Below are 72,089 nucleotides of genomic sequence, written 5' to 3' on the forward strand. Positions count from 1 at the left end.
GGACTGCTGCAGAGGGACTGCTGCAGAGGGTGGAGCACCATTCTGCCTCCTTTACAACAGGAGGTATCTTCCCAGTCTTGAGTGAATCCTTTAATCTGCCAAGAACTGATAGGGCCCTGTTCCTCTTCTTCCTGGGGGAAGATTTGGCTGCAGGAGAGGTTTCACAGCAACAACTTCTTGTCTTGCAGTGGATACAGGCTTATTTAAAAGGCACAAGATTTAGGCATTTTTCTTAGGCCAGTGCTTCTGTGACTCCTGCACCCTCTATGCCTGCACTGTGCAGTGGGGCACCTCTTCCCTGGGGCTGGGCACCCTGCTGTGTGATGGACCCCTATGAGTCTTGAGGCAGTGCCTGGTCCTGCAAGGGATCTCTCTGAAATGCTGCCCAGAGCTGTTTCAGGCTTCACCTTGTGAGCAGCTTGCTCCTCTGGAGATATTGCCTTGGCTGATACTAGCATTGGAAACAGTGAAAGGCAGTGACTGAACTTTCCAATTTTCTTGTGTCCATGTGAAATATCTATGGGTGGTTGCCCCTGGCCATGCTGTGGATGAGGCTGCCTGGTGCTACAGGTGATGTGTTGAGGCAGTGCGGTGCTTACCTACTTGGCTCCAGGGCCCAGTATTCCCTGGTATGTTTGAGTGTGCTGGCAGAGTGGTAACTTCAACAACACGTCCTGAGTCACATTTTACTGCGATCATAATATTCACTCTTAAGTTTTCCTTATGATGCTTTTCTTTTCTAGGTTGCAGATGATGGCCTTTGTTTCACAAGTGAGGCACACTGAGCCAGGGCCAGGGAGAGAGAATCTTGGGTGGAGGTGGCTATGCTCTACTTCCTTCATCCAGCAGCAAAGCTGGGCAGCAAGGACCTCCTAGAACCTGGTGTGGTTTCTCTAAGGCAGACTGTGTCTCATCCCAGGACACAGCCTGTGCCTTTGCCTTGTGCACCACCATGAAAACCTAGCATGGGACTGAGGAAAAGCATCAACAAATGGGGAGGCTGAAAGCATGTCTGAGCATTGAGGATATTTAATAAACCACAATGCTGCTTTTTTCATCACATCCCTCCCCTCTTCCCCTTCTACCCCAGGAGATGCCAGATTGCAGATTATACGTTTTGGACCTAACTGAAAACAGATGCTGTGCTTCTGCAAGCCACTTCCCTATGCTGCCCATGGCAGCCCTGGAGCTGTGGGAGCTGCCAGCACTGGAGTATACTGGGAGGTCATGGTGCCCCAAGCTGCCAAGTACATCACCCTGCCCTTTACCTCTCCTCAGGGCCCCAATGCTAGGTGTTGGGTTTTTTTTTTTTTTTGTTTGGTTTATTTTTGTCCCCAAAAGGGAAGCTGAGAACAACCTCTGATTTTCTATTTTCTTTTCTTCTTCTCCCCTACTAGTGTTTGGGGAAAACAGAACTGAAACAAGCTGTAATGTTTGGGAACCAGCTAAAATTAGTATTCCTCATGAAGAGCAATGCTGTCTTCAGAGAGGATGTTAGCTTGGTTTTTGAAGTATTTTTCATTTTTTTTCCCCAAAGGACCTGCTTCTTCCTTGTGGTGTGGGGTGGTTTGCTGTGCAGATAGCAAAAAGGTGTCCAAATACCCTGCTTTAACCCGCAGCAGAGAGCTCGCTGCTGCTGCTTCATTACAGGAATTAAAAAGACAATCAGTTATATGCTAATGATGTATGATATATTCATCAAATCAGTTTGCTCCGTACTTCTCTGGACTTTTTCTGTGAACACAGCTCTGGCACAAGATCCTGGCAAGGCCATGGGAACCTGCACCGTGGTCCCTGCAGGATTTAGCTGGAGAGATATCGTGGTCCCCCTGTGGGCTTGCCAGCAACAGCTCCGCTGCGCTGCAGCGGTCGGTAGCCATGGGGACGTGGGGACAGCCCTTTCCTTAGAAGGCTAATAAAATCTCAGGCGGGGATGGCTGCATGTGACAAGCCGTGCTGTTGTTTCAAGGTTTCATGATCTTAAAGAGAAAGGGTGGTCGAGGGGAGAGAAGTGTCCTTTATGTATCTATTAAATAAATTAAGTTTGATGGAGCTCTGCTATTGTCCCCTGAAGAAAAGAGGGCTGTTAGGGAGCAAAGGAGCTGAAGTGTCTGCCAGAGTGTCTAATCGATGGAAAGTCTTTACATAAAGAAACTACGAGGCTCAACTAAGTAGGCTAGTTAAAGCCAAGTAGCCTTTTCCACTTTAAACAAAAACTAGATAAAAGCTTCTCCCCAGCACGTGGCCAGAAATAATGGTGCTGCCTTGAACCCGACCTGGGGTCCACTAATTTGTTTGCCCAACCGAAGAGGCCTTCCTGACTTTAGGGAGGCTGCAAATGTGCACATTGTGGAAAACGTAGCTCTTGCTTGCATTGCAGTAGAAAGTGCGAATTTGCTTAAAGAATACCTGGCTTTGAGTTGACAAGTTTTGGAGAGCATCAGTGCTGATCAAATCTTAATAAAAATATGGCATGGAAAAAAAAAAAGCTCTGGTGTGTTTTAAGATTCTCACTACTGTGACAGTGGAAGAAATGGTGATACGGGCTGTATTTCTACACTTTAGCATATTTTAACCACAGAAGAAGTATTTTAAGATCTGAAGTTCACTGAAGTGGGTCTGATTCCTCAGAAGTGGAGCTGGCCTGGGGTTCTGGGCGGGGTGGGGGGTGGGTGGCATTGTGGCTCTGTGAGAAGGCCTTTGGAAGCTCTTTTCCATAAAAATTGAAAAGCCTTTTGCCTTAAAATAGCCTTTTTAGTTCATAGATGAGAGCTGTGTATGGGAAGGGCTGAGCATGTAATTTCCTCCAGTCAGTTATGTGCTAGGTAAAGTCATGGTTTAGTAGTCATGAGGTCTTGGGTGACAAGTTGGACTTGATGATCTTTGAGGTCTCTTCCAACCTTATTGATTCTATGATTCTAAGATGCTTAAAATGTGCCTTCTACAGATGGTTAAAGCTTGACTGAAGCAATGGCTGGATGAAGAATGGCTCCTCTTGAGACAGCTAGTGGCTTTCAAGCTGCCCTTTGCATTTACAGCAGATAGTATCCTGGGCAGAACTATTGATGGGTTGCAAAACACATATGTGCTTCTTTCATGACTCACTTCTCAGTCACTGCTGTTAGGTTTTCTTCTTCTTTTTATTTTTTCCTCTCTCTCTCCTCCCCCCCCACCCCCCCATGTTTTCCAAACAATAACTATTGTTTCTATGGCAGGGTTTCCCCAGGATGGGACAATTTCCCAATGGCATTTGTCAAATTAATGTAGTATTACATTTAAGCATGCATTTGTTTAATACAGTTAGAGTCACATTTTAAAACATGCCTATTTTTGTTTAGGTAATTGTAGCAAACTTAGTGGTTAGGAAGCAATGCTCATTACTGCTATTATTATGGTTAGTTAAGCCAAAGCTTTTGAGCACAAGAGGGTGAAAACAGAAAAAAAAGTCAAATTCTAACTTGTCTTCATCCCAGGACAGAGATTTTGTTTTGGTTTGTTTTAAATCACACTTGGAAACTGTGCTCGTTTGTGTTTACTGCCTTTGTGTATTTTAAAAAGCTGGTGTTATTGCCTTTGTTATTGACTTTATTTTGGAAGTGAGTGCCATGAGTGTGAGAAAAATATCTGTGTGTGTGCTCTAACTACAGCTTCACAGAATCACAGATTGTTAGGTGTTGGAAGGAATGTTGAAAGATCATCAAGTCCAGCCCCCCTGCCAGAGCAGGATCACCTAGAACAGATCACACAGGAAGGCATCCAGGCAGCTTTTGAATATCTCCAGAGGGGAAGACTCCACAATCCCCCTTGGGCAGGCTGTTCATTTTTCCTCATGTTTCTATGGAACTTACTGTGCCTCAACCCATTGCCCCTTGTTCTGTCATTGGACATCACCAAGATGAGCCTGTCTTGGCACTCACCCTTTACATATTGACACATATTTGCACATACATAGAAATATCAGTGAGGTCACCCCTCAGTCTCCTCTTCTCCAAACTAAAGAGACCCAGCTCCCTCACTCTTCCCTTGTAAGGAAGAGGTTCCACTCCCTTAATCATTTTTGTGGCTTGTTGGGATGAGGTGGTTTTGCCTTCCTAGACATGTCTCCCTATTTATGACTATCAAAACCTCTCTGCCTGAGAATAGAGGACCTAGTGTGGGAACTGCAGGGGGGCAGCAGCCTGCAAACCTGCCTATCTGTCTGAGGCCTATGGGCCCTGTGGAGAACATAACACTGGGATTGAGAGACCCTTTACTTTGCTTGCCTTGTTTTCGAACTGGATGTGGAGCTTGATGCCACTCGTGTGCAGAGCTACATGCATATAAAATAAGGCAGAGGTTTCCCCTCTATGTTGGGTTCAGGAAAAGGATGAAAGCTCCTGGGTTAGGATCAGTGAGGATTTTGTACCTGTGAATGTGGTCACTGTGAATTTATCGACTGAAGCATGTTTTTGGAAAGCTTTTTATGTAGTCTGAAGCCTTTCTCCTAAGTAATTATAGGAGTTATTAAAGAAATTTTCAAGAAGTGCTTGATATAAAGGAAATCTCATACAGAGCAGGGATAAAACAGGAGAGGTGCTTTGGCAAGAGTCATTAACAAGATCAGATGGGAAGAGACTGTCAGAAAAAGGAAATTCTCTGGCTCTGCAGAATGGCAGGCAATTAATAATTACTGAAATTATCATTAGTAACAAATAGCATACATTCTGATTGTTCATCAGTGGCTTGCCAGGCTTCATTACTCACAGATTCTTCCTGGTAAAAAAACAAGCAAACACCGCCAAGTGAATCTCTTCGTGTTTTGGTGCAAGTTCAGCCGTTCAAGAAATCTAGAAGGTGATGTTTGATATCAAGCCAGAACAACTCAGTTTTCTTAATTAAGGGAAAGGAGTCCTTATGAAGACTTCAACACAGCTTTACAAGTCTGTTAGTAGGGCTGCCAAATCCAGAGCTCTTGCCTCTGAGATCACAGGCAGTACTTCAAGGCGTGAGGGAGTGCGAATTCTCCTGTGACCCACTAAGCCTGGAAAAGCTGAGTGTATTTGCTTTCCTTAAAGAAAATGTGTCTCAGTTCTTCAGAGTCAACACAACAGGATGACCTCAAAAATGGAACCTGAAAGGAAATGATTTACAGCTCCGAAGCATTAGGACAAGGAAAACTACAGTAGCTGAAGTCTACCATTGGAGAAAAGTCCTGTCTTGCAGCAAAAATTTAGATGTCTTGTATGCCTTATGGAGCAATGAAATGTGGTGTTGGTACTGCTGTTAAAAATGTTTAACCTTTCGGGAACATTTACATTATGTGCAGGTTGCATAAGTGGTTCTTGTGAAAACTGTCTTAAGGAAGCAAATAACTCTATGGAGAAATTATTTACATTGCAGAATCAAATCTGTTCAAAGGGAATATCATAAAGTGGTGTAGGTTTCTGAACTCAAAGAAACACAAGAGCAGGAGAGCAACTCTGCAACAAGAATCATAGAATCAACAAGGTTGGAGAAGACCTCAAAGATCATCAAGTCCGACCTGTCACCCTAGCCTACTAGACCATGGTACCAAGTGCCACATCCAATCCCCTCTTGAACACCTTCAGGGATGGCAACTCTACCATCTCCCTGGGCAGCCCATTCCAATGGCTAACAACTCTCTCAGTGAAGAACTTCTCCTCACCTTGAGGAGACTGGCAAGCTGAAGTTGTTGTGGTCAAAAGAAATGGTATCTTAGAGGTGTGATCTCTGATATCCTTAAAACTGTATAAGGAGAGTGACTGATTTATTTACATTAGTGAAAAACAGAAAAACAGCTTTTGCATGTAGTGATCTGATGGTATGGCTGAGAACTGATCAATCAGTTGGGTTTTCTGGGAATCCAATGAAAAGTGCCTGATATCTTCCTAGGTAGGGTGGGAGATGTCTCAAAGAAATTAAGAGGTTTCTTGAGGGAAAGGTCAGCTATGTTACTGTGGCTTGGAGGCGGCTATTGGGATAGTATTTACTGATAAGGAGGAATGTGCAGCTATAGCAAACTAGCTGTCTTGGGCAGGTGCCCTTGAATAATTTATTTGCCTGTGAATATTCACAGTGCTCTCAATAATGAGCCTTTTATTCTGATGTGTTTAATTACTAGAGCACTGAAAAAAAGATGCCATTTTCAGTGACAGTCCTGTTTGAGCCAAGACTGTGTAAGAGTGTGAGTGTTGTCATGATATGTGCAGTTTTCAGGTAACTGAGAACCTGTGACCTGGGGTAGAAATGATTTCCTTGACTGTTTGTGAATGGATGTTGATTCTCTTTGTAAAATAATTTGATAACAAAGGCTGTGTTCTCCATACATGAAGAAATGTATCATGTCTAGTGAGCACTTAAGGCTGAGAAAGTGCATTAGACTATGAGACCAGCATAGCATAGTTTAGTTTAAAGCACACATAACAGTGATGCAAATATTATTCACTAATATGAGTTGGAAAGGAAGAAGAGGAATTCACAGGTGAGGGGGGTGAAATACATAGAAAGATGCAAGGCTTTAAGCAGACCTTGTGTTGTTCAGCCCTGGCTCAGAGGTTTGCAGACCTGAGGAGGGCCAGCAGTACTCCAGGCTCTTAGGCTGGAGTTTCAAGAGTGATGCCACTTTGTAAATGACTATACAGCTGTTGATAAACCCAAAACCTTTGGATGTGTAGGATGCCATTCCTGTGAGCTTAGCTGTGTAAAAGGGGTGGACAGTCCCACTGAAAAGTATTTGGTATTGCTGTTACCAGATATTTTTCAGGAAAGGGAACTCTGTAATGAGACCAATGTGGGATCATAACTACAGCAAAGCAGATGAATATCCCCATACTGCCATCAAAATAGAGCTGACTTAGAGAGCTAGCTTGTGACAAACATATCTCATGACCACATTTATAAACACTGCAGAAGATCTTGAAAACCCTGGTTTTAAAGTGGACTGGCTCTCCAAAGGTTTTGATTGTTCTCACAGGATTAGGCGTCATAGGAGAAGGGTCTGTTGATGACACATGAGCTAGATGGTGTTATATTTTGTACCTAATGAAGCAGGATGCCTCTTCTCTGTCTCCTCTCTTGAATATTGTCAGATTTCTCCACACATTTTTGACAGTGCTGAAAATAAAGCTCTTGGAAAACATACTGCCATGCTTGGGTTCCTGGTCCTAACCAGTGACCTGATGGTTGCAGAATTCATTGTCAGGAGCTACTGAAATGATACCAAGCTCCAAGGACTGTTTGTAAAAACTGCAATAACCCACTTACCAGCTGCTCAGAGCCAATGATTAAAGCTGAAAGCATTGCTAAAAACATTGCTTGTGAAGACACTGAGCAAATATTCCCCCACGTAATTTTTGGATATTTTTCTTTGGTGGCTGCCATGTGTCCAATACAGGTTTGTTCCTCATGCCCATCTTTCTAAACAGGCATTTGTGTGGGAAACTGCTGTTTGCATATGTCTTCTTCCAAATACAGACTTCCAAATACTTCTCACAAAATTAGTGCTCATGAATGGCCATCAAATCTCCTGCAGTCCTTCTCTCTGATCAGTCATGTAGCAGCTTGTGACAAGCCTGTGACCTGTGAGATGGCAACCTCCAGGAAAGAGAAGTGGCAGAGGGCTGGGAAGGTGGGATGCAGTGGGCAGTCATGTCTTGCTGCTGTCTAGCTGCTGATTCCTAGAAGGAGATATTTCACAAGGTCATCCTCCAGTCAGCACAGGCCCTGTGAGCCGGGAGTTGAGATACTCCAGATCCATCTCCTTCCATCCTCAGTAGGAGCTTTATCAGCACTGCAAATGTTTATCCCATTTGCCATTACCTTTTTCAACATTAAGTTAGAGTTCTTCCCTTCCCTTCCCTTCCCTTCCCTTCCCTTCCCTTCCCTTCCCTTCCCTTCCCTTCCCTTCCCTTCCCTTCCCTTCCCTTCCCTTCCCTTCCCTTCCCTTCCCTTCCCTTCCCTTCCCTTCCCTTCCCTTCCCTTCCCTTCCCTTCCCTTCCCTTCCCTTCCCTTCCCTTCCCTTCCCTTCCCTTCCCTTCCCTTCCCTTCCCTTCCCTTCCCTTCCCTTCCCTTCCCTTCCCTTCCCTTCCCTTCCCTTCCCTTCCCTTCCCTTCCCTTCCCTTCCCTTCCCTTCCCTTCCCTTCCCTTCCCTTCCCTTCCCTTCCCTTCCCTTCCCTTCCCTTCCCTTCCCTTCCCTTCCCTTCCCTTCCCTTCCCTTCCCTTCCCTTCCCTTCCCTATTTTCTTATTTTACTTTATTTTATTTTATTATTTATTTATTTATTTATTATTTCTTTCACAGTCATTCCCTATGCCATCACCTTTTAAAGTTGCTCACAGGCTCTGCATCTTCATGATTGTTACATGCAGAAGGTTTATACTGTTTAAATAAATAGTTTAAAAGTCTGCTTAAAATTATTTCCTCTGTTTAATCTGTAATTTTTCAAAATAGTTTAAGAGGCCTTAGGGATTTCTCTGCCCATTTTGTCTATTTAGGCTTCAATCCCAGGCAGTTTTTGATAGACTGCCTGTCTCACTGGAGATGTACTTTGAACCACAGTTTTATTTGGAAAGGTGATGCATGCCTTAACCCTGGAACCTCCCAATGTGCATCTGCAGCTGACCCTTTCCACTGCGTCTTATAAACCTTAGTTTTGCTGATTTAGGGAAAATATAAACAGCACAGAGTTAGAAACCCACTTTTTTACCTGCCTCTGAATTATGATTTCTGGCTGCTGCAGAGGGTTTAAGCCCTCTCAAGCCCAAAATCTCATTAGGGCTGCAATAAATCTCGAAGAGATCCTTCAGTGCAGACATGTCTGTTAGCTGCTCTGTTGTCTGCTAATGTTAGGATGGCAAACTTGCTTACACCACAAACATTGACCTCAAGATACAGCACAGTTTTACTGAGCATTTGGTGAAAGATGTTTCACAGCAATCAGAGAGCTGGAGACGCACGTGCTGTTACAAAGTTAAAGGTAGTCACTTAAAGCTGCGCTTACTTAACATGCCTTTAAACAGCCGTGCCTCAGATGGAGATAAAAATAGCTGCTAAACAAGAAAATGTATGTCTGGATTTGAAACACCTCTAATCCAGTTCCCCATTCAATGCGAGGTGATTTCAAAAAAATTGAGGCTGGTGAGCCACACTGTTGGGTTTAGAGGTAGCCAGGCTATTTTTTCTTCCATCCTCACCTGCTTTCTGCCTTTCATTCACATGGCACACGGGCTGCCAGCCTGTCCTCTGTGCTCATTTGTTGTTAGCTCCTTAGCTAATGAGTCACTGCTCCCTCTTTTGCCTTCAGTCAGACCCAGCTCCATTTGGTCTAGGCTCTCTCTGCACAGCTGCTACCAGTCTCAAAGTTCAGTGCTGGAGGGTGGGCTTGTGTCCTGCTGTAGATGATCTGCAGAAAATCAGCACCAGGAGGCCCTGCTCTCTGCAGCCACCCCTGAACTTACTTCCCAAAGTAAAAAAACCTGTGGCAGAGACCACAAAAGCAGGATTTTGAATGTACATGGCCTGTACCATATTACTAGTGCACACTGGTCAGCATAAGGTTAGGAGAGGTAGAATCTGCTCAGTTCTTTATACATACCAGATCACACATACTCTGCTATTCTGTAGTAACTTAGGCTTCAGTCTTGTACTCTCAAAGCTACACTGAGCTGGTACAAACCTGTGGACACTCTTAATAGATACTGCTAGGAAGGAATCTGTCTCCAGGTAAATGAGGCTACTCTGGGTATCAGAAGGGCTGTAACCATGGAGTTATTTATCCTTGTCAGAAAAAAAAAAGGCACAATGGTTTGAGAAAGCAGAAGGAAAGCATGGCTGGTGACTGAGTTCATGGTGCAGCCAATAGCACAATGGCAGTCATAGACAGATTTTATTGGGGCCATGAGGATGATCAGAGGGCTGGAGCATCTCTCCTATGACAACAGATTGAGAGATTTGGGGCTGTTCAGTCTGGAGAAGGGAAGGCTCCAAGGAGACTTTATTGTGGCCTTCCAGTATCTGAAGGGAGCCTACAAGAAAGCTGGGGAGGGACTTTTTAGGGTGTCAGGGAATGACAGGACTAGGGGGAATGGAAAAAAAGTAGAAATGGGTAGATACAGATTGGATGTTAGGAAGAAGTTCTTCCACATGAGGGTAGTCAGACACTGGAAGAGGTTGCCCAGGGAGGTGGTGGAAGCCCCTTCTCTGGAGGTTTTTAAGGCCAGGCTGGATGTGGCTCTGAGTAACCTGCTCTAGTGTGAGGTGTCCCTGCCCGTAGCAGGGGGGTGGATACAGGATGATCTTTGAGGTCCTTTCCATCCCTGACAATTCTATGATTATATTCCTACATGCAAGTTTCCCTTGCAATAAAAGAAAAAAGCTATGCTTATTTAAATCTTTTGGCATGTTTGAGAAGGTATTAAACACTGAATGCTAAGCTCTTCCAGGTTTTCCCTGGTTCTTTGCTTTTGGAGCTATGACAAGCAGCATCAGCTTGTTATGTTCCAGCCTACTGATATTTCTAAATGGTGCAGTCTAGTTAGAAAGCTAGCCCACTGCAAAGAGCTCATACCTAAAAAATTGGATTACTTACTTGTAACCAGAACTACTGTTCATAGCTGTTCTCTTCAACAAAAAGTAATGATAGTAATAAAACATTATTTGAGACTTTTATACTACCTGAAAACTTGACTATAAATCAGCTAGGACAGGGACCTGCACACCATCAACATGAATTCTGGGACAAGCAGTGAACAAATACTCTTCATAACTTCATGCTGGTGTTTTTTATTACAAAAGCTCATTCCATAACTGTGTACTTCTGAGTATGTCTTAAAATCTTGTTGCTTCTGAATATGCATGTAACTGAGATTGTAATTGTGCTGTAGTGTTGTTCAATTTGGGAGGCTTTGAAGTCTTGTACATCTCCATCTTCTGCAACAAAAAAAATGAAATCAGAACATACAATTAATTTTTTTTCCCCATCAAAATAGCCTATTCCAGAGAGCAGATTTTTAAACAAGAGCAGGAACAGGATAGCAAATGCTAGTGCTATTTGAAACTGCCTGTGTTTGCTTTTCTGTTATGCACTTTCAATAACCGAAATCAGTACAGGATGAATACCAGCAGGTGTCCTAATTTCTTTTCTTTTCTTTTCTTTTTCTTTTCTTTTTTCTTTTTAAAATAATCCATAAATCACAGAATCACAGAATGTTAGAGGTTGGAAGGGACCTCCAGAGATCATCAAGCCCCCTGCCCAAAGCAGGGTCACCGAGGGTAGGCCACACAGGAATGTATCCAGGTGGGTTTGGAAAGTCTCCAGAGAAGGAGAATCCACAGCCTCTCTGGGCAGCCTGTTCCAGTGCTCCATCATCCTCACTGTAAATAAGTTTCTCCTCATGTTGAGGTAAAACTCTATGTTCAAGTTTGTATCCATTGTTCCTTGTCTTATTACTGTGCACCAGCAAAAAGAGCTTGGCCCTCTCCACTAGACACCTACACCTCAGATATTTATAGACATTGATCAGACCCCCTTTCAGTCATCTCAAAACTAAACAGCGCCAGGGCTCTCAGTCTTTCTTCATGGGGGAGATGCTCAAGTGCCCTGAATGAATAATTACCACTCCCCCTCGTGTATACAGATGTGCTTCTAGGAAGATATCTAATAAATTTGATGCAACTATTACCTTCCAGAAACTGTGAAACTTACTTTTAGCTGCCTGTTATCCCTGTTTCAGGTACGTGTATAACAGCAGCAAATTAAGTGAAGTGTTTTGATAGAGCAGAATGTCCTTTATATGTTAATGCAACTTCCAGAATGTTTGTGCAGTTTGAGTGCAATGCTTACTGGGCAACTGCTGTTACTGAAATGGGCTGCAATAACAAGAGCTTAATAGTTAGCTTTGGTACAAGGAGACTTGCAGGAGCCAGGAACTTCCTGAGAGCACAAGTCAAAGGGGCAACATTTTAGATTTTTCTCCTAAATATAGCTCTTTTGAGCAATCCTAGAAGTTAAAAAAGCATTAGATGTTGTCATTACAGTTGCTGGAGTGAGACTTGAGGTATGTGAGAGGCTCCACCTTGAGCTTCCCTGAATGCTGGGGCCAGAGAGCAGAGGTAAGGAGTGGGTGAGGCAGGGGATACACCCACACAGAGTTAAGCAATGCAGAGTTTGGATAACCTAGCTAAAGTCTATCTTGATATGATCCTGAGGGATGGGGTTGGAGAGGTGAAAGAAAGTATGAGTTACATCAATATGGGATTTATCTAGACTCATTCCAGGCTCTTGATTTTGGCTGTGCATGTCAAGGACATGCAGCCCCTCTGGTCTCATGCTGTGATTTAGAGCTGTGATGTTGGTGGGCTGTCAGGATTTTCATGTGGGCAAGTTTTCCAGAAACTTATTTGCAAAAGTTTCCCTCTTTGTCTGCATTTGAAATAATAAATCAGTGCTGCTTCTAAAACAGGATTTTTGTTGTTGTTGTTGTTGTTCTTTTTTGGTCTCATCAAAGAGTTTGTGCTCTGCAAATGCAGTTCTGGGTTAACAGTGGGTGCCTATGAACCGGGGACAAGCTTGCTAAAAGAATGGATGCACAGAAGAGGGAAGAATGTCTCAGAATTGTCTGAGTGTTTCAGAAATAACTCAAATCTGCTACATTGAAAGATTTGAAAAAGAAGCAAAGGGCTTAGAAGCAAAGGGCTTAGCAGTTAACTTATGGAGTAAAACTTTTTTTGTCCCTCTTCCATCAAATATCCTATAGTATCCTGGATGGGATGCTTCCTGAGATGGTGGTTTGCAGCCTTCCTCTGAACTGGACCTCTTCTCCCTCCCTGAGCTTGTCCTACCTGCCAGGAAATATGGAATTGAGATGAAGGTTTCCTTCAGCTTCTGCAGTGACAGTGTGTTGCCTAGTGATATGGAAAACACAGGAACTGTGTAAAAGTTAATATTTGTGATAATTTAGAAAACCCACCCAAACATATTTTTAATTAATTTGTTCTTACATAGTTATGCTCTCACTGTACCTCAACTCCTGCCCATCATGAGAGAGGCTGGGGCTAACTGCTTGGAAGAACAGTCCTGCTCCTGTGCTCTGATTGCCCTTCTCTTCCCTGCTGCAGGTTTTATTGGCTATTGATATTTACTTCTAGCAATATCTGGGGCAAAGATTGCTGTACTATGCTTAATGGTGGAGAACAGGAAAGAAAAAGCACAGGAGTGTCATAAAAGACCTTCTATTTCCAAAATCAGCTCTGAAGCACTCTGTGACCACCACAGTGCTATAAATCCTCCAACCAGCTCAGCATGGGTTTCCTCATGCTGGGGCATGTAAGATGCCTAGGGGACAATTCTCCCTCCCATTGGTTACACTGCCAGCATAGCTGCACCATGGTGCAGTGGTTGTCCTGTCCTACAGGCACACATATTTGTTGCTCTCCACTGGCACAGGGCCTGTTGTCATGCTCTTGATGACAAATCTTTTTATTCTCCTCTCCCAGAGGTGGTAGTTGAGCCTTGGTGTCACTCCTATGGTGATGGGTCTTGGCAGGTTCCTCCTCAGGTACCTTGCTAAGGCTTTCATTCTTCAGGCCTTCCTTGAGGGCACACATTGCTTGCAGACCAGAGATAGGTTGTGTCTGGATTTGGAAATGAGGGCTATTCGAAGGGTGCAGAACTGTGGCAGCTTCATGAGGAAGATCTTGGAAAGTCCTTCCTTGCAAGGGGATCTGTGAGAATTGAAGTGAGGGAAAGCAGGGTCTTTTCTGCAGGAGAGTCATGGCTCGCTTCACTTAGCCATCTTGAGAGAGGCCAAGTAACAAGGAAGCCCTGTTCATTTTGCCTTCCTAAGGTATTCTGCTACCTGTTCTGCTTATACCAGGAACCAGCCCTACTTCTGATACACCCTAGTGCTGGTGCTGGCATTTGGTGTAGCCTCTTTCATGTAGCTACCCCCAAGAATTTCCCTGGATTCAGCTCCTCATTCATGAAGGGTGTCACAGCCCATCAGTTGTGGTGAGGTCACTCGTATCTCCTGAGAGCATGAGTGGACAGTTATGAGTTGCTGCCCACTATTAAAGAGCTTTTTCATATTGAAGAGTGACTTGTGTGTCCAAAGTATTTGGAATTTTGAGACATTGATATAAATAGTAGAAATACATGTACATGCCACCATCCTGTTCTCAGCACTCCCTTCATACCCGTGGGTAGATGAGACTTTGTACTAGTCGATAAGGCTTTGTTCCTTTTAAGACTAAGTCACAGCTTGTCTAGGGCAGACTTCATGCCTTTCTCAGCCTCCTGAGCTTACAAGAACTTCTGCAGCCCTTTCTCTCCTGCTCCTTCTGTAGGCTTGATCTTTACCCTTTGATCTCCGGATCTACAGCCTTAGAAAAACAACAGTTTCGCTGGGGTTGGGGCAGAGCCATCACATCTTCCAGGCTGTAAATCTAACCATTGTGTTTGAGCATTGCCTGTGATGCTTCTTATCGAGATCATTGTTCCACCCTTTCCTGTTTGGTTTCTTTCACAATTCCTTTTCAATGGGCTCCCTAGTAAAGAGCTCATCATAAACAAATACACAGAACTTTGCACAATGCGAAATAACATTGATTTCCCATTTTTCCTCCCCACAGCATAAAAAATGTACCCCATATATAAAATGAAAGAATCCCAAAGGGACAGGAAAACATCTAAGAGTCATAGACTCAAGTGGCAAACCACTAGCGGTGCAGCTGAGAACCCCCGTCTAGTTTCTAGCTTTCCCAGGGTTTTCATAAGTGGGAGTGGGCAGACCCCCCCTCAGCAGCCCCTCCGGTCCAACCCTCCAGCAAGGTCTCACGTTGATTCAGTGTCCTCTAGTGGCAAACCCATGGCACAGGCTCAGTAACAGCTGGAAAAGCAGACCCCTTTCTGCCTGGCATCAGGATAATCAGAGGAATGTGGCCTTGGAGTAAGTAACTTGGGGGAAAGAGGACTAAGTGTCATCCAAGTAATTGGTGTAATGTGTAACACCTATACGTGTTAGCCAAGTTGTAATGTCATTGCCATCTGCTTTGGCTTTTGGTGTTAGACAAATCAAAGGGGCTTCTGGAGGGTGCTGCCATTGCAATACTTCAAGATATTCTTACAAGTGACCAAACAGTCCAGAATTTTTCAGAGTTGCTCACTGTGAATGACAGATCATTTCCTAAGAGTAAAATCTGCAGCTTCATTTAGGTGAAAGTTAAAAAAGCTAAGATGTAGTAGTGAGGTGAAGTTCTCTCCATCCCTGCAGCTGGCTGGGAGCCAGGTGCATTGCGCAGCAGCAACAGCAGCAGTGCTCAGGAGGACTAATGGGCTGGCCCTAAAAATCTCTCTCCCATCAGCACTGGGAGTAGCCCACTCATTTTTGATGTTTTCAGCATATTGGCACAACTTCTTGTCATATCCCATAGACTTGCATTACTTCAAGTATTGAAACCAGACTGCATTTAAAGTGTTTTAATTGATCTCCTTTTCTAAACCCTGTTGCATTTTCTTGCTCCTCCCCCTACTTCTATCCTCATCCTTCCAAATTCTTCTGAACTCTGCTCTTGGATGCTGTTTCCTGACCTATGATTTAGTGATTTCAAATCCCTTCAGCTTCACTGTTTTCTGTCTGGAGATGAACTCTGGCTAAGCTCATTTCTAGCGGTGACACGAAGGCATGACTTGTTATTTTGGCATGCAGCACAAAGTCGATAGAGAGATCAGAAGATCAAATGGATCTCTGCATTAGGCTGGCTTCCTGGAAAAGATGATGCACTTTTAGTCTTGTTATCAACACGAGCTCCCAATTAAAAATATGCTATAACAGGATCATTGAGGAATAATGATTCAGCTTCTCAAATAATGGAATGTTTATCCACACAAGAACACATTGTTTTTGTGGCTGAAACACCCCACAGAATCTTTTTGAGTTGCAAAACCATACTTAAAATCTTTGGCTGTAATAATTTTCCCACAAATGGAAATCAAGTACTTTCCTAAAACAGATGTATTTTTAAAATTATTTTACTTTTTTGACACCCCCCCCCCCCCCCCCCCCCCCCCTTTTTCTGTCCCTGAAGGAGGCAAAGAAATCTCTTCAAAATGTCTGAGGTTTTTCAGATGACAGTGGTCTGTTGGCTTTATTCACTGCACTGGGACTGCAAGATTATTTCATCTTCTGGTTGCTCAACATTTTGCATCTCTTTTTGCTTATCTCCAACAAATTTTCTCGCCAATCTACACTATTTGCATAAAATGCACAGCTGGTACTTGAGGTCATATAGAAGTCCAGACCTTCTCCCTACCTTGCTTTGTGTTCAGAAGTTACAAAGTTTGTGAGGACCTTCTCCTGCTGTGGTCTCGGTGGAGTTTCCTTGGGAAGCAGAACCACTTCAGGAAACAGGCTTAAAGAGTTAAAGGATGCTCTCAAGATACAACTAGAATGGAAGCAGCAGCTGTTGTCTTCTGGGAGAAACCCAGGCGTAGCTCTACATGCAGGTGAGGCTGGCACCGGCTGAGGGTGGCATATCCCTGGGATGGTAAAATACCTCTGTTCTTACCACTTGCTTGGATCAAGGCACAGCCCTGGAAAGCCAGGTTTGCTGCTTTCTGCCACCTAGGGATGCATTTGAGTGGATGCTGAACTCATAATGGCATTGCCAGTGGAGCAATTACCCCATCACTGCCTTGTCAGTGGGCTGTAGAAGCAGACAACCTGGCTCTTCTGCCCCATTTAATCCCTTCCTCTTCCTCTCATGGCAGGAACAGCTACTTCCTAACCTCTCAAATGCAGTGTGCCAAAACCCAGCTTTGCCCTTGTGACTAAAAGCATGGAGCTGATTCAGATGGCATGCACTGCATTACTCATGCTCAAGGAATGGATGGTAACGGCAGGACTCACACTGGCAGAAGGCAGTGAGGTTGGTTTAGGGCTTAGTGGGGGTTTTATCTGACTGGAAATAGTTTGTCTCAGATGTTCTTAGTTCCTGCTGGACCTGAAAAGCCCAGAAAAGTTGGTAGCAGATGCCTCAGAGCTAACTGAGCTGTGTCTGCAGAAATAATGTTCCTTGTAGCTTTTGGTAGCTTCCCCCCTCCTCTCCCCACCTCCTTAAAACTCTCTATAGCACTCTGCCCTTTCCCCTAACTGCTGGTTGGGCAAGAGGCAAGACATTTTTTGTCTCTCTGAAGATATGGCCAGATGGCCAAACAGGCCAGTGGAAGAAGGTTCAGTCTGCATCCTTTCCACTGGCAAAGGCCATGATTTGGATCTCTTCTGATCTTTATGCAACTCCTAGAAACATTAATTTTTTGAGTTTGTCAGACTGCACCAAAACTGGCCAAAAATTGGTCCAGAAAACAGTAGGGTGTGCTGACAGAAAGAGAGACAAAGAAAATATGCATAATCTTCATTTCCATGGGAACCCAAGCTAACATGAAAATCCTTATCCTATCAGTCCACTCTCAGCAGTGAGAATATATAAAGATAATATGATTTGTGGAACTGCAGGCCGTGACTTTCTGAAGGTCCTTATGCCCTCATGCTTCTCCATCATCTGCTGCTTGTTACCATCCCATCTGACCCTTACCCCATGCCAGCAAAGCTGTCCTCATGGTCTCACAGGGGACCAAGCCTGCAGAGGAGTAGTTCTTTGGCCAGATTACTGTGTGTACTGCAGGATAGGTGGAAACTCAAGAGAGATGTGAAGAAACATGCAATGTGACTGTGAGTGTCTAGATTTTATTTTATATGCCCAAATTCTTTTGTTGTTGCACCAAATCACATTGAAATTAGACAAAATCTGCTGAGAAACTGTCCAGTGGATCCTGTATGAGAAATTCAGAGAATTATAAAATGGTTTGGGTTAGAAGGGACCTTGAAGATCATCTCCAACTCCCCATCTATAGTCACGGACACCTTCTGCTAGACCAGGTTGCTCCAAACCCCATCCAACCTGGCCTTGAACACTTTCTAGGAGGGGGCATCTACAGCTTTTCTGGGCAACATATTCCAGTGTCTCACCATACTCACAGTGAAGAATTTATTTCTAATAACTAATCTAAAACTACCCTCTTAAAGTTTAAAACCATTACCCCTTGTTCTAGGGGTATATAGTCAATTCTCACTGACTTGATGCACCCTTACATGAACAGTAGTGATGGACCATGGTTTTCATTTGACATGATCTTTTACTTCAGGCTATCCAAAAAGTTTATGTTTATGCTCTACATAGTTATGTAAGACAACTTAAGTAATACTCTCTTGTCTTATCCTCTCAATCACCTCTTTTATTTTCTGTAATGTAGAGGAGATGGACAACAATTTGATACACTACTGTGGTGTAGTGATGGTGGTGTAGTGATAATGCATTCCTATCCATAGGAGTTTTGGCAAAAGACTCCACAATTAGCTGTGCAGTAAGTATGTGGATAAAAGTCAAGCCTGATTATGTAACTGATTAAGGAAACAGGAGCTGACTTGATTACACATGGATGTGTCTTGACTGATGTTCTAAAATATATGTGTTCTCCTTATGATGGTGGAGAAAAGAGTGAAGAAAATGAGACAAATCTTGCAGAGAATTGTTTATCAGACTGAGTGGCTCACTAGTCAGAGGGACCAAACTGAGCCACCCAATACAATGATACAACAGCATATTAAATACTGTATATGCATGTGGGAAGAGTAATTTGAGTTGGAAATTACTTGTAGTCACTCAGGAAATCAGATGTCATTGTGGATAGATCAGTGAAAACATCTGGTACGGCAGATCAAAGGCAAATGCTATTTTGGTTTGAAGTAGAGTGCTATTGAAAGTAATATGATAACACAGTGTTTCAATTGATGAGCTTTGGTAGGTTGCAATCAGTTTCAAATGCAGAAGTACAGCTAATGAAGCAGAGTGGAAAGGACTAGAGGTGGTGATGTTGAAGAGAGAGGTGGACGCTGGGGCTGTGGCATGGATGGGCTCTCCTCCTGATACTGATACTGAATAGAGGACACAGTCTCAAGCTGCACTAGGGAAAGTTTAGGCTCAAGGTGAGGAGAAAGTTCTTCATTGAGAGAGTTGTTAGCCATTGCAATGGGCTGCCCAGGGAGGTGGTAGAGTCACTATCCCTGGAGGTGTTCAAGAGGGGATTGGACGTGGCACTTGGTGCCATGGTTTAGTCATGAGGTCTGTGGTGACAGGTTGGACTTGATGATCTTTGAGGTCTCTTCCAACCTTGGTGATTCTGTGATTCTGTGATACTGCTGTTTAATTGTGGGACACTTCTATCAAGACACCTTTTACATATCTGCATAAAGATGGAATTGGAATTGTTTAATTATGGCAGTGGTAGATACTCCAGCACTAGAAATTTTTACCTCTGCCTGTGTTGCTAGTTCATCCACACTTAGAAGGTTGGATCACCCAGATTTAAGTCCCCAAGCTGAAAATCTTTTGATCATGTCTGACAACTTTTCCTTGCGCTAGAATGAAACACATTCTGTCTGCCAAAGCAACACCTGATTTGTTTTTTCCTTTGACCAGTCTGTAAAGGAGAAGAAGAGACTGAAATATTCATTATTTTGTGTGCTTTTCCAGACTTGTGGTTCTGACACAATTTTACCCATGACAGGCTCAGACCATGGTCTAGAACAGCAAATATTTTTGTCAATTAATTGCCTTAACAGAGACTGATGAACTTTATCATGAGGATATGAACTTTATCATGAGGTAGTGGAGGAATGCAAGGCCTAAGTAATCTAAGAGGGATGGGGATAACTGTGGAGAGCAGGAGAATTCCAAATTAAACCAGCTGAGGAAATGCCATTATTAATCTTTATCTGATTGATTTAATGACAAGTAAAATATTCTATGTCTAGTGTGGCAAAATCCAACACAGAATTACCAATAAGGTGCAAGTGTTTATGCAGTAGCAAAGCAAAACCAGGAATCTGGGGGTTATAATGGAACACAAACTAAATAGCTGTCAGTTCTATGCAGAGACAGAGTAAGAAGCATGGTAAAGCATTGCCCTTCCCCTCTGCAAGCTGTAAACTAACTTGAGCATTGAGACTGACTGCTTACCTATTCTCCCATTCTGTGGTCTTTCTGCCATTTTAAAGCTCACATGTGATTCTGGAGCATATGTGCAGGATCTGGAACAGAAAATGCAGACAAATTAGAAGGAAACCAGAGATAGGCAAAAGAATGTTTAGAAAACAGACCCTATGAAAAAGGCTGGGGAGAATGCATGATTCTTTGGGCTGAATTGTTCTGTTTAAGACAGCTGAAAGAGGAAAAAAAGTAAAACAGAGGGTGAGCATTTTGATGAGTAATGTTGAATATTTAGCTTAGGTAGCACATGCCCCAGAATTTCTTGTTACAAAACCTGCTTCATGCTTGATGTCATGGGGATGTCTAAGTCATGTGTTTCAGAAGGGCCTACCATAGAATCTGTGAGGGAGGACAGCTCTGCTGCTGTTGATGACGTGACCATTGTACTTCCTTCCAGAGAACTGCCCTGAGGTTCTAAGTGGGGTTGTGGGACATTGGACAGGGCAAGGCAGGTCCTGTGGTCTCTGGCAGCATGTGGCATCTAGTGTCCAGGACAAGGAGATAAAGGTGGATTTCATAGTGTTGTGGCATATTGCTGCATCAATAGGAATAGCAATAGCAGTAAATAGCAATAGCTCTTTAGCAAGGGGCTCCACCCAACAAAGTCAATGTCAAAAGAGACTTGGCAAAGAGAGACTAATCTATGTGGGATTCTCTTCAAAGATTCTTCTTAGGCTTCTTTGTGCAGTGAGGTTGAATAATTCACAAGGACATGTAAAATCCGAAGGGGTTATCTTGGCAATCACATGCTGCTTGAGGACTGTTTAGCTTGCTCTGGAGTGGCAAACCTTTCATGGGATCCAGGAAACAGGGAAAATGGGTGGCACTAAAGGGCAATGGCTCTTAAAATGCTCAGTTGGTGATTTCATGGATATTATGAGCATAACACATGTTGTTTGCTTGATTTTTGTTTTCTTCAACTCAAACCAATCTTATTGTTTGTGCATATCTGCAACATCCCTTTCTTACAGCAAATTCATTCACTGCAGTTATCCAGAGGCAGAACTACAAAATTAAGCCATCTAGGATTAGTCTTTCCATGACTATTCCATGTTACCCTGCATCATCTATAGGGCTGAATCTGGGCACCCCTTACACGTACTGCTAACTAATCCCCAGGAGCTGCAGCCTCTCCTTGAAGTCCTGGCACCCTACATCCTTTATTTTAAGCAAACCAGGAAAAGGATGATTTTAGCAGCTCAAGGCTGCTGTAAACCACTGCTCTTTCAACCACAAAGAATAAACCCAAGTTGTATAGCCAAATAAAAATGCAGTGGGTGACAGTGCAAGCTCAGATGGCTGTTGCCAAGATGCAGCACAACTGCAGGATATAGCAGAGGCAATAGGAGTCATGGGGCAGCATGAACATGCTTCCCTTCAGGTCTCTGCCAGGTGTTTGTGGTCAGACAGGCCAAGTGGCCAAGCAAAGTACACTCCATGACTTTATTACTTCAGACTGTGCCTTCTGTGGGGTCAAACATGGCCAATCCAGACAGGTTAGTCATAGACAGTACTGTGGAGAGGATGCACAACTTCTTTCCAATTACACTGGAGATATATAAGTCCAAGCATCTAGGGAACATGACTGAACAAGATCAGAATGGGGGCAAGAGTAACCAAATGAAGATAAAAGAAAAAAAAAAGCCACATGTGTTGCAATGGTTGAATGTACAAATTTATTCCATATATTACACCCTCAGTAAAGCCAGTGTGACCTCACCTGGAGTACTGTGTACAGGACTGGAGCCCTCAGTATAGGAAGGACATGGACCTAATGGAATGGGTCCAGAGGGGGGCCACAAAAGTGATCAGGGGTTTGGAGCACCTCTGCTAAGAGGACAGGCTGAGGGAGCTGGGCTTGCTCAAGCTGGAGAAGAGGAGGCTCTGGGGAGACATAATAGCAGTCTTCCAGTACCTGAAGGGGGCCTACAAGAAGGATGGAGAGAGACTGCGGTGACAAGATGAGGGCAATGACTTCAAACTAGAGAAGAGCAGATTCAGATTGGATGTTAGGAGCAGGTTCTTTACTATGAGGGTGGGGGAACACTGGAACAGGTAGCCCGGGGAGGTGGTTGGGGCTCCATCCCTGGAGATATTAGAAGTGAGGTTTGACAGGGCTCTGGGCAGCCTGATCTAGTTAAGGATGCCCCTGCTGACTGCAGAGGGGTTGGACTAGATGACCTTGGGAGGTCCCTTCCAGCCCAGACCATTCTATGATTCTATGAGACCAATGCCACAGATACACTGGGCTGTTCAGCTTCTTAACAGCAGTTGCTGGTGCACTCAAGAGTATCTCATGAAGCTGGTTGAGATTTCCCCCAGTTCTGCAAATGCCTGTTTAGATATACAGAGTGACAGACTGCAGTGTTTAGTTCTGAAGAATCAGATGTGAAAGACTGTAGAGAATGAGGCTTTCACTTAGTTTTCTCAAATTTGGCTCAAATTTCAGAATGAAAGGTATTGAGCAAGCAGTGACAACTCTACCTATAAGGCCATCCCTCACCTGGAAATCTCCTTTGTTGCTGCAGTTTCCTAGCTAAAGAACCAAAGAATCACCTTTCAAAGGATCACCTTTTTGCTGGGTGAAATGATTTTGGGCTTAGGGCTACAGTCTGAACCTGAGCCTTTGGCTGTAGATAAAATCATCAGGGTGGTACTTAGCTGAGGGGAGGTCAAGCTAGCTGGAGCCTTTTAGCACAGCAGCAGTACAAATGTTAATAATAAATCAGTGAATGGCTGAGAGATTTGCCCTAAAAGGAAATCTTTCCAACTATGTGGTTTCTTGGAGGTTGGTGTGCCGTTTTTCTACCAAAAAAAAAGAGGCCCTCTTTCAATGCTTCCTGCAAGATGCCTGAGGTCCCAATGCTCTGAATAATTAAGAACACAAAATCCTTTCCTACGATGTGGTTTATGCCTTGTGATCTGCTGTAATCTCATCATTTCTGGTTCTGACTTTAAGTGGCCAGATTTTGAATCCTGTATGAGGTTGAGTAAGTAGTTACTCATACATGCAACCTGTTTTCATTGAATGAGGCTAGCTGAGCATGACGGCTTAGCTGCTGGCGTAAAGAGCTCACGACCTGCCTGAAGTGACGACACGGTCATTTTTAGCAACAGTACATTTCCCTTCCTTTTCAGACTTCAGGCAAGTATGTTCCTGGACACAGGAAAGAAACACAGTATCCTAGATCCCTTGTACAACAGAGGAACTGACTAACTCGACAAGAAGGTGGGAAACTGTCCTCAACTGAGCCTATCAAACCCATGAATCAGGTTGTCTTATTACATTTTTTTTCCTTTTTTTTTCCTTTTCTTTTTGTTTCAGCCAGCTTGTGAACCTGGTGATTCAAGTGATTAGGAGGTGGGGAAGGGCAGTCTGACCTCTTTTAGCCCCCAAGGGATGCCGCAGGAATTCTTCCAAAGCAGCAGGTGTTAATTCCAGGGCCCTGGCAAAGTGTGAGCCCTGGATTAGATTCGCTGGCCTTGGCAACTACTACTGAATAGGTAAAAGCTTTCCTTCAGTTATAACTGGATGCATACTAAAGGCAGTCTCAGGATCTGATCATGAGGATCTTACCTATAATTCTTTTTGGGTTCAGTTGAAAAATATGCTTTGTGGCTGTTTTCCTGCCTGTAGTTTGTTGTGTAGTTCTGTGTCTCGGTCCAGAAATGGTAATGTTTACTAGTGGCTGAAATACTTCACCTGTTACCTCATCAGATAAAGAAGTGTTAGATAACAATACTTCATCAGTTGAAGAGCAGTTAAGGACATTTTGGGTTTCTTATGAAGATATATTTGTTGATGCTAAGCCTTTGGATCAGACTTCATTTTGTGGGCCTGGTTATGAATGATCAGAAGGTATGGAAAGTAATGTCATTATTGTGCAGAATCCCATGAGGGACTGGGAGAAAACCTGACAAATACAAAACTGGGAATCTGAGAATGAGCTGGCATAAACTTCCCATATTATCAGATTTCCCTGTGTCCTCCACAACCAGTAGAAATCTATCTATAGAAATGCTTATGGACAGCTGCCAGTAGATGATGCCTGGAAATCAGGAATGGGACAGCTGGTGCTTAGCCTTGCTTTACATGATACTGATTTATAAAAAAAGCTGGAAAACTCAGAGCTCCCATGACTCCAGTGGGAATCACCCTTTCCAGCCGTGTGGAACAACCTTCTCAACAAGATCTATAAGCCACAAGTGAATTTTTCCATGTCCCCTGGAGCTTTCCCCTGGCTAGCCATTGATTCATACCCCCAGTGGGAGTTTCAAAGATGTTCATTAGCGGTAGCTGATTTTTTGTTCCCAAACTTTCCTCTGAGTCCTGGAATAAGCCATGTGATTGCAGCTTGAGAAAAATCTACCCAATAACCATGCAGTAGGTGCAGAAAATTACATGTACAGTGAAATGTTAAAAATCTCAGCATATAGTCTGAGTGGCATTAGGGTTTTCAGAGGTCCATTGGTGATTAAAATAATAAACCGGGCCCACTATGTAAAACTTGGAGGAAAAAGGAGCTCCCCAATGCTTTAATCCAGGGCTAGGAACTAAACAAACAAAAAATTCTAACTCCCCTTTTTCCTCTTCATCTCCTGCTGCTATGCTTTCCCAATCTAGCAAAAGTAGCTCAGGAAAACTGAACACTTCACATTAATTTCCAGAATTCCTGGATCTTCCAGTAGAGGGAAGTATTGTTTCATTTCCTTTGGCTTTAAAATGTTTGGCCAGTCAAATGATGCACAACCACAAAGAGATGATCAATATCATACAAACAAGAAGATGGAAAGGGTCTCTTAGACCTTAGCCCTGCAGGTACATGTATGCCACACTCTCTTGCAGGAGCAGATACTCAAAATAAGCGAACACATGAAAGCTTCAGGGTCAGGCCCTACATAATTCAATATGCGTGTGAAGGACGAAGAAACTGTACCAAACAAAGGTTCTACAATGGAAGCTCAAAGTGTAAACTGAAGCTTTATTTGTGCTATTGTAAGAGATTTCCTGTATAACAGTCTATAGCCTAAGCTTTTGCTTGTTTCTTTATTGCTGTTATACCCTGCCATTTTTCTGTTATCCAAGGGAAAGTGGGTCTGGAAGTCCTGAGTAATATGGGTACCATGGCTTCCTAAGGTGGGTTCACATAAAGCCAGCTTGAATTTCTGCATCATGCTGTCAGGTGCACACTTTGGGGGAGGGCTTCCCTGCACATGTGCTGTTGTGTGGGTGCTAGAATCCAGCTCAGGTGTGATCAGAGACATTGGTCCTGAGCTTCTGGAGCAGGGAGCAGGAGGGAGGTGGGTAAGGAGTTAGAGAGCCAGCTCAGGTTTATCATCTCCTAGTGCTGTGCTTTGGGGCTGCATATGTGCTGATTCCAGCTGGCTCAGCAGGAGCAGAGCTGTTCCTGACCTGAAAGAACCTGATTTGGGTAACTTAGACATACTAAAAATATTAAGGTCAGAGTATAGACAGTTCACACGTGTGTTGGTACGTTTTCCCCCTATGGCAATTAACTCTCCTGCAGATCAAGGTGGACAGGGACAGTTTGGAGAGCATGGGCTGGAGGCAGAATGGACACAGACATCTCATTTGGGTCTGGAAGCAAATTTGTGCAAGTGGAAACAAGCTATAAGGTACTGTTCAGCAGATTTTCTGTGCCAATGCAGCCATTGCTGTGCTGAGATCAGTAAAGCCAGCTCTGGTGTTTCTGTACTGGAATGTGTTACCTGCAGAGAAGGTAATCTGCTGACTGGGAATGGAGAGCAGACTGAAAGGGTAGCGCTGGTAAGGGTAAGCCTCATTGCAGTGACACTCTGCTCCATAGCATGACCACACCTTTCACGGCTTTGCCTTTCAGGCGCTGGTATTGGTGTGAACTCCAGCAGCACAAGTTCCAGGTGCCCAGGGTAAGTATGCAGGGAATGAACTGCTCAGGGGTCTTTTCTTCTGCTGCCCCATCTTCATGGCTGTTGGTATGTCCTTCAAACTTACTCTAGGACACAGCTTATGGAAGTTCTCAGTGGTGTCTGAGTGAATCTTCTCTCCTGTGGGACAAATGAGGTGATCCTGTTTTGGTTTTGAATTATTTCTAGCGGTATTATGGTTATTGTGATGAGCTTAGCTTCAGTTCCTTTATCAATTCAGTGCTGTTTGCAACATTTTTTGTTTCCCCAGACAATTCATTGCTGCCATTTTCCCAGAGAAGGCAAAGGCAGGATCTCAGTGCACTTGAAACATAATTGTTTCATGCTCTGTAATCTTTCTTTGCCACTCATGGCAGTAGTAATAAAAATTATAATGATAGAAGTGTTGAAATTATGAACCACCAGCACTATGAACCATGGGGTTTTTTTCTACATCTAAATCCCACATAAAGTGTGTTGGGTTTTTTGTTTGTTTTCTTTAAAACAGTCAAACAAAAGATGTCTTCTCCTCATAGAGTCAAGAAAGACACATTTGTTCCATCTCAGTTCAGGAATTATTCTGATGCAGCAGCTCATGACATCTTCCTCAACGGGTTGGACAGACAGCACCCACTGCTCTCTGCAAGGTCCTATAGAGGAGCAGTGGCCTCTGTATGACCTGTCATCTATCAGGCTCTTATGCAATCAGTTTGAAGGTGATGCTTTAAGCAACAGGCCTGGGTATGGCAGAAATTATTCCTCAGCTCGTTTGTGGTAGTTGTTACACTCACAGGCATGAGCAATCAGGAAAGAGCAATGTAGTTACAACAGATAGATTATATCAGAGAAGAGCTTATCAGCTGAATTGTTTTGGTATCGACTTTACTCATAACCTGAAAGTTAAAAGGGATCAAGCATTGGCCTTCAGTGACCCTGCGTGTGATGATGGACAGGCATGTGTTCACTGGAGAAAGGACTTCAGTGCTTAAAATATCACTTGCTCTCTGCGATGTTACTGCCCTTTGTTGGAACTTTAGTCCCCACAGCAGAGACCCTGTGAGCACTTGCTCAGAGCACAGTCATCCTGCTGGGTTCAAGCCACTCCCGTGAGCTCTGGGAGGTATGTCTGGGCAGTGCTGGGTGAAATGCCAGGGTGGGTGCTCCTGACAGCCAGCAAGCAGCTGTATCTGCTGTGGCTAGACTCACTTCTTTTGTGGAAAGATGTAATGTCTGACTGCTAGCAGTTTATATTGTTTTGCTAATGCTAAAAACTTTTGCCAGATACATATGGCTGGATGCTTTCTCCAGGCATAAGTACCAGTGAGACTGTCCACAGGCATTGGCTGGGGCAATTTCTGTCTGTTTCTGATTCTTATGTCTAAAGGCTGTTGCTGAGGCTAACAGTTCACATGGAGACATGGTGTGAACATTGCCAATGAGGAAAGAGTATTTAATACACAAAAAACCCCAACCCAACCAACCAACCAACCAACCAAACCACACAAAACTCAAACCAAACAAAACCCAACAACAACAAAAAACCAAAAGCACAAAACCCAACCCAAACCAAAAAACCCCACAACCAAAAGAAACCAAACCAAACAAAAAAACCCTGATCAGTGTCTAATAAACAAAGACGTCTTGCCTTGTGTAAACAATACACTGTCCACATGACTACAACTTTTCTCCAACCCTGTGACGTCTACCATCTGTAGCTTTGTCCAACCATGTTTTAAATAGCTACCCACACAGGCCAATTGTCTTAAAAAATGACTGTGTTCCAGGGTAAGGCTCATCAGTGTGATGAGAGGCACTGAAAACGAAAATGGGAAATGCAATTCCTTATATTGCATAAATCCCAGGACTGGATGCATGAGCTTTCTGCTGTCAGGTTATGCCCCTGCCTTCCTTCTGCCTAATCTCTGGTAAGGGTATAACTATGGACAGTTATAACAAACAGTAGCTGCCAAACACTTTCTGAAGACTGATCAAAATTTCAGTGACAGCTACTAGTACTGCTTCTAGTACTACTACTCAGCTTTCAAAGGATGCATAATATTATCAGTAGAAACATTTAACATTCAACTCAGTTCTCTGTGTGCAGAGATTTAAACTCAGAAGTTAGCAGTGCTGCACATTTTGTTCAGTATGTCAGGTGTTTGACACATTGTATTTCGTGTCCCTGATCTCAATGAATATGGGAGACAAAGACACACCAGAAAAAAAGGCCAGAGGATTATGCTGTAACTGATTTTATACAGGGGTGACAATGTGATGGAATAAAGCAGATGCTTTGAATTAGTGCTTGCATGACTTTTTTTCAATTAAAAGATACTATATGGGTATGGGGAATCTTCAAAACAGTAGAAGGGAAACTATTTCAGGAACATATTTAATATGTTCCTTCTTGTGATCTGGTTGCCACTGTAGGTGCATGTAGATTTTTTTGACTTGCTTTTACTGGAATAACTTCCTGCCAGTCCATTCTAGATATATGGCAAGTCAGCCTCAGCAGAGATGATCTAACTCACCAGGGAAAGCAGTTAACTCCACATTTACTGATTTCTGTGCATTGTCACAGAAGACCTGGGCTGTTATGAACATGTTCATTATTTAGTTAGCTCTGGGTGGGTTTAGTCAGATGTTGGGTTTCTGACAAACTATTTCCCATTACTTGTCTCAGCCCCAAGTGACCAGTAATTTGCACAGTAGATGGTGTATTGGCTGTCTCCATCTCATGGGATTGTGCCTGCTCTCTCATTGGAGAGCTAAAACTTTTCATGAAGGCTTGAATGAGTCCCTTGGGGATTGGATGTTAGTGAAAAAATATATTAGTGTGAGTGTTGCTATAGCAGTGTGTGTTTTTGCATTAGCCATCACAGATTGTATGTCTTCCCAAAGGGGCAGCAATCGTTCTGGTGAATTCATTTGCACATTGGTGCTCTCTGGGTCATCTCAAGTACTGTGTGCAGCTCTGGACCCCTCACTTCAAGAAAGAGATTGAGGTCCAGAGGAGAGCGACGAGACTGGTGATGGGACTGGAGGGAAAGTCTGATGAGGAGAGGCTGAGGGAGCTAGGGGTGTTTAGCCCAGGGGAGACTCAGTGGGGACCTTATCACACTCTACAAATACCTGAAGGGAAGTTGTAGTAAGGTGTGGGTCAGGCTCTTTTCCCAGGCAACTTGTGATAAGGTGAGAAGGCATGGCCTGAAGCTGTGCCAGGGGAGGTTTAGGTTGGATGTTAGGAAGCACTTCCTCATGGAAAGGGTAAGTAGACACTGGACTGGACTGCCCAGGGAGGTGGTGAAGTTGCTGTCCCTGGAGGTGTTTAAGGCAAGACTGGATATGGCACTTAGTGACAAGGTCTAGCCAATGTGGTGGTGTTAGGTCATATGCTGGACTTGATGATCTCAGAGGTCTATTCCAGCCTCAATAATTCTGTGATTCTGCAATCTCCTTGCAGGAGAACTGCCACGAGTGAAATACTTTTTTCTTCAGGAATGAGGAGTGCACAGCAGATGGTGAAGAAAAAAAATTAGTATTTTTGTAGTCCCTCACCTTCTGTGCTCCATCTGAAAGAAAGATTTTAATATCGCCCATATAAAGTGAGGGTCAGGTGGAATACACTGTCATTTCTGTTCACCACTGTCAAAATGGCTGTATACCAATGTGAATGTACTGGTGAATTTAACAGAGTAAATAGAAAAGTTTTTATTTTCTCATTATTCCTTAAGGGGATAGACATAACCTGTAATTTTAAAACCCTTGGTGATTTTAACAATAGATTCTACAATGTAATATTTAGATAGCTGTAGTAACTAGCATAGACCTCCAATGGGAACACTAGCAATTATAAAAAGGTACAGACAGACACAATATAAGAATCAAAGAAGATGATGGTGTAATTTCTAGTGCTCAGATGAAATCTCAGAACATGGATACTGGGAACACAGCCACCACAGGTTATCTTCACATGTGCAGAATGCTGTATTGCAGAGGGTAAAAGTGCCTGTCTTCTCTCTCCTCCTCAGTTACTCAGTAATAGTGTTTAAAAAGTCTGAAGTTCTCTTTGTTTCACTGTTCTTTGCTGGTTTTCAGGAAAACTATTTTTATCTTTCTTGAGGGGAATCAAGACTACAACAAGCAATTTCTGTTTGGAGGTGCCAGAGAAAACTGTTCCAGGGAGCTGCCACTGAGGCTGGGACATTTGGCATAGCCTTCAGGCTCTGGCTGGGTGGGCTTGGGCATTTGAGATGACCTGCTACTGGTTTCAAATTCTTGCTCATGCAAGCATATATTGTGTCCAATAGGACAAAAGAGTTGCCTGCCTTACTGGCTGCTGGTTAAATAAGAGAAAATACTGTGTCTGGCTCCATGGTGCCAGAAAGCAATGCTCAGCATACCCTGCAGATTCCCTTCTCCTGATATTCACATTTTATTGCCAGTACCCATACACTGTTAATTTTAATCACTCGTTACGGGGCATACGGTTAAGGGAAAAACTGAAAGTGAAACTGAAGAAAATCTCCTTTGGCATGGAAACAATCTAATTTGACTGTGGAAGACTTTCATTCTTCTTCTTTCTTCTTCTTTCTTCTTTCTTCTTCTTTCTTCTTTCTTCTTTCTTCTTTCTTCTTTCTTCTTTCTTCTTTCTTCTTTCTTCTTTCTTCTTTCTTCTTTCTTCTTTCTTCTTTCTTCTTTCTTCTTCTTTCTTCTTTCTTCTTCCTTCTTCTTTCTTCTTTCTTCTTTCTTCTTCTTTCTTCTTCTTATTTTCTTGTTCTAGCAGTTTACTGTTTTGTGTTTACCATGATAACCAATCAAAATATTCTATCAGGCTTTACTAAGCGTTGTGATTTCTTTTTCTCATTCACACATGCACACAATTGTGAGGTCTTTCTCTGTTTTGGTACTGAGCTTGAAAGATGCTGGCTAATGACTTTTGCACTTAGTTGACTCCAGTGTTTCAGAACTTCACCTCTACTAAGTAACTGTGCCCTTATGGTAGCTGTTGTGCTTCAAAGGTGTTGGAGTACATAATGAACTGGTATTAATGGCATGTTCCCAGCTTCTGAGGTGAAGAATGAGATCCCTTTGCTGTTGGGAAGTTTGGGGGGGAGGGAAGTTTAGGGGAAGTTTAGGCTTGAGGTGAGGAGAAAGTTCTTCACAGAAAGAGTTGTTGGACATTGGAATGTCCTGCCCAGGGAGGTGGTGAAATCACCATCCTTGGAGGTGTTCAAGAAGGGACTGGACATGGCACTTGAAACCACGGCTTAGTTATTCATGAGGTGTTGGGTGACAGGTTGGACTTGACAATCTCTGAGGTCTTTTCCAACCTTATTGATTCTATAATTCTATGATTCTGTGGTGGCAGTGTCTATGGGAAAGAAACAGGTCAGGTCCCATTCAGAGGATGCTGGTGAAACCCCCCCCCCTTTTTTTTTTTTTTTTAAATCAGAAATATTGAGTTTGTCTTTATCTTTCTTTTGTACATAAAGCCATGTAAAATATTCCCATTTATCCAAAATGTCTATTCATAGCTCTAGTAGTGTGTATGAGTGCATATAATAAAATGAGTTATCTCTGACTGGGTTGTCTGACACTCCACCATGAATGCTGTTAGAAAGAATGCAAATGTTTCACATACTACTATGAAATCTTGGGCACTGGAGATAATTTTAGGGAAACTTACCTTATGACTAATCTTGTCTTTGATTTCCCAACAACTTCTAGGAACTTAGTTGCTTTGATTACCTACCGTTGCTTTAGCAGCCTTATGGGTGAGGTTAGTAACAGTATTCAGTGTCTTGCAGGCTCTTAATGAGCAACATAATGAACCACATTCCCTTCAACAACCTAGGGTTTGACATAAGATTTCCTGGAGAAAATAATAGGGAGCACAATTCTCTATTGGGCCTGCATCTGCCCAGTTACTCACAGGTGTAAAAGCAGGGAGTAATTCAAATTCTTGAGGCTGGATTAAAACAATGTCCGAATGGCATTTTGCAGGAGGTTTGTAAAACAAATTGTAGAGTTCAAAAACATTATTAAGAGCAAAGGGGTATATTAAAACAGCCCAGACTCCATAAGAAAATTTATATCAGTTCACAGATTCACAGGTTGGATCGAGCTGGAAGGGACCCTCAAAGGTCATCTTGTCCAACTGCCTGCAGTGGTCTGGGATACTTCCAACTAGATCAGGCTGCCCAGGGCCAAGTTGAGTCTGATCTTGAATGTCTCCAGTGACATGTCTGCAGGTTCAAGATATACATAACATATCACTTTGTAGCTGAAGGAAGGAAACAGGTGCTCCTGACCCCTGCAATAGGGCTCTGAGGATGTAAGTAGGGCACCTATTTCTGTCCACTAGTGATATATTAGGCTGAAGTGCCTCTGAACGGTGAGGTAGGGTTGTTGCAAGCCAAGGGGAAACCAGCAAGTGATCTGTAGGAAATGGTAAATAAGGTGGCCTATGTGAAAAGGTGTCTGCCTCAGCAGCTGTTTCTTCCTGAGGAAGTTCAGAAACTTTTTTATCTAAGCCCTCTAAGTTTGCTCAGGATAGACCAAGTTATAGAAGTGCCAATCTTCTTGTGAGCACATGTATTAACTCATGCACATGAAGTTGTTTGTTGTGGTAGTTTGATCATGGCAGACTGAAGACTGAGTCAATTGCTTGAGCTGCTTGTGCTAAAGCTAAGCCTAGGCAGCCAAGCAAGAAAGGGTGGGAAGGGTTGGATGTTCTGTGGTGTAAAAGACAAAAGTTTCACCTTGGTCACAGAGGGAAAAGGAGGCTGATGTTGAGCCATCACTTCCTGCCATCAACCAGCTTCCCCCTGAGAAGAGGTATGGACCCTCCTTTAGGGAATAAACAGCCAGGCAATAATTTAGACAGTCTTTTACTGAAGACAGGGTAACTTTCCCAAGCCTTAAGATAAATATGCCAGGAAAGGCACACATTGCGTGTAGGATGGAGGAATGCTGTGATGACTTTCCATTTGAGCTTGTGGAACCTGAAACATCCACTTCAATGTGTCCTGGAGAGCCAGCATCCTTTTATGTTTAGTTTTGCTTCTGCTGGGTGTTGAACAACTTCTATTTCATTGTTAGTAACAGAACAAGGTCTCAATTTCATTTTATGTAGCAAAATTAGGACAGCATATGATTTCCAAAGCTATTTATCATTATACAATGCATTGGGTATAGAACTTGTCTCACCAGCTGGGCAGGGGGATTTAGGCTCCACATGACATAACCTCATTCAGTGTTACACTTTGTTGATGAAGGCAGAAGCTCTGCAGCACTGCAAATGCCCCCCAGCACCTCAGCATCCAGAGTGTACTGAAATATGAACAGTGTCTCCTGCATGGCTGGAAACAGCAACACTTTGCAGCATTTAGTGGTTGTGATACCAGTTAGCTTCCCCCCACCCCAAACTTTACTAAATATCTGAAATGAGCAGCTGGAGCCAATGTTGTCTTCAAACACTAACCTAAGACTGTTATCTAACCCAGATGTGGAATATGAGGTTACCTGATATCCCTTCTAGCTTGGTATCTCACATGCTCTATGAAAAGAGTCTTTAACACCTGAGTTCAGCACAAGCTTGTTTGCAGTAAGAAATGATTTAATTCACTAAAAACATTTGCAAGGTTTTTTTTTGCTTTGGTTTTGTTTGGTTTTAGTTTGTTTCTTTGTTTTCAGGATGCTACTGGGCAGTACAGTACAGTACTGACAGTTGTCACTGCAGCACTGAAGCCAAATTCCATCAGAGGAAACTCTGCAACCTAGAGCTCACCCTGGACCCTAAGACAAAGCACCTTGGCTGCCTGGGCTGGGTGTTAGTGGCTGGACATACAGTAGGTTGCCAGGGGAGTTGGAGGCCAGGAGCTGTAACCTCTGGAAACAGGCAGTTTAATGGAAAAGCAGGCAGGTTTCCACTTGGGTCTGCCAGAATTTTGTTGCAATACCACACTTTCAGTAAAATTTCTATTGAATTTTAATCCAAATGAATGGAAATTTTCCACCTATGACACCAAATAGACCTCTTAGTGAGTAATTGCTGACTAGCTCTGATTACTGTTATGTCAGCCATTGAGATCTAGCCAAGCATGTAAGGGTTTACTGAAAATTAACACCAGAGCCAGCTGGTTTGTGGCTTATCTAGTTCTTTTGCCCTTCTCTCAGATAGATGTTGTTTAACATCATCTTTGATTATTTATGGACTAGAAAGGACTTTGCCCTCTCTGAGTGTCCCTTATTTTACCTCTTCCCAAATCCAGAGCTGAAATATTTATGCATTACTCCTGATTTTTTTTCCCCCTATATCACTTCTGGTATTCCTGTCATGTCCATTTAATGACAGACTCTATGAATGCTAAAATTTCTAATACATTTTCATTGCATTCTTTTTTGTCCTTGACATATCATTTCCTTTCTTTAGCTCCTCGCATTCACTTGGCATAATTTTAACAGTTTAATTAAAAACAAACTCTATGCAAAGGAGATTTATATCTCAAGAGCCATCAAGATGGAGCTAAGGAGATGCTACAAGGAATTAAGGGTACCTAATCACCAGGGAAAGAGAAAGCCAGGGTCGATGTTTGTGTCACAGGTGTAGAACAAGCATCTGAGTCTGCAGTGCCTCCCTCATTAGTGGGTAGGTTGCAAATGCTGGCTGGGTCTGGGAGCATGGCTCTCACATGAGCTCATCGGTGCTGGAGCGGCACACAGCCTAGTATATTTTGGGCTATGATTATACACCAGACAAATATGTAACAGCAGGAAAACCTACAGCTGCAATGATAGTAAGTATTTATACAGAGCAGTACCATCTGGTGCATGCTCCTAAGAGTGACTATACTTAGCTGCTATACTGTGTATCCCAGCTAATCCCATGCTCCATAGAATGAGGCATTCAGTATCGCACAGATAACTCTGCTTTTAATGCCAGCCAGTCTCTAGCCAGTGATGTCTGCACAGTTCCATGATTAGATACTAAACAGAGCATGCAAAAGGATTGTTATATGAAGGGGCTGCCATCTTGCTTATCTGCAGATGTAGGGATACACAAATCACTCCCTTAAAACAGAAGGGAGTTTTAGTGGCTCTTGTGTTGAGGCTAGCTGTTTGACTCTGCTTGCTTTTCAAACAAATTCCTTCACCTGCCAGCCTAAGAATCAAAAAAGGCTTCCAGTCTTTGAAAAAAACTTATTTATTGTACATCCATGGATGGTTTTGTAATAAAAATCCTGAGAAGGCCTAGGGTCAACATTACAAAACAAACAAGAAACTCCAACATTTACCATTCTCAAGCAGTGCTAGCATGCAATCCTGCCCTTACAGCTGCATGCTGTTGTGGCCAACATATTTTAACTTGAAAAATTAATATTTTATAGACTCTCTACCTCCATTTTGCACACCAACAGTTTTGTGCCATGGAAAAGCACTGAGTTATGTCATGAATTTCTAAGTCTCTGCATGCAGCTGCAGTCACTGTATGTCCTTTTGCTCTGAAGCAAGGATGCAGTTAAAGGTCATTTCTTGCATCCATATAACTGTTAATAGTGGTAGCAGGAAGAGAGGTGTGTGAGTGTCTTACTACTAGTCCATGTCAAAGGTCTCTCCATCAATAATGCAGCATTATTTGTATTGTCTGCTTTAAATAGGGCAAAAAATTATAGGTGCTTTTTTTCCTCAGAAATTGCAAAGCCGTACTTCATATTCACGAGGAAGCATGCTCCAGTATATTAAGGATACCGTACTCAAGTGATCATAGAAAATAGCTCACAAAGGCATCAGCTGGCATGGAATACATATTTGCTATGCTTTTCTGGTTAACCTGTAAGTATACACACAGTTATATACACACAGAGTTTTGTGCAAAGCTGTGGAGTGAGCAGAGACTACTTTTGTGTGCTTTATGGCTTTCTGAGTTCACAGGTGCGTACAACAGATTTATAAGTTGGAAAATGAACACTCCAATCACATGAGCCTGGATTTGTATGTGTTAAAACCAGCAGTTGCACCTTCCCACTCATTCCCTCTGCTGTGGAGTTAACGTGACTTCTCAGACTGTTTTTCCCTGGTGTGTACAGAGACCATCTGTAGTAGGCGCTCCACAGCACAGCTGAAGTCACAGTCTGGAGGATACTAAGTGTTAATTAAGCATCCATGTAACACAGAACATCCCCACACCCCCTTTTTAATTTTTTTCCTTTTTTTTTTTTTTTTTTAATCTTTTTTTGTTTTATTTCCCCTTCTTGCACAGCTGCATAGCATGAGACATTTGAGATTGTCAGTCATGTCACAGAATCACAGAATGACAAAGGTTGGAAGAGACCTCAAAGATCATCAAGTCCAACCTGTCACCACAGACCTCATGACTAAGCCATGGCACCAAGTGCCACGTCCAATCCCCTCTTGAACACCTTCAGGGATGGTGACTCCACCACCTCCCTGGCCAGCCCATTCCACTGGCTGATGACTCTCTCAGTGAAGAACTTTCTCCTCACCTCGAGCCTAAACTTCCCCTGGTGCAGCTTGAGACTGTCATCTCCTTCTAATACCTTAATTCCATATGCTGCTGAATGCTAGCATATGCATAAACAAGCTAAGGTACATCAACTGATCAAGCCACCCTGTCCTAGTTTTGAGCCACAAGCTGCCCAGTGCCAAAGGACAAAAAAGATGTTTTACCCCTTCCCAAGGAGCAAAATAAAAATGTTCCACAGTGGATTGGAAGTTTAAATGGAAATTCTATTTATAAATATATACAAAAGGTATCCAGGTGAAAGGAAAACATTAATGAATTAGGCTCAGTTCTTCACCTGGGCCTATCAGGCCAAAACCTTCCAGAGCCTTCCAAAAACCTCCACCCCACTCAGCCTCAGCAGGCTCAAGAGCAGCCAAACTGCCTCCTGCCCCCCACTAGACCCAGGCCTACCACAGGCTTCAACAGGCTCAGTGGCATAGATGGAAATTCACTGCCAGCCAAGACCAGGAGAAAGCTTCTCCTCCACAAACCACAAGATAATAGCACGCACATCCTGAGACAGAGAGGAGAGAGAATTTGCTGCACCTTCCCTTAAATAGAGAAATAAAGGAAAATGGAATAGAATAACAAATTACAATATCCTGGGATGAACTACCCGTGCCCCTGGGACTCTGTAGCCCTCTGGAGGACGTTTCTTTCTGGTTATACCAACTAACTCTTGATTTCCCTTAACCTACAACACACCCAAATTTGTGGTGCACAGTGGTAACACAGAACTTTGAGGCCGATATTAAAAGATCTCAAGAAGAAAACATCTTGCAATTTATTGTAACATAAGTAGTAAACATCTGAGTGTGTATTTTTACACAGGTAAGAGTTAGGGCTTGCTGCAGGTCTCTTTCAAACACTGCTGAACCTTATATAAACCCACAAATTCAGTATTATTTTTTTTTTCTTTAAAACAGTTTTAACTGTGAGGCTATGAAAACAGAGTGACACATAAAAAAATTTCAAACAAATTATTTCCCTCAGGGTAACATTTTCATAACTAGAGGAAAACAACAAAAAAAAATTATGTACATAAATATATATATATATATTTATATATAGCAAATTACAGTTTCCTGCACTGAACCTTTATCAAATACACAAGTATTGAAAAATACTGGGTAGGGTGCTTTTGCCACACCTTGTGGTCTCCTCAGATTCGAACAAGCATGGAAGACAAGTTTCTACGGAGGACACAACTTGTTCAGTGATGCAAGCTCACACAAGGATTAAAAAAAGAAATGCAACAACAACAAACCCACAGCAGAAATGCCTGGCATTTCCAGCACAGGCATTTTTAACAACAAACCACAGATCCTCAACTTTTCCTCAAGCACAAGCCCCAGCACAGTGTCTGTGCCAGAAAGATTTATTCTACGCAACAGCCATCACCTGCCAGGGGCGATGAATCTGGGCAACGAATGTGATGCTCATCTTTGTCCACTGGCTTGTCAAAGCCATCATTTTTCTGATAGACAAGCTGGTAGGGATAAGTCAGGTTTTTTTCAGATCCCCATAGAAACTGTGCCCTTTCTCTTGAAGCTTGGCAGCCAATCCCATGAGCTACAGACAGAAAACAAGGCAATAGATGGTTTTCTGGCCATGAGCTTCCCAAGGCTCTAAGAACTGTGGTTACTAGCATGATGGGACAGGTTGAAAAGGGTGAGACCACGATATTTTTGAGGACTATGTACACAGTTATTTTGGTTTTGAAAATAGTAAGCATCCATACCACACATTTCATTTCACCTGGCACAAAATATTAAGCTCAGGTTCCTAATGCATAAATAATGATGTAGACTCCAATGACCTTACCAGACACTGTCTTCCAAATATTGCAGTTAATAGCTAGGAATAAGAGTCCCATTTTGGTGTCCTTCTGAGCCCACAATACAATCATTTATGGTATAAAAAAACCACTTGGTTGTCTCTGCACGTTAGTGATGTCTGGAACTTGGGGAAGTGTAAATCCAGTCCATTACAATAAGAGTCATACTCACAATCATGAAGATTATGCCAACTATGAGAAAAACTAGAGCCTGAAATTGGAAAATAAAGTTTTGTTAATAAAGCAAGTGACTGAGCAGACTGTAGTTCAGAGGATGTCCTGTTGCATCCACATTTATGCAACACCCAGGGCATGAGTTTGGGTAATTCCCTGTGACTGAAGCCCAACTAATGTCATACAGGGCTATGTGAAATACGTGAATCAAAGTTAGCCCAAGAAACCCAGGCTTTACAAGACTAGTTCTGGGAAAAAAAACCCCAACAAACCAAAACCCACAACATAAAAAAAAGACCACACTTTTAAAACTACAAACTATAAACAAATGAACATTACAGGGGAACAGTTTTTCTTTAAAAACTGACCAATTTCCAATGAATCATCATTGTCTCTGAATCAAGAAAAGCTTCAGAGTTAATCCTTGAAATCCTTATTAGACAAGCAGGTAAGCCCATCTCTCTTTTCTGAAGGCTTTTCTGTATACATTCAAGTGATTGAGATGCTTATAGTACTCTTCACTTTAGCAGGGCTTTAGTTTTATCATAATCGGCCCACACGCTTAACAATATTGTGCTTTGCAACACAAAGATGAATGCTGCATGTGATCTCAGTGCAGGGTGTGAAATTCTAGACGTGCTAAACACAGCAACGTGAAGAACTAACAAAGAGACATCCAAAAATATTCACTGTGTCTCTAATAGCAGCTCCAAAAGTCATCATCAGAAATAATTCTATGATAACAACCTTTCTTTTTCACACTTGGCAGCATGATTTTTATGAACGTGTGTATAGAGAGATATCTATGTACAGCTGCTTCATCTGTTTACATCATGTGCCTGCAGATGCATTTTATCAGTGACTCTTCTGATTGAATTTTCAAAGGACATCTCCTGGGCAATATTGTTAAATGTGCAGATAGCTATTGATGTCCAGGATGAAAGGTGAAAATGTGGCAGTCCAACATAACATATAAACGCATGCTGTGTGTAAATGATAGACCTTCAGATATGTGTCCTGTAGGTGTATGGAACTATCTCAGTGAGCAGTTCTCTATTACTTAATTATTTCTGCAGTACAACTTCCTTCTTAACCTTGACCTCAGATCTTTCTGTTAATCTGCAGATGGCCTCCTAGCATGAACCAGCAGCTCCTTATGTACTGTTTTGGTATTATTTATGCAAATGCAGGCATTAACTAGAGCTTAGATTGGATTAATTAAAAACCTTTTCCTAGTGACTTAACCTAGACTATGCTGTGTATCAGTAGGGCACTAAAGGTTTTGGCTTGTGAAGCCTGGCTTTTCATGCTACGGTGACTCACACTGCTGGACCTGTATTTTGAGTGAGAAACTACCATTTGTGAGCACCTGCTGGATGTTGCAAGTCAAAGGTCTGAGTATTTGTGACCTGTGGAATGCACCCACCCACCCTTCCTTTTGCAGTTGCTGCCAGTTCCCTTACCCCAATCTTCTGGGGAGACTTCATGGGCTCCTTCTCAACAAGCCTCAGGTAGAAGGCAGCAGGGAGGATGAAAATCAGCATTGTAGCAGAAGAGGCACCTGTAATGGAAAGAAGAGTTGAGTGCTGTGCTTGGACATGTAAGCAATGTGGTCCACCTGCAAAAGACAGCATGTGGGGAGGTAGTTGCTCTTTCAAGCCTAGCTGTACAAAGAGCTCTGTCTGTAGACAGCATTTGTGAAGAGAGGTAGGTGTCCAAACAGGCACTTATGCCCAAAGAGACATTTCTTACCAAGAGGACTTGTTCTTACTGGTATAGCTGCCTGTGATATGGATATCTGCATGTGAGCTGGTGAAGCAAGGACAAACAGGTGCTCCCAGGAAGTTATGATCCTGGAAAGCAGGTATTGAAAAGAGGCATAATCTGTGCCCTCTGTGCCCTGGAAGTGCCTACTGCTCTCCTCTCTGTGTTGTGACCCAGGTGTGAAAAGCAGGGAAGAGCAAACCAGCTGCCTGTGTTGAGTACAAAATATGAAAAAGGCAGAAAGCCCATACAAGTGTCTTTCTCAAGGGCATCTGCATCCCTGAATACTCAGCAGCTCAGAGCATGGTCAGAGACCAAAACTAACCAAAAGAAAGGCAGAAAGAGAGAGAGCTGTGAATATGAAGTGTGTCACTTTCCTCCTTTTTCTAACATTGCTGTTTGGAAGTTAATACATTGGGTGCAGGTTATAGATGCCCTTACCATTTTTTCTATTGTGATTGTTTGATTTCTTGTGCTTCATGCAAATTTGCAAAGAAATTGGGTAACACTGAGCTGTGACTGTCAGCTGTTTTTTGGAATTTCCCCCCTTCATTTTATTTGGTGTTTATATTATTCTGCAGCAAGACTCAAACTGAGACAGTCATTCACTCCATGAATGTAAATACGTTGTGGAAAGGATTAAGAGAGTAAGCAAAAAAGTATTTATGAAGCCTACCAATGAATCCAAAGATGTCTTTAATAGTTGGGACAAAAATTACAAGGAGGTTGTTAAAAGCAAGAATTACTGCTGCAATCAGGAAATGTCTTATCCAGCTGAATGGCCTTTTGGGAAACAGCAATGCGCTGATAGATGACCGGATCTGTAAGAGAAAAACCAGCAGGGAAAGCAAAACAGTAATTAATTTATCTGTGCTTTTCACTTTTAAAAAATGATCTGTGGTAGTTACTTTTGCTGTGGGAAATTCTGGCTGCAGAAATCTGTTTGCAGTCTTCCACTCCCTTAATGTTAATCTCGCTCTGATGTAGGTTCCTTGAGAACTAGGTTCACATTTTAATGCAGAAACTCAAATATTTGCCATGTGAAAGAGAGTAGGGTGTGAAATCAGGGACATAAAATCTCTTCAACTGAGATGCTAATACCAGCAAAAAAACCCCATCCCCAAAGAAGCCCCCACAATGAACACTAATCAGCAGGCCAAAAATGCATGGGTGAAATATGAGTTACTGTATTCCTGAACCTGATCCCTCTGAAAATCCCACAGGAGTACTGTCATTTATTTTTATGAAAGAAAGAGCATACTTCTGTTTTATTTTCATTAAATATGTACATATACATATCTCTGTCTCTCAAAATAAGAGCACATTTTTTTCAGTGCCACTTGGAAATGATAAACCTAAAAGCTATTTGCAGAGGATCCTTTTTCCCCCTGTGCTTTCTCACACAACACAGAGGCAGGTTTTTTTGTATTTTCATCAGCAAAGATGGCAAGTAGGAAAAAGGTTAAGAGCAAATCCCTTTAGTGGCTGGAGATAGTGTTTCTCTGAAGTACCAGGATTAACTTAAAAGACTTGAAATGTGGAAGCTGAACAAAAATATTTGTACACTGAAAGAAGCTCAGAACTCATTTCTGTTTGGTTGTTTTCAACAAACAGAGAACTGCTTCCTGATGAGCTTGGCAATTCAATAAATGTATGGGGTTCTGGCAGACTTGGAGCCCATCATTTGAAGACACAGCATGAATTTTGCACTTTGTGCTTTTCAGAGGGAGGCAGACTGCAAAAATTTCATTCCGCCCCTGAACTGGTGTAAACAAATTTTATTCCACCAAAGAACTGCTGCCTGCATTCCTGCTCACTTATTGTCAGCATCTTGCGTATAGTTTCTCCTGTGATATGGTCCTTAAAATGAAGCTGTCTAACTGAGGTTTTACAGTGACTAATGGTACATAGCAGTGCAATAGTTTATTTATTTTTTTCCCCCCCAAGAATAAACTCTGACTATGATAAAGTGCAAATATGGCAGTTGATAAAAAAAAAGTAGTTGATACAACTATACTGCTTATTTGGAGTAATTAAATCTGCTGAGCTGCCTGTCCTGATATGCCAGCTTTGTTTGATATGATGGTTTACAAGCAAATGATTATTTTCTTGTCAGTTCTTTTAATAGGTCAGTTATTGATGTGGTGTGTATCTGCTTAGCCATTACACATTATTCAGGTATAAAAATGCTTATACAGAAAGCTAAATGCCTGGTTATGGAGAGATGAGGTCAGAAAGGCCAAGGAATGGCTAGAGGTCTGGCAAGAGATTCAAAGAATAACAAAAAGGGCTTCTACAGGTGTATCAATCAGCAGAGAAAGTGAAGTTATGATCCTCACCCTCTGAGGAGTGAGAATGGAGAGCTGGTGTCAACAGATGAGGACATGGCTGAGGTGCTCAATAACTTTTTTGCCTCAGTCTTCACTGGCAATCTTGCTCCATCCCCATCCCGAGTTGAAGGACCACTACATGTGGACCAATGGGATAAAACCCCTCCCACTGTAATGGAAGATCAAATTCAGGAACCTGAATATACATAAATTTATGAGACCTGATGTTCTGAAGGAATCCCGGAGTTCTGCAGGAATTAGCTGATGTTGATGGAAAGCCACTCTCCATAAAGACCCTGGCGACTGGAAGAAGGGAAACATTGTGCCCGAAGGGTAAAAAAGGGGACTCTAGAAATTAGCAACCTGTCAGCCTCACCTCTATGCCTTGGAAGATCAGGGAACAGATAACCACGAAGCTGGAGCACCTCTCCTACTAAGACAGGCTGAAAGAAATGGGGCTGTTCAGCCTGGAGAAGAGAAGAATCCTGGGAGACCTTATAGCTACATTTCAGTATATGAAAGGAACCTAGAGGAAGGCTGGGGAGGGACTGTTTAGAAGGGCTTGCAGTGATAGGACAAGGGGCAACGGTTTTAAACTGGAACAGGGTAGATTTAGGTTGGACATAGGAAGAAGTTCTTTACAATGTGAATGGTAAAGTACTGGAACAGGTTGCCCAGGGATATGATTGAGGCCCTGTCCCTGGTGACATTCAAGATCAAACTTGATGTGGCTCTGGGCAGCCTGATCTAGTTGGAGGTGTCCCTGATCTCTTCAAGGGGGACAAGATGACCTTTGAGGGTCCCTTCCAACTTGATGAAACCTGTGAATCTGTGAAAATGCTCCACCTAGCTTTTACAATGCCCTTGTTTTGTTTTCCCATGAAGACCAATCAGTTACTTAAGTCCAATTGAAGCATATAGTCACTGGTTTAAACATTCAAGGCAAAGCACTGGAATGCTCTAAGGTAGATGAATGGATCACTCTGAGTGCTTTACACCAGGTCTTTTTTTTTTGTTTTGGTAGACAACCTGGAGCGGTTATCACTGCTCTTAGGTATTTGTCAGCAAGCCTGGAAACAGTACCTACATAGAGCTCATGTTTGCATCCAGGACAACAGAGCAGCAGGATGCCAGGGTCAGTAGTCTTATCAGATGGGAGCGTTACACTGTGACATGGATTCCTGGGAGCCTGCCAGCAGCATGATGCTGGGCTTATACATGCCATACCAATGGCACACCACCTTCCAAAGCTTAATGACCAGACTCAACTGTTTTCTCCCTTGCTGAATAATTCAGGGAAGGCATAAGGGACAGTCCTGTTCATTCAGAAGCCTGGAGATCTGCTTTTCAAGTGGGGATTGATCCTCAAGGAGGGTCAGTACCTCTGCAAAATGGTTTGTTCAGCTGTTCCTTTCTGTCCCTGGATAGTGCAATTTTTCCTGTGAACAGTACCAAGAAGTTCCGAACTTTGCTCAGACATTTGACTATGTGTCTGAGTCTTAATTGCCTGTGTTTTCTGGCACTTGGCTTCCTCCCCTGTCCATAGGCTCTAGCATGCAAGATGTGCACAGGGTCTCTGCCCCTCTTCTTTGGCTGTCAGGTCTGGCAGTCTTGCACAGCACGTGGACTGAGCTGCACATGCCTGGAGTTTGGATGCTACAGTAGGTGGCTATGTCTGTATTAGGGAATCTCATAAGTGGTTTCAGTATATCCCTAAGTCTTTGGTACTTACATTGCCACTCTGATAAATATAGCACAGGGAAAGCCAGAGGGAGACAGAACAGTTGTTCCTGCTTTATTTCTGATTTATATATAAAAACTGATTTATTTCAGTCTTTCAGATTGCAAATCTAGCTACCTAAGCTTCTTGCTCTGGTCAAACTGCATATAAGAAAACAGACTCCCACAAATAAAAACTGAGCCTTATTTGTCTTCAGTTAAAGTCTGTGCTGAGTACTTATTGTCAGTGTGCATGGGCAAGCCCCAGTTTCAGCTTTGGCAGCTGTGTTACTTACAGGAAAAAGGACGAGGGGCACAGTCAGGGTTACAGCCACCAGCACTGCCAGGCGAACTGACAGCAAGAGGCTGTCAAAAGTGTAAACTCTGGTGTATGTGTGAAGTAGCTCATCTTCAACTTCTCCTATGAAAAGGGAGCAGAAAGAAGTTAAATCACTTAAACAACATCTGCACCTGCAGAAAGGTCTTTATACTGCAGCCAGATAAGATCAACTTCGGCCCAGCTGCTGTCATCAGATACATGCTATGGGTTAGGCACGAAAGAGGAATTTTCCTAACATGACCAGTACAAGCCCACTGTTCAGGGATGATGAGAGTAATGCAGGTCTGAGGTGATGCTTTGTATTCCTGTATCTCTAAAAAATAGGAAACAACTCACTGAACTGGGAATAGCTCTCTTTGACCTCTGCCCAGACATCCCAGCTCTTGCCTCAGTGATAGAGAGCAGATTGTGCTGTGTCATTTACTTCCCTGCAGTAATGGGGAATCTAATGAGGTAAAAAGAGGTGCTGTTTGCATAAAATGGTGTGCTAATACAGGGGCTACTCTGTTTACCTACTGTTAGTTTAGCTCATCCATATTTTTTTTTACACTAGAATGATTTGCACCTGTTTTTCAGCATAGATGAAGCTGAATAAATGGCTTCAGATCTAGGGTGGGTAGAACGTAGCAATGTCGTGTAAAACAGTTGAGCAGTAGAATATTTTTAGTGTGGTCACTCTTGGCCTTTGCCAAGAGCCAAGTTGACAGCAGCTTGTTCTCTGAGTTTACAAAATCAAGAGATGCACAACTAGTCCCCCTGGTAGGTGTCTCTGAGTATCCCATGAGTGAAGAACCTATGGCCTGACAGCTGCATAGATTTTATTGCTTAATCAGGAGGTTACACACTGTGTGTTATGTTTGAATAATGCTTACACATGGATTAAGGCATACAGAAAATACATGAACACTTGAGTCTCTGTGTGATAGAAGCATCTTATCTGCTTTAAAATGGGAGGGAAAATTCTGTGGAGAGTGGGGATTTGACCTACCATAGAAGGTGAGGTATCCAAAGAGGGCAGCCAGAAGATACATGATAAGCATTCCAGTGATGGAGATGTTCGAGACATTCTGCATCCGCTTTCGAGAGCGACTGAAGGAGGAGAGAAAGAGAGTAACAGAATAGCAGTGTTGTTATTACAAAGCCTCTATTTGTACAAGAAGTACTCTGACAAGTCATAGCTCTGCTGACACTAGCTAGTAAGCTCACAGAAAGTAGACTGGGTTTAGGGAGCTCTCAAAGTGTTGCAGCTCTGTGCAGACTTGCAAAACAGTGTTGCAACTCCATTTCTAGTGCACACTTAGTGGCAACACATAAATGTGCTATATTATTTTGGATATAATTATGCACATACTATTCATCTTGACTGGTATGTCTTAAATTAAAAAAATGGAGTATCTAAAATTGCAGGGCTGGTAATAGTAGTAAGCATGAGCTTTCAGTAAGCTCTGTATGAACACACCCTCATATCTACATAGGGCTGTTCTGCAGTTAAAGAAACTCCTGCAGGTCAAACTGGGAGGCTTTTTGGTCTTCCCCCCCAAAAAAAAGTAGTTTAGTTAAAGATCTGGTGTAAGAAATATTCAGCTTATAGAACCTGGAACCATGTTCCCAAGTCAGTTAAGACTGTTTATTTCCTCTGAGGTTAAACCTGCTTTAATAGGAGGTAATGGGTCTTAGCCTATTTGAGTTTTGCACATGGCCTCCTGTAATGTAATTCTTGCTGCTGAACAAATGTATTTTCTTAGCCCTTCCCAACAGTCAGCTCTGTGCTGATTTAACCAACTGTAGTTAATTTTTGGTATTTGATAAGGAAAACAAGGCTGGGTGAAGGTCTATGTAAGACACCCAAACTAATTGCATCCTAAGAAACCTTAAAAGTAAGCAGCATCTGACCTAGACACGGAACTCATTATTTTGAGAAACCAGAATTATCTGTTCCAGTGCAACCAAGTTCCCCAGCATATTTCACACCATTCAAAGGACTGTCCAGATTCCTTCTTTCCTAAGTAAACATTGGTCATTGTGGCTGTCTGAACAGTGGTTCCCTGTCATCAATATCTGACTATTAGGTCACAGCAAAGCCAGTATTTTATTACTATGAAAAGCAATAGTTCATTAGCAGGTGGGTGTCTACACACCTGCAACAGATGCAGAACATGTAGAAAGTGATCTCTAGCTATGGTTAACTGCAAGTATGGGACAAAATTCAAGAACCTTACTCTTTCAGTTCACTGTATATTGGTAGCACCTCAGGGTGGCATACGAATGCAAATGCCAGGATGGGTATTGCATAGGCAGTCTGTAAAATAAAGCTCCCATTAGTAAGAATGGTCACTGCTGTATCTCTGACTTTTGGCAGTTTAGCTGTGGTACAGATGGCTAAAAATAAGTTCTACGGAATTTCCCTTACCCGTGAGTTGAACACAAAATATTTTGGCTGACACAGGTCACTACTGTCGCTGTGCGCTTCATATTCCACACCACTCTGGGGGGAGGTATCTTTTGGCTCCTCAAGTCCTGGCAAGTGCCCAGCTGTGTTGTCCATCATGAAATTCACACCAGAACTGAGAGACTCATTTGGTAGCATGATAAGATGCATTGGCACTGTGCTGTTGGTGGAGGTCCAGTTTTCAATCCCGTGGTTCACCATGGGAAGAGGACAGGGTATTTGGGATTTCTTGAAGATTACCTACAAAAGAGTAGACACTGTCATCAGAAGAGTACAATCATAGAGGATTGCACTTAGATCCAGGGCGTGCCCACATAAGTATAAGCAGCCACACAGAAGAGAGACAGGAAAGAAGGGGATCAAGAAACCCAGTACTAGCACTTCTGTTTCTCTTGCAAGAATTTGTTGTTACTCTGTCTATGCTGTTGTCCTTCTTTAGTTTTTATTCTCAAATGTTGCTTTTTAGGCTGATTCTTTTTACTGTGGCTTCATTCATCAATAAGCTTGTTGATCTGATTCACTTGCTATTCTAATATCCCTATTGAATTATCATGTTAAGAAATGAAAGTGTTGCACAGTTTACAGTAGGCTCTCTGTTTGCTTAGAGGCAATACCCAGGCAGTCACCTACCGCACTGACGAAGAAAACCATACAGGTCAGCGAAAACCCACTTGTATAACCAAGATAACCTGTGTGGCAAGAAAAAAACCCAAACAACAGTTCAGCTGTATATAAATTCACAATCCTAAACAAAAAAAAAGACACTATATTAAGTGGGGCATAAAGCTTACCCAAGGTCTTTAAAAGGGAGAGAGGAAGAATAATCCCAACTGTTACGAGTATGATGAGGTAGTTCCCATTTAGGTACCACTCTCTAAAGGGGAAGAATAAACCTTCACAATCACTAGAATTAACAACAAATAAAAAAATTCATCTGAGGTTTGGGCTGGGCAAAGATACCTACCCAGAAGTCTCCTCAAGTTTCATAAATGCTCTGATCACTTCAGGTAGTTCATACTTAATAATAAAGAGGTAGCTTGACATTGCTGAAAAAAAACCCCAACCAAACATTGTCAGAGAGAATTCCAACAAAAATAGTCTGTTTAAAAAACCCTAAAAACCTGCACCAAGCACCCCATCCAGTCTCTTCCTAAACACCTCCAGTGATGGTGACTCCACCACCTCCCTGGGCAGAGCATTCCAATGGCCAATCACTCTTTCTATGAAGAACTTCCTAACATCCAGTCTGAACCTTCCCTGGCACAGCTTGAGACTGTATCCTCTTGTTCTGGTGCTGGTTGCCTGGGAGAAGAGACCAGCCACCGCCTGTCTACAACCTCCCTTCAGGTAGTTGTAGACAGCAAGAAGGTCTCCTCTGAGCCTCCTCTTCTCCAGGTGAAGCAACCCCAGCTCCCTCAGCCTCTCCTCATAGGGCTTGTGCTCCAAACCCTCCCCAGCTTTGTTGCCCTTCCCTGGACACGTTCCAGCAAGTCAACATCTTTCCCAAACTGAGGGGCTCAGAACTGGACACAGTACTCAAATCACTGTTCAGATCAAATTTATACTCTTAACTTTCCTGTTTGCTTTTCTGTTGTAGATGAGGTTTGTGGGTTTTTTTGTTCCCCCCCCCGCCCCAGTGGACCATGTTTATCCAGATTCTGCAATGACTTTAGTTGTCAGTGCCTCTACGTCTCCTCATCTACGTTTCTCCTCCTATTCACAGCTCCTTTTTTCTTCCAGTTCTCTACTCCATTTATATATATATATATATATATATATAAATATATATATATAAATATATATAACTTAGTTATACTGTGATACTTAGTTATACTGTGATATAACCCCATCTATCTGTCAAGATTCCTGATGGAAGGGTAGACTCCTATACATCTCATTTAAATGTACTGCCAGAGGGCATGATTTTACATTGGCCACAAAGAAGTCTTTAGAGACATATGGATCAGTCTAGACAAGAGAACTAGAGGAACAGAGGAACAGCTTCTCCTCTTCAAAAGGGGAGCGTGCTTACTTTCTGAGATCATCCACAATTGATATCCAGGCTTGAGGGAGGGAGAGAAAGGAATAGGATCTTTTATGAACAAAATCAAAAAGTCTCTTTCAGTGGAGAAATGCCTGGGAAGCAAAGCTGCTCTAAAGGAAAAGCAATGATTTCCCGATGGAGAGTTGCAAAACGTGCCAAGTTCCAAGAGAGAGGTCACCAAAAAAATAATCTACATACATTTAATTGATGAAGTATATTTCAACTACCTCTCCTTATGAAATCTGGAAAAAATTACCAACTCCTTTGAGTTTTCAGATATGGTGTTCTCCAGTCTCCTCAAAAGCTTTCCCAGGGCAGTAAAAGGAAATAAGGTTTGTGGCATGAATGCACCATTCTGCCACTACTACTCACATTGGTAAGTAGTCACCTGATCTGAGAGAATGGAGGTTGTTTCATAGACATTTCACAGCAATGTCAGTCTCATACACCTCAGCATTTTAGAGAGATTGTAACCCAACTTTCATTTCAAGGATAGAGTTTGGCTGGAAAATGAACTACTGAAGAATCTTTCTTTTATGGAGAACTCGGAATCATGTGTTGTTCCTTCTAAGTGAGAGTAATGTTTTCTAAACTGAAACAGATGTTTCAGTCTTCAGTGAAGAGAACTGGTCAGCTCCTTGAGGACAGTCAGCCAAGACATTTTAGCCATCATTGAAGGCTCTTCACTGGTCATGGAGAGATCCCAACCAACTAGCTTTCACCAGCCACTGAAGTGCCAGATAGCTCCTGTCCTTCCTTATTGCAATAGAGTGCATACTGTACCTGGCTGATCCGTTTTAGCCTGACAGAAGAAAGAATGCACTTGTGCTTTGTAGAAAGGCATTGAAATTAGAAAACCTTTGTTGCTCACCTCCAATGTTCTGCATTGTAACTGAAATGAAAACACCACACTTCCCAGGCCAGCCAAATGCCTTTTCTCCCAGTTTTTCATATATTAGTGATCCTGAAACAAATACAACCAAACCAAACCAGAAATATTGGCACACTTGAGCTGCATTCCAAGGTAAAATTCATGCATGCATTAGGGACTCTAAGTTAATCACAGCCTGGTCATCATACCTCCTTCTTTTGCTGTCTTCAGTAAGAGGTGAACAGAGTAGAGTGACAGTATTGCTACGCTGAGCAGCAAAATCCTGCAAGGCAAAGCAGAAATAAGAATCCCAAGCAGGACATCAGAGACACTCAGTTGATTTGAATGTGCGCTTGCTCATTCTCATGAAGTTCAAGGTGTGAACAGTTTTCAGCAAGTTTGTGCTTTGGACTCCCAGTGCTAAACACAGAGATAAGTGTCAGCTCTAGCTTACATGTGAGTGCAGTTGCACTTACACAATCCAAAAGCCCCTCGAGTCCAGGTAAATGCCAATTCTGTGTAATTCCACAAGGATAGACTCTTATATCTTCATAAGACTGGACTAAATTAAAGAGATTTCTCTGTGTGTCAGGTCTTTGGCCTCTTATGGCCTCACTGATCCCTCATTCAAATCTCTCTCCTTACCCAGAGCTGTTAACTGCTCCCTCCCACCCCACCTCCAAACCATGACTGTGACGGTTCCTGGTTAATCACTACTTTTCATTTCTGCCTTGCCATCATGGGGTGCTTGGTGCCATGGGTTAGTTGTTTAGGTGATGTTGGATTGGTTGATGGGTTGGACGCGATGATCTTGAAGGTCTCTTCCAACCTGGTTTATTCTATGTATTCTATGTATTCTATGTATCATGAAGTTTTGGAGTTTAGGTTGAGATGACTGCTTTGCAAAGCACATTAGAAATCTTGCATAATGCTAAAGCACCCCATGACACTGGAAAATCTGCTCTTGGAGCACTTGCAGCATACTCTTCTAGCTTAATCTGCTTGAGGGTACTGGTGCCTGAATTAATCAGTTCCTTCCACACATTTGCATCCTATGTGATTTCAACTATCTGCCTCTTGTGAACTGCTGGTGAAAAATGTAGCGTTGTGTGATGTTTTCAGGGCGCAACACCATGGGCAGCATATCTTATTACCGTAACCATCTTGGCATCAACCTGAACAAGTGCTGGTGCAGAAGGGGATGTAATGATAACATGAGAGAGTTGCAAATCCAGATTTGCCTTACTTCGTGGAAGTGTAGAAGGTTGTTCCCACCCCTTCCACTCCACTGGACATGCAGTTTGGTTTAGATACAGGATGCACTGACAGCCAAGTTCAAAAATGAGTTACAGTCTGAGAGGAGACACCAGCCCTGGGGCCAGATGGTGGCTACCAAACCATCACAATTTTCTGTGAAGTTTCTTTCTCTAAGAGAGACAGACAGTGCTACAGGCTTTGTGAGATCAAGATCATCTCTCATGCTGTGAGCTCATGCAATATGGTAAGGGGGAATCATATCTGAGGTCTCAATATATCCTGCCAAGATTGTCATCCTTCTTGATCAGGGCCACCTGTGCAGATGACATTCAGACAATATCCCTATGTCCTGACACATGAGTTGTGGTAAACTGAAACTATCCTGGTTGCGCATTCATGCCAGGCAGCAGAACTGATGTTTCAGTGCATGCTCCATGCCATTGCAAACCTCCCCTTTGGGAGAGGATGATGTAATGGGAACTTCTGTAGAGCTTCTCAGTTTTAAGAGCCCTCCTTTTGCCTTCAACTTTTAGACCACTTTCCAGTGTGAAGACACTTGAGGAACATGAGATCAGTAAATTAGAAAAACGTAGACAATGCTGCCAGCATAATTTAATTAGAATTAGTGTCCAGTAATTTCCATTTAGTAGATAGGATTTTTCTGTCCCACTAAAACTGAAGTCATGACCTATGTAAACAGAGGAACCTCCAGCAAGTGGATGCATTCCTTCCTCTACCCGAAGGGAGAATGTTGTCATGCAGAAAGTATGGAAACAGGATGCATAACAAAGCAAGCTATAGGTGGAGAGATCCTTTGTTTCTGCTTTTTAAGAATCCATAGTGTTGCTTTATCATTAGTCCTTCCTTTAGCATTGCCAAAAGAGCTAATATCATTAGAATCACATCAGATTTTGTTTAGCCACCTGTGAATCTATAGAGCCTTAAAAATAAAGATATGACAAAGGCTATTTTTCCCCTCTAGTGAGGTTTGATGTAACATAGTTTTATTTCCAATGATAACTTATGGCCATACTACTTAGTATAAGTGATCAGAGACAGCTGGAAGAAAAAATATTCTAGATTTTTCTGACTCTAATGCAGTCAATTTTAGAACTGCCTTCCATTTTTGTATCAGCAAAACCTATATCTAAACCTTTTGAGTGCAGGAGCTGGGAAACACTTATCCAGGACATCTTTTGCATCTACAATTAATTTTCAGCTAAAAATTCTCCTGGCTTAACAAGCAGTGTTTCCTAGCAACTGGAGGCTACATATAGCATGTAAAATGTTGTTACTGTCATACTTACACAATCTCCAAAAGAAAGAAGTTGTATAAAGATAGCCATGCAACCTGATTTAAAGGCTTCTTTGATTTCAGTACTAAAAATCAATGCCCTGTTATCATACAGTCCTGTCATACCTTATTCCAGCATCAATGGGGATTAAAATTAAGGCTTCTGTTAAAATTAAACCCAGTTACTACAACAAGAAAACCAACTGATTTTTTATATATATATATATATGGTACAGTTTGTCTCATTTTACAGGATTAGCCATAGATTAAAAACCTTCTCATGGCTACCTGTTACTGTCTATCAAACCACTTTGTATAGATACTGTATGTCAGCCACATACCATAGTTGTTGTCTGTGCACATAGAGTACAAATAGACTTGAGGGAGTAACATGAAGTCTGAATAAATTTGTGAGTTGTTTTGCATGCAAAGCATGCTGCTGTTTCAGACATTATTTCCACATAGTGATTAGGTAGTTGGGATGATGTAAATATATGCTTTATGGGTGATTGACTTCCCTTGTTGAATTCCCATACTGAACCAGCAAGAATGCTGGTGTTATTTTAGGACTGCTATACTGTTCTTCCCCTCTGAGTTTGACTGCACACTATCAACTCAGTTTTGTTCCTGATACAAAACAGGACTCTAAATAAATAAATAAATAAATAAATGGATTTGTCAGCAGTGGATGGCTCCTTCCAGTGCAGCTAAAATGTTTTCATTACAGATTACCTTACAAAACTTTTAAGCTAATAAAACATGCTTAATGTACCTCTCTAACCACAAAAAACTTTAGCTCCTGCTCATTGCTTTTATTTTATTTCCTGTCTTTCCTATGTACTTACACAAAAAGGATAATTCCTGTGTTGGCCATTGCATAGGAGAGCCCTAAGATGCCGCTGCCCATAATGGCATTGCTGAGGTTGAAAGAGGACATTCCAAAGGAAGCTCTGCCCCGGTGCTGTTGGGAGCAAGAACAGAAAATGCTAATTGATTTGCATTTCATTGAGCAAAACTGACTATCCTCATCACCAGTTTTCTCTGTGTTGGTCTTTTGATACTTAGAGGTAGAATTTTGTCCAGGTTGCTGAGTCCACAGGCTCCTGCCATCATAAGAAGTGTCTTTTACCCTCAAAGGCAACTGTGCCGGTAGATGTTTGCCACTTCCCACTCTCCCCATGTCTCAGTAGGGAGGAGGACTACATTCCCAACAGGTGACTGAGGTGATGTGGAGACAACTGACTACGTCAGCAGCCTCTACAGAAATATGTGTTGTTATCTAATACATTCCCAGATTATTAATCCCCCCCCCCCCCTTAAATGATTTTTGTTCTAATTCAGATGACTTTTTTTTCCCCCACTTATGTTTTTGTAAAAATATTCAGGTCAATAAGATTTACTTTGTAATTACCTTTAAAAATGAATACAACTTACATATTCTTCCTTATATTCTTCCAATTTCTTTTTACCCAGATAACCATTTGTAAGGAACTTCTGACTTTCTGCATCATCATTATCAAATGGACTGAACACAGGGAAAAAAAGAAAAAAAGGTAAGGTTTATGACACACATTATGCTCAAGTAGTGCCTTTTGTCATTAATGAAATCTTTCCTGTGATATTGTAATGAATATTTAAAAACCCTTCCAAAACTCCCCCTCTTTTCTCCTGTAAGATTCTCATGTCCAATGGCATGTCCAATAGATCTTTGCTTTGCTTTGGAATTTAGTTTTAAACCCAGTAAACTTCAAATTCTATCTGATTGCAGATGTTGGAAAGTAACAATTCCTTCCTGCTGGCAATGTGCTAAAGCTGAGCATGTACCTGATGATGCCTGAGGAACAAAGAGCCTATTGGAGACATGTGCAGCGGGGTTTGGCAAGTTGCAATCTGGAGGCTTATGGATAGTTTTGAGATATCTTTCTCAGGCCACTTTCTCAGGGGTGCACCAGGTGCAGGTGCTATTGTGGGTACTGCTTGAGGGGGGGCTGTCCCTGTGGGAGCACTGAGCTGCTGCCCTCCATGCCTTACCCTGAAAACCATTCCTTCTCTCAGCATACTCAGTTTGCACCTGAGAGTGCATTAATTCACATGTCCTAGCTGACTGGAGTGGCTGGAAGTTGCCACATTGGGGGTTAGGAGCCTGCAGAGGCAAGGGAGGACTGAGGCTGCCCCTGCTGTGTTGGGTACACCATCCTCCAGGACAAAGGGCAAGGAATGTCAGAGGTGTGGGAAACCACTAGCTCAACAATCACACTAAATACTTAGGAAGTGTTTTTAACCCCAGATGCTGTTACTAAAGGTTGCTTTCCGATTACTGCTTCCTAGCCTTAACAGAAGAGCCTTCCCATTTAGATGCTTACCTCCTCATTGCAGCCTTTTCTGAATCGACCATCTCTGTGTAGTTGTCTTCAAAGCTTTCTCCACTGTTGCTCTGCTCATCAAGTTCGATGTTGACTTTTTGCAGCTCCATGCGATCCATTAGAGTGGTCATCGCTTTCCAACACACACACACACTAGCTCCTTCAGGGTAAACAGCACCGTGCTGTCTGCTTGCTAGTCCTCTCTACCATGTGGGGACTGCCAGAACACTCTGTTCTGCAAACAAAACACAGAAGAACTCATTAGAGTTTTCCTCAAATTAGACAAACCAGTGTGAATCATTTGGTTTGTGTTTGTTCTTTGTAATAGCATTAAGAGGAGAAACCGTTGTAGACCAGGAACGTTCTGGTCAGTCATAATGTCCATTTATGTGCCAGAACTTGGTACTTTGTCTCCCTTGAAATGGTAGGGTGCAGGGCTCAATGGATGAACAGTGGATATGCAGCACCTAGTAAAATTATAAAGTCAACAGAAAATAATCTCTTGAACTGTTGCTTTTGAATTTCTAGGCAACGGTGATGCAGAAGTGTTCACCGTTGGAAATTAAAGGAGTGTTATTGGTGTTTTCCTACTACTGCTTCAAGACGTACATACTCAAGGGAAATGCTCAGTGCCTTAAATCACTTGTTGTGAGATTAATGTTGTCACAGGTTTAAACGTTTTGAAACTTTGCCCCTTTCACTGGGATCTGACAGAGGTGTGCATCTCTGGTCACTTCTTTGATAATTAGGAGATACAATTCTGATACAGCAGTTTCTGGTTCTCAGTATGTCTGTCTGTAATTCTTACTTGTCCCATGACTAGAAGGTCTGTCTCACACAAGGTGAGATAGAAGACTGAATAGAAGACTGACTATCTCTACCCTTGTCAGAAAAATTTCTGCCTTTAAAGAATCATATGAATAAATGCTCCACTTTGTTTCTATATGGACAAAAGGAAGCTGTACAAGATGAAGTTACAAAGTGGGCTTCACCTCTGGGATTTCAGAGTTTCATGTTACAGTCTCATTTGCAGATACACATTTAGATTAATTTGTTCATTGCCAGATTCAAGGGGAAAACACTACAGGAACCATTGCAGTTGTACAATACTTTTCCCTTCCCAAAGGTACTCCTTGACGCATTTTATATTTCTATTTCACAGCTGAGGAGACCAAAGAGCACACTGGTGAAAGGAGCAGGCACAGACCAGAGAACACACTGCTGGCACACCTGGGCACAGCTGCAGGCTCCTGGCACCCTACCTGCTATCTTGCAATCTCTGACCCACTGCATTTTTCGTAACTATCACATGCTAAGTGCAATCCAGCACCACATAATGACAATATCAGAAAACACTGCAAGAAATAATTTGTGTGTCTGTCTCTTTGTAACACTAAACCTGCAATTATTTTATAGCCTTTTTTTGCTAGTTTTGCATTTACAGGTCCTTGCTTGATGACCAGACCTTCACCATTCTCTGCTACTGATCACATGGTGTTCTCAAGAACATCTACAAATGCATTTGTAGTGGCAAAATGTTAGAGTGCTTGGGCTTTAAGTGTAAATGTAAACTTTAAATACCAATTCTGGAGGCTAAAACTGACCTCAGGCCAGAAATTAAAGCCAAATTCCTTGCTTCTTACTAAGAACATTCTGCTAGACCAGACAGCTGAAAAGGAAAACAGTATCACTGTGCATTAGGAGATTTCCTACCAGAGAGAGTGGCTGTGTTTACTCCTTTCTTCTGTGTATGAGAGGGTGAGTGACTTGGGCATCAGGGAAAAGCTGCCAGCACTATCTGGCTGGGGGTTTCTGGAATAACTCCAGGAGAAAAAATAATAACAACCCTCAAATGGAGCCTTCCCAATTGTGGTTTAATTCACAGAAATGTCTTGAAATGGAGACACTGCCCTGTCTGGTAAACAAAGTCCTTCCTATTCCTGATGCTAATTTTAATGAGTGGTGTAAAAAGCAGACAAATCTGACTTTGCTTTGCCCTGTTCTAGCAAAGAGTAAAATCTCCCCTGTGAGAACTGCCTAATGTGTGTTGGAAAAGTATCTTTTCAAGAAGTGGCAATCCAAAAATAAACAGAGCCTCAAAGATCTGGGAAACAGAAGAAAACTAAGCAGAAAAATTGCCAGGACTTAAGTTACAGAGAGATTCGACTGAGGAGGAAATTCTGTGCAGCATGGCAAACAGAGTTTCAAAAAAGGAGCAAAAAAACCTGACTGGAAATCCCTTACAGCAAATATAATTTTCCTTTCAAACCCTTATACAAGTCATGTAGTGAAGGTGCAAAGAGTCAGGTGACAAAATGAAATCTGTTGAGAATCAGGTTTCTTGCAGTTGTCACTCTTTTGATAAACCTCAAGGGGTCTGTAACCATGACCTGAAAGCCACTGGCATAAATTTGAGCTGAGTGAGAACTACAAAACAGGCTTGATACTAGATTTGAATCCTGAACATCCTAATAACTGTAGTTACAACCAATGGTGCCTTTAAATGTGAGCAGAAGTTGGGAGAGCTGTTCCTTAGTTGGTAGAAATCCATATCTTCATGTTCCTAATGCTGCAAGGACGGAAGGGTTTGGCAGGACACCAAGGTATCAGTAGTGCATACTCCCCATGAGGAATATAGAAGGGGTAGAGCTGCCACCCCTGATGCCTCTCAGTTCACTGCTCAACCTGCAAAATGTTATTTAGAAACACAGGGATGCAGTAGCTGGGGATGCCAAGCTGCCTTTATTTAAAATAAAATGTTGGCTACAACTACACACTGTACCATGCCCAAGCTCACTGCCAGCACTGGTAGATGGGTGCTTGGTTGCACTCCTGCAAGGGTTTGTGCTGACTGACCTTCTGCTTCTGGGTAATGACCAGGCAGAAAGGAGGTGATGGCATGATGGGTCACAGCCACCAAAGTCAGGCAGGACTGGGTCCTGCTAGAAGCTTAGCACATGATATTGGAGAAGAAATCCCAAAGTTAATCTGCATTATCTTCCCTGAGATTTAATGCTTTCTGTATCATAGAATCATTGGATTGTTAGGGCTGGAAGGGACCCCAAGGATCATCTAGTTCCAGCCCTCTTTCCATGGGCAGGGACACCTCACACTAGATCAGGTTGCTCAGAGCCGCATCCAGCCTGGCCATAGAAACCTCCGGGGATGGGGCTTCTACCACCTCCCTGGGCAACTTGTTCCAGTGTCTCATGACACTCATGGTGAAGGAATTCTTCCTAACATCCAATCTGAATCTACCCATTTCTATTTTTGTTCCATTCCCCCCAGTCCTATCACTACCTGACACTCTAAGAGTCCCTCATCTGCTTTCTTGTCAGATACTGGAAGGCCACAATTAGGTCTCCTCAGAGCCTTCTCTTCTCCTGGCTGAAGAGCCCCTACTCCCTCAGTCTGTCCACATAGGAGAGGTGCTCCAGCTCGCTAATCATCCTTGTGGCCCTTCTCTGGACACGTTCCAGCACATCCAGATCCTTCCTGTAATAGGGGCTCCACAACTGGACACAGTACTCTAGGTGGGGTCTCACCAGAGCAGAGTAGAGGGGGATCAGAATTTGATGCCTAAGCCCTATTTTAGGCATCCAAATCAATCATGACTTCCTTTCACTACAGAGGAAATGTGTATGTTTGGAAATAACCAAAACCCTCTACACTTCTTTTCCCTTCCCTTTAGTTAAAATCAGAGTATTTTCCACTTATGTTTGCATATAAGAAAAATCTCTTAGCTCTACAACTTGACTTCAGTGTAATGGTAGTTTTGCTTTCTTGTGGCATTTTACTGAACAGAAGAGGTATTTCTGAAATTATGGCATTGAAATGTAAACACTTGGTGCAAAAAAGATTCACCAATAATTAGTGGGAAGTTATTTAGCCCTATAAAACTATTTTGATCTTCAAGTGCTCCTCTGCATAATTTAACAGTTTTCAGCAATGATTCAGGAAATTACAAAATTTTTGGCATCTGATTTCACAATGTTATTGATTTCTGTCCAGTGCAGTTAGGACACTGAAAGAATGGACACCCATTGGGCAAACAATGCCAGGTCACAGCTATGACTAACATTTTAATAGATTTTACAGTATCAAGATTTCTCAGCTCTGCCATGGCACCTCTAACAGACTTTGCCAGATTTCTCATATTCACAACAATGCCTTTGTAAGACTAGTATCTGTGCAACTATTTCAATATGAAATAAGTGTTGTCACTGTGAAATAAACACTTAACATGCCAAGCCTGCGATCACAAATTCAGTTATTTAAAGACATATCAGCCAAGTAAATCAAGAGCTTTGAAAAAAAATTCTCAGAAGTTAGTCAAGGCTTGCAAAGGAAAGCAAACATTCATTTCTTAAGTGTCTGGTCAATTTTAAACACCTTTTGCTGCTTCTCTGGTTTGCTAGGTTTTGATTTGCTCTAGAAAAAAAAAAACTAACACAAAAGAAGAGAAAAAAGAAAGAAGAAAGAAGAAAGAAAGAAGAAAAAAGAAAGGAAAGAAAAGAAAGAAGAAAGAAAGAAGAAAAAAGAAAGGAAAGAAAAGAAAGAAAAAAGAAAGAAGAAAAAAGAAAGGAAAGAAAAGAAAGAAGAAAGAAAGAAGAAAAAAGAAAGGAAAGAAAAGAAAGAAGAAAGAAAGAAGAAAAAAAGAAAGAAAAGAAAGAAAAAAAGAAGAAAAAAGAAAGGAAAGAAAAGAAAGAAGAAAGAAAGAAGAAAAAAGAAAGGAAAGAAAAGAAAGAAAAAAGAAAGACAAAAGAAAGGAAAGAAAAGAAAGAAAAAGAAAGAAAAAAGACAGAAAAAGAAGAAAGAAAACTGAAGGAAAAAAGAAAGACAGAAAAAAAGACAGAAAATAGAAAGTCAGAAGAAAGAAAGAAGAAAGAAGGAAAAAAAAAAAGAAAAGGCTGAATTTAATTCCTCAAGTAAGACCAAAGACATTTGACAACACACTGGCATACCATGTCAGTAAATCTTAAGGAACCAGTTCTTCACACTGCACTTATATTTACAGTTAAATTAGATTTCTAATTCTCAGTTTTAGACACATGGCCAACGTCTAAAGTACACTGATCAAACCTTGTGAAGAAAAAGAGTTTTAGATTTACCTCTGAGTCGAATGGGTTCTCTTGCTCGCCTGCTGAGCAGGTTGCACCTTTTAGGAATTGCACCTGTAATGAAAAGTTTGCTCATGTGCAACCTAGAGCAGTTGGACAGTGATTTAAAGACAAATGGGAGTGTATCAGATGAACCAATCAACAGCTGCTACACCCAACAACTCCCTTTGACAAACTTGCGTCAGCTCTTTTTTAAAAAGAGGGGAAAAAAAAGGAAAAAAAAAAAAAAAAGAGAAGAAAGGTAAATCAGTCTATTGGAGCACACTGAGGGCAAACATCTCAGTTACCAGAGCTATTTGCTCTCTGAGCATAGCCCTGTTACAAAATGCACTTCCACAGAATGCTTCACCCGGGCTTCATCGTGCTTTCGACAGTCTTGATTTGTGAATGATGCCTACACGTTAAATGTGCAGCGGTACAATAAGTCTGGAAAACAGGATCTGGGAGAAAGGGCTAAGGGCTTCCAAATTTCTCTTATCTTTGTGTTACAGAGCTGCAGCTTGCAATTGCAGTGAGGTGTACGTGGCAGGACATGCAGCATATGCTTTCAAATAGGCTGGTTGACCTGCGCTTCAGTTTCCCAGTTGACTGTAATTGCAATTGTGGAGGCATACATCAAGTGACAAATGTTATTCATTCAATGGCATTTTAGACCTGTGGAGAAATATTTCATTACCTGTGATGTTCCTGTAACACTGTAGAATTTGTAGCCTTTTATCCAATTACATAATTGCCACAATTAAAAAACCCTAAACAATCCCCCAGCTCCCCCGCCCGTGTAGACTGTGTGATTAAAGCCCTCAGAGTGGCCTGACTGTGAAAGCAGGAAGGTGAGTGAGGGGATGTAATTTTTAATTCTTAGGGTTTCCTGTGGAGCACTTCAGATTGATTTAGCTCAGGCTGGGTGACAACCTGTGGGAACCCAACCCCACTCTGTCCTGAGAAGAGCTTCTGCCTGCTTGCTGCCAGCACTGGTTGTGGTTCCTCCCCTCCCCCCAAAAATCCCAGCTCCAGTATAGACTCAGACAAATAGTTTAACAAAAATAAGCATGGTCTCCCTCAGTTCTGTATTGCCATTAAAATGCAGCTGATTGTAAAGCTCACCATTCCATATGATGCAGAAAGTAGTACAATCCAAAGATTAAGAGGTGCAAGGTTCAGAGCTGGAGGTCCTATCTTGATTTAAACTGATCTCGCATAGTGGTAAAAAGATCAACTTTCTGGGCTTAAACCAATTGAAGGGACTTAGAATCTGAAAGCTGCCCTGATTTTCCATTGTATCAGCTGCTCAGATGAAGGAAACTGGCATATGACAAAGAGGAGGTGTCCTTCATGTGTCAAAACAGTTCTCAGTTGGTGTTTGCCATTGCTGGGGTGAGAGGGAGCAGAGCTGCAGGAGGGGCTGGGGAACGCAGTCCTGCTCTGTTTGTGCCTGTTTGCTTTCCACACTTGACAGGACTGTGGTTAGAGACAGTTTCCTCATTGTACTGTTGTTCATGAGGATGTCTCATGTAACAACAGGGGAGAGAAAAACATTTCTTTAGAAAAAAGAAAATAAGATTGTAAACCATAAAGCAAACAGCAGGGAGATTTGGGGACACATGTACTAACAAATCAACAACAGCTGTGAAAATTATTTCTGGTACATTTTTTAAACCTCATGAAAAAAAATAATAATCAAGATTAGAGTTCATTTCCTTTTCAAATATCGCAGATATCAATGTGATACCCACTGAGCCTAAGCAGCATGGCACAGTTCTCTCTGTAGCCACAGCAGAGTACTTGGGTGGGATGGAGTCATCAGGACTGATGGTGCTCAGCAGTGCCCCTGCCCCAGTACCTGATGCCCCAAAGATACACGAGTAGGTGGGTCTGGCAGAAGCTGTCCACGTGCTTGTAGTTGACTGTGTTGGCAGAAAAGAAGCCAGCTGTATTAACATGGTTTTTTTGGACACTGCCAGTTCTTTCTGGCTAGCCCTAACTAGAAAAGCAGTTTAATTTTCACCAGGAAAGACTTCTCTCAGCAAAGCAAATGTTGGCATCCAGTCTTTAGACTGAAGGAAGACATATCATAACACTAGACTGCATAGCCCTTTCTATCTTTTCTTTAGCACTGCTGTGTTTGATTTCACCCTTTCTAAAGAAAATGTATTTGCTAGGATTCCTAGAGACTGGCCAAGAGCATAAAGGGGAATACAGATTTTCTTGTTTTCTGGCAAAGATTAGGAATAAATTCTTCATTATAATGTTGGAACCACTGAACAAAAGAAAGAACAACCTTGTGATATTAGTCACACCCATGTCTGTTTTTAGCTGGCACTATCTTTTTGCTTGACATGTCTCTGCAGCAGACACTCTGCAGCCAGTGTATCTTCTCTTACATTCGAAGATGGGCCAAGTGTACTGCTTTTGATCAACAACCTCCTCCCCAAAAGCTGCTAAAATAAATCTGTTCTTTCTCTATTAATTTGTGGAAGAGTGCTATAAGCTCTGATAGTTACCTTTGTGCCTATGGAGCACCCTGTGTCTCACCAGGGAATATTTCCCCTGCAGTGCTCAGACCCTTGTTTACCCTTCCTCTGAGGAAGCCTGCTCAACTGCACCTACAACTACGATATTTGGTAGACATTATATTATACTTTCACCTTCTGATGCCTTTTGGCTAGCTACCATCTCCTAGAGACAGCACATGATGCGCTAAAACCTGCATCCTTACAGGTGATATTTCCAGATGTGGCAGGTCTGAGGACTGGGGGCCCATTTCCTACAGGCTCGTCTTCTCTAAATGTTAGAGCAGAGGTTTTGGGTGGTAGTGGTAGTGGTAGTGCCATTAGAAAGGGTTTGATGGTCCTTTCACTTCCGGCATAAATTCCCACATTCACCATAACAGCAGGCCCAGTTTTCTGAACACTACAATGCTCTTTAAGGAGCAAAACCTACCAGCCATTGCTCAAGGTCCTTGTCTGAGTCAAAGAGTAGAATAGAATAGAATAGAATAGAACAGAATAGAATAAACCAGGTTGGAAGAGACTTTTGAGATCATCGAGTCCAACCTATCACCCAACACTAATCAACTAAACCATGGCACCAAGCACCCCATCCAGTCTCTTCCTAAACACCTCCAGTGATGGTGACTCCACCACCTCCCTGGGCAGCCCATTCCAATGGCCAATCACTCTTTCTATGAAACATCCAGTCTAAACTTCCCCTGGTGCAGCCTGAGACTGTGTCCTCTTGTTCTGGTGCTGGTTGCCTGGGAGAAGAGAGCAACCCCCACCTGACTACAACCTCCCTTCAGGTAGTTGTAGAGAGCAAGAAGGTCACCCCTGAGCCTCCTCTTCTCTAGGCTAAGCAACCCCAGCTCCCTCAGCCTCTCCTCATAGGGCTTGTGCTCCAAACCCCTCCCCAGCTTTGTTGCCCTTCTCTGGACACATTCCAGCAAGTCAACATCTTTCCTAAACTGAGGGGCCCAGAACTGGACACAGGATTCAAGGTGTGGCCTAACTAGTGCTGAGTACAGGGGCAGGTCCTTTTCTGCCTGGCCACTCTCCAGCCACTCTGACCCCAGCCTGTAGCACTGCATGGGGTTGCTGTGGCCAATATGTAGAACCCAGCACTTAGATGTGTTAAATCTCATGCCGTTGGACTCTGCCCATCTGTCCAGCCTGTCAAGGTCCCTCTGTAATGGCTGGTCTGGTTATGTGAACTGGAGGTGCTGACCTAGAGCTTGCTAATTCAGGTCCCCAAACATGAAAAGCACTGGGACACTGATGGAGGAAGTCCAGTGCACTCTGCTGCCAGCTGCTGACCCAGACACTTGGGCTGTATTGCTCAGCCTCTAGTACGTGGATTTAGCTAAAGCACGTCAGGGCTGTGCTGTTGTCCCTGTAAATTCTCACTTTGCTATGCTTGGAGCCTGGGCTGGCAAAAAGGATTTAAAGGGTAAAACAAGATTAGTAATGAAGGTGTACCAAAATATTAAGCACACCTTTCTGCATTTTGGCTTTGTTTACTAGAACAGTGCGTTAAATGTCTCCTTAACATTTTCCTACAAACAGGAAATACCTCTCTCACCTATAAACTAAAACAACACCCCACCATCTAAAAAAAAAAAAAGCTAATATGCCTGTTTTAATGTAAGTGCTGCTCTCTGACTTATGCTACCTTCCTCTTCTGGTACAAGAGCCTTATTTCTGTCTGTTTTTGCACCATGCTCAAGCTCCCAAGGTTGAAGGAGATTTTGTCAGAGCTGAGTTTAACTTTTACTTTGTACTCATCACCATTGTCATTCAGGCAGCCAGTCTGTTGAGGAAAGCAAAGTGTGGTTTGCTGTCGTGTTGTGGTTATCTGCTCTTCATTTGAGTCACTTGAATCCATCACTTGAATTGCTTGAATCAAAGTAATTCTGGTGATGGCAAACCAGCTACATTCAAAGCACCTGACCCTACAAACAGGGCCAAATCCACACTTTAAAAAGGTCAGAACATTTATTACAGGGACTATGTAAGCATTAGCTGGCTTTTGCTATGCTTTATCCTTACAAGCACAGATGGTAAAAATGACGATTTATTTCACAGGGTTTTTTTAAGTTTAAGGCCAAGAGGGGTAATGTAATCTCCTACATCTTAGAGTATAGAATCAGAGAATGGTTTCAGTTGGAATGGAACTTAGAGATCATCCATTCCAACCTCCCTGCCATGGGCACGGATGCCTCTCAACTAGACTGGGTTGCTCAAGGCCTCATCCAACCTGGCCTTGAAGACCTTCAGGGAAGGGGCATCCACAACCTCTCTGAGCAACCTATTCCAGGGTCACACCACCTTTGAGCTGAAGAACTTCTTCCTAAGATCTAGTTTAAACCTACTCTCTCACCCAGGTCCTACAAATCCAGGGTGTTCTGGACTAAAATGTTTGAATTTTTCACAACAGAAAAGGTTGGGAAAGCAGGGCTTGTTAAAGCTGACAGAGGGGAAGCTAAGGGGAAGCAGGGGAGCAAGCCATAGCCATATGAAGGGTAGTCAGAAATATGACAGAGCCAGACTTCTCTGCATGCATCAGAAGCAAGTTAAAAACAAGGCTTAGTGAGGAATTCAATAGTCCATTGATTTCCTCAGGAGATTTGCTGGAGAAGGAGCATCAGGGTTTGGCTTAAGAAAATTTTTTTATCCCCACACATACACTATAAATACATAACTACCCACAAGAGAGCTCAAAGGACTCTGTTAAAATATTAATAGTCACAAGTTTTGCAAAACAGAACTATGGGTTGCTGGTAAGTGCATTAAATTGTCTGTAGCAGAATAACTGGCATGATCTGAAAAACGCTGCAGCATCCTGTTATTCCTTTCAAAACCCATAATTTCTTCTTACCTCTGGGTTTAAGTCCAATCTCTCTGGCAATAATGAGCTTCACAGGTCAAGCCTGAAAAGTTACATTTACAACCGGCTATAGGGAATTGTGGAAGAGCTAAAATAGAATATTAAATAAAACTCAAGTGATTCATATTAAGAAACACAATTCCTTGTAATAAACACAAATTTCAGAATCATAGCTATAATGATTTGCTACTGTGCTTTTTGACTTAGTGTGCTTATAATGATTAGTGTGACTTCAGATGGCACAGGTTATTTTCTTTGTGACATTGCCGCTTCTCCATATCTTAAAGATTCCTGACAGTATGTACTGTTCCCCAATGCTTTTAAGAAGAAGGGAAAGACAGAGAGGTTCAGGTTCATGACACCTAACAAAAGGCACTGTACTGCCATGGCTGAGAAAGGAGACAACTTGCCTTATGGTCTGTACAGTCTCAGTGGAGGGAGACAGGATCATCTCACAAAATGATTCAGCCCACCTAGAAGGGACTTCTCACCAACCAGCTTCTTTAAAACTCTTCAGTCAAGCACTTGCAGGTTGATGGCATGAGTCTGGGCTTTGGGTAGAGTGTATATGTTATTTATGTTATTCAGAAGGACTTACCCTGCAAAGTTTGTTTTTCTTTCTTTCTATTTGAATGACATCACAAGCAGACAAAATTATCCTCTCTAGATACTTTACCCAGGCATTCTGTTGTTCCACATCCTACATAGAAATGACTACATCAGTGCTGCCAATCCCCTTCCATTAGTTTCAGAACACACGTGGAAACATCTTGCACTGTCAGGACAATTATTCCTAGCTTCAAGCCTTGCCTGAGCAAATGCAGGGGGCTACCTGGAGATTTCCATTGCAAGGCTGTGTCTATTATTTGCTGTAAAAGTGCCACATGTGCTAGAAGGAACATACTGTCCATGCTCTACATGGAACAAGACTCAGCAAACAAAGCTGAAGAGCAGAGAAATGATGAATTCACTAGATAGTGAATAGCCACTGCTGGGTAGTATGCAATATAATACCATGGATTTATATGCTTGAGGAATATTGAGGTGTTGGAGCACTTTAGCCTAGCCACTTTCTATACTGATAGAAAGATAGATAGATAGATAGATAGATAGATAGATAGATAGACAGATAGATAGATAGATAGATAGAAGAAGTCTTGACATTCCTGATTGTTTGGAGCTATATATTACAATTTAACCAAACTTTGCATTGTGCTACTTGTCAAGTGTAGGGAACTGCCCTTTCAGGTAACTAGTGGTGTCCCACAGGGATCAGTGCTGGGCCCCATGCCCTTTAATATCTTTGTTGATGATCTGGATGAGGGAATTGAGTCCATCATCAGTGAGATTGCAGAGGATACCAAGCTGGGGGCCCGTATTGATCTGTTAGAGGGTAGGAGAGCTCTGCAGAGGGACCTTGACAGGCTGGACAGATGGGCAGAGTCCAACGGCATGAGATTTAACACATCTACGTGCCGGGTTCTGCACATTGGCCACAACAACCCCATGCAGTGCTACAGGCTGGGGTCAGAGTGGCTGGAAAGTGGCCAGGCAGAAAGGGACCTGCCCCTGTACTCAGCACTGGTTAGACCACACCTTGAATCCTGTGTCCAGTTCTGGGCCCCTCAGTTTAGGAAAGATGTTGACTGCTGGAATGTGTCCAGAGAAGGGCAAGAAAGCTGGGGAGGGGTTTGGAACACAAGCCCTATGAGGAGAGGCTGAGGGAACTGGGGTTGCTTAGCCTGAAGAAGAGGAGGCTCAGAGGTGACCTTCTTGCAACTACAACTACCTGAATGGATGTTGTAGTCAGGTGAGGGTTGGTCTCTTCTCCCAGGCAACCAGCACCAGAACAAGAGAACACAGTCTCAAGCTGCACCAGGGGAAGTTTAGGCTGGATGTTAAGAAGAAATTCTTCATAGAAAGAGTGATTGGCCATTGGAATGAGCTGCCCAGGGAGGTGGTGGAGTCACCATCACTGGAGGTGTTTAGGAAGAGACTGGATGGGGTTCTTGGTGCCATGGTTTAGTTGATTAGATAGTGTTGGATGATAGGTTGGACTTGATGATCTCAAAGGTCTTTTCCAACCTGTTTAATTATTCTATTCTATTCTATTCTATTCTATTCTATTCTATTCTATTCTATTCTATTCTATTCTATTCTATTCTATTCTATTCTCTGTGATTTCTCATAGCTGTTGCCATGTTCAGCCCAGATGTGAGCAAGTGATTTCAGGCTCTTGAATGTCAAACCAGTTGACGCCTATGAGTTGGACAATGAGTGGTGCTGAGACTCAGAGGCCAGGATCCAGAGCTGCACATAAGGCATATTTTTGAGACCTTTGCTTCTTTTAAGATATGGAAAACTTACATGTCCAGATCTGCTGGGTGAAAAGGAATTAAACCTAGTTTGATATTTTGGTCTCCATCCTCATTTGATGGTGCTAATTTTTGCAGCATCTATAATGACCCCTGCATCCTGGACAATTAATCAGAAACAGCCCATCTTGGATTGAATTTATCAAAACATTTAATCCAGGTGATCCCTACCTCTTCTGCCACCTCTCATGGCGTCCCTTCAGATGGGAATAAAGAAAGGTTTCCAGCAGTATTATTTGCCAGGCTAGCTTGATTGTGAATCTCTCTTGTCTGAGGCCCGTTGCCTGTTCCATTGCATCACCAGAAGTGTGTATGCCATGGCATGTGTCCATGGTTGTCTACCATGAGATAAATACACATCCAGTAACGCTGACTGGGGAGATCTCACCATTCATCATTTAACAAAGAAAGATATGCATACATTTTTGTTCATGTCTAGTCAGCCAGAGAAGCCTATTTGTATAGTAGAGTATAGCTCTCAAATACCTCCTTATGTACCAATGTAACATGTTGGAATAGAAGAGCTGAACACCACTGCTCCTCACTTTTGGCTCACAAAGTAAACAACTGAAAGTGGTCTCATGAAAACATCTGGATTGCATTAGCTAGAGTGAAGCCAGCAGGCCAGAGACAGGGAAGAGACTATTTCCTTTCATCAGGCATTTTTGAGTTTTGCCCCCCTCCCTGAAAAAGACTACAGCAAGATGGTGATGGAATGCAAGGTATACAAAGAAACATTGCGGAGCTGGGCTTAGTAAATCTGCAGAAAAGGTGGCTAAAAAGGGACAACATCACTATCTACAGCATTTTAATGGAACTATGGAGAAGAGAGAGCCAGGCACTCTTTCGAGGAATAGAGGTATTGAACACAACTGACCCAAAGTACGGTTATCAATACCTGGATCCTTCCTGACTGAGACACAAGCATAGTTGTAGCTCACATGAAGGAAAAGAGGTGGGCAATGGGATAGGGCACCACATTTATCAGACCACTGATCTTGCTAGAAAAAGTGGGCAGCTCTTCCTAACATGCATTTATCTAGTTTTCCTCAACAGCTTTGGTGTTAAACATGATCCTACTATTTGTATTTTGATTGTTATAAGACATACAAAACCCAGCACCGATAGCTTAATTTCACCAGTAGTCTTTAAGGTCTCATGACTACATTTTTGTTTACAAAAATAACAATGTATTCATATAAAGTAGATGAGATTAAAATCAGCCTGTGTAAACAACCACATTTCCCTTTCATTAGCAGACTCTGTGGGAGAGCAACGCGGTTATTTCTGCTGTCTGAGCAGTGTATAATACTTTGCAGCACTTAACAACATAGACCCCAAGAGAAGAGGCAGCTTTTAGAAAGAATTAGGATGAGTTACCATTCTTAAAGAGAGTTACATTTACACAAGGAGAAAAGTATGCCTTCAGAGGCCTATGGGTTTTGACAACTTACAAGGATTTCCCACTTATTGAAATGAATGAAAAAAGGTTAAATCAATATGTTTGTGGCCCAGTACAAACCAGTGAGAGGGACAGGTCGTATGTCTAGTCCTGCTCACCCCAGGTATATAGAAATAAATTCATAACTGAGTTCATAAAAGTGAATTCCTAGTTTATGCCTCTAATACAACATTCATGGAAAACTTAGACACCAAAGTGGCAGTGAGATCTCACACCAATGTGTTGGGCACTTAACACTTTCTCTGGGAGGTTCAAAAGTTTCACAGAGCCCTGTCTGGCATGGCCACCATCTGGCAGTTCAGGATGTAGGTTCTATGCTCTACAAAGTCAGTCTCTTCACTGTTCAGTCTGTCCAATCTGTTCAAAGTACACCAAGCATATACCTACCATTCTCCTCTACTGTGCTTCTAAGTATTTTGTGTATTGTACAGTGAGTGCGGGCAGTGTCATTGCATGTCTGCCCTAAACAGCCTTTGCAGGCAAATTCACCAAAGCTCAGAGAAAGATATCTCAAAGTCCTTAGTGGATTTAATCCACTCTCTGCTCCCCAGTCCTCCATCTGCAAAGCTATGAATGCAGTACATGCTTATTCCACTTGGACATCACAGGGATAAGTACATTTAAGGGTAGGCAGCAAAAGAACATGTGGGTGGTCAAAGAAGACTGTCTGCCGTTTATCAACTATTTAATGAATGAAGGCTGTAGAAAAGTGACATAAAAGAAGACAAAATGCAAAAAGATCAAAACCATACTCTATGTGGAACATTCTTGTCCTTATTAATTTTGTGTTGAAACTTCATCTCTAGAAAAGCTTTGTCTTTGTCAGTTCTACATACTTCTCCTGATAGCTTTCTATACCCATGGTAGTGACTTTTGTAATGCTTCATTAGTTTCTAAAAAAAAATTAATTAAATAAAAAACCCCACCAGATGACTTATAACAATGATTCATAATATTGCTATTGCTCATTAGTATCGTTTGTCATATGAGACAATGCCTGGTTGTGCATTTTTCCTCTTTTGAAAGAGAGTAATCTGTCTCAGATCTGAAGGCTCTGAATTCTGTTTATTATGCTAGCTGAAACATGTTTATTACACTGTCACGCTATTACATCTCTCCTGCTACCTTGTGCAAAGCATACTTTTGCTCTGACTAAGCTATGCAAATTCTGCAAGGTTTTGCACTCTCAGATCAAGCCATTGATCCACCAAGTTCAGCAGCCTCATGTGATAGTAGCTAGCACCTGAACCAGCAGATTGTTCTGCACCTCTCAGTGCACTCAATGCCACACCTAATCCTGAGAGGCACTCCATAAGGATGATGCCATCATGAATTTCAATCCTAATTTGTGAGATTTGCTGAGTTTTAATGCCTATTATTTCTAAAAACATGCAATTTAGGAATGGTCATGTACTGTCTGTAGTATGGTTGTTAGCATAACAGCATTTTATCAAGAGGACAAGCATCAGGAGATATATTTAATAGCTGAAAACAGCAAAGATAAAGCAAGAGTAATGACAACCCTATTTTCAAATGGCAGCTGAAATGCATTTGTGCAGAACCTTGGCCTAGAGGTTTCCCAGGCACTAACTCAGCCTCTTGGACCCCTGAGCCATACTGCCAAGACTTAATGGCAAGAAGACTGTGAAGTGACTTTCCAAACACAAATAGCAATCAAACTCACCCTGTGGGAACTCAGTCACTGCTGATAGCTCCTTGATCATGGACTATATAGGAAAGACTAATAAGATCTACCTTTTGGACTTGGCATCTGGAAATGTGAATATTCACACCTGAATCCTGCAACTGGATCTAATGAATTGTATTACCTTCCCCTACAAATCTTGCCCTGTCAGGATCATCTGTGATTCGATAACTTATGGGTTGTTAGAAACACACTGAAGGTCCATTCTGGCATGAAAACCTCCCAGAGAGGTTGCTTGGCTTTGCAGTGATGTCAATATTTATGGTCACTGTCACAGATCCAGAAAGATTACACAGACATGACCAGGACGGGTGCAGTCCACGGAAGGTTACGTACAGCACTCTCCCTCCACTTTTAAATTTGCTAGGTATTACATCAGTACCGGTGCCAATGAGACAATCAGTCTAAACACTGTTGGGAAAGCAAGGGAACAAGTGACTGGTGTACCTGGATTCCTGCTTCTTGCTCCATGGACCCCATCAGTGTTTGAAGCCCAGAGCAGTGATGTGAACACTGTAGTCCCACAACTCCCTTAAGTCAACAAAAGCAAATGCTGATGCTAAAAGAGGCAGTGCCAACTTCTCACTGACCCAATCACTGTCTTCACTCTCCTTGCTTCCCCAGTGACTGCAAATAGTCATAAATACATATGGGAGGAAAAAAAAAAAGCCAGTCTGGTTTCAACCCAGAGCACTGCCCTGTTTCCACTCACCATGTGGTTGGATGAACATCTGGCAGAAAGGAGAGGGAGATGCAATTGGCAGTAATCAGGCAGAGGACTGGAAGGTAAGCGAGGACTGCTTATTCCAGTTTAAACTGATTGTGGAGCTACTGAGTAACCTGCGGCACTTGTACAACATTCCCTCAGGGCTAAAGAGGAGTGGAGGGTGGGTGTGCAAAAGTGGGAAGCAGACTTTCCTCATCCATAATTATATCTGCATTAGGCAGATAAGATGAAGCCAATTTTCTGCCTTTGAGAAAATGCCATCAGAAATGTTCAAGCTAGTTCTAGCCTAGCTAAAGAAGTACTCTTCACTTATGAAGTGCTTCACATTATCCATGATGACACCCA

General features: G+C 42.4%; 1 protein-coding gene across 1 annotated transcript; it reads right to left on the bottom strand.

Annotated features, from left to right (window-relative positions):
* Positions 1–37,569: 37,569 nt before the first annotated feature.
* Positions 37,570–60,207, bottom strand: SLC38A4 (solute carrier family 38 member 4). The gene is made up of 16 exons (XM_009899247.2): positions 60,088–60,207; positions 54,977–55,211; positions 54,048–54,138; positions 53,459–53,574; positions 50,272–50,345; positions 50,063–50,155; positions 48,112–48,193; positions 47,939–48,021; positions 47,778–47,836; positions 47,109–47,387; positions 46,918–46,997; positions 45,687–45,787; positions 44,655–44,779; positions 40,986–41,130; positions 40,009–40,106; positions 37,570–38,582 (listed from the first exon to the last, which is right to left on the bottom strand). The coding sequence occupies exons 2-16, from the start codon at positions 55,105–55,107 to the stop codon at positions 38,481–38,483; spliced, it is 1,659 nt and encodes a 552-aa protein (XP_009897549.1). The 5' UTR covers positions 55,108–55,211; positions 60,088–60,207; the 3' UTR covers positions 37,570–38,480.
* Positions 60,208–72,089: the final 11,882 nt, after the last annotated feature.

Source organism: Dryobates pubescens, chromosome Z, assembly GCF_014839835.1.
Source record: "Dryobates pubescens isolate bDryPub1 chromosome Z, bDryPub1.pri, whole genome shotgun sequence".
Lineage (NCBI taxonomy): Eukaryota > Metazoa > Chordata > Aves > Piciformes > Picidae > Dryobates > Dryobates pubescens.

Bases quoted from the DNA above. Each gene is read 5' to 3' on its own strand.
- SLC38A4 (XM_009899247.2), bottom strand. From the start codon at position 55,107: ATGACCACTCTAATGGATCGCATGGAGCTGCAAAAAGTCAACATCGAA. The intron at 50,346-53,458 runs GTAAGTACATAG...TTTGCCTTGCAG, and splicing joins ACAGGAATTATCCTTTTTGT to GATTTTGCTGCTCAGCGTAG. The intron at 40,107-40,985 runs GTAGGCTTCATA...TTTCCATTACAG, and splicing joins AGACATCTTTGGATTCATTG to GTGCCTCTTCTGCTACAATG.